The sequence below is a fragment of the Salvia hispanica genome, chromosome 1 (genome assembly GCF_029641045.1).
Source record: "Salvia hispanica isolate PSC_SH4W2 chromosome 1, Shi_PSC_v1, whole genome shotgun sequence".
Lineage (NCBI taxonomy): Eukaryota > Viridiplantae > Streptophyta > Magnoliopsida > Lamiales > Lamiaceae > Salvia > Salvia hispanica.
Genome location: NC_142692.1, coordinates 10,651,659 through 10,722,257, shown reverse-complemented (window position 1 = coordinate 10,722,257; position 70,599 = coordinate 10,651,659). Strand labels below are relative to the sequence as shown.

The following is a 70,599-nucleotide window of genomic DNA, read 5'->3' as shown; positions in this document are numbered from 1 at the left end:
AGTTGGATCCATAACCCACTAACTTTTTTAATTCACTTTCCATTACATTTCTTAAAACCCGTACCCAGTCAAACCGGGACGAATTTTCGTGGACGAAGGGAGTAGTATCCAAAGATCATTGGAAATCTAAAATCAATGGTATTCTTTATCGTACTAATACTCATCTAATCTGGTTTCCGAGGAGGCATTGCAAACTATCCATAACAACTTTCCAAGCAATACTTATAAATCGAATTAACACTCTTCAAAACTAATCCATAACAGTATAATTTCGTAGCTAGAATTGAATTAAACATTTATTTAAAGTAATATACTTAAATTTTTATTAATAAAAATTAATTAGGATATTATTTAAATTTTTTTATTTTCTAGTTTATTTTATTTAATCTGTTGATGAATTATAATACAGAAATACTAAGATTTTAAAAAAATGAATAATTAAGCTCTACAAATGACAGTGTATAAATATAGATTCAGTTGGCATCAAATTCCACGAAAACCATGTTGAAGCTCACCCCTCTCAAGCTGCAAAACCAGCTGCACAAATTTATACAGTCTAATCACATCCATGGCAACGCCCGTAGCAAACCCACAAAAAAACCACGCCCTCACAAGTTCACAAAAAATCAGCTCCGACCACCCATCCCGTTTCTCGACAATCTCAAACAATGCAAAAACCCCGACGAATTCCTCTCCATTTTCCACGATTTCAACGAAATGGGTTACAAACACGATTACCCTTCTTACGCTTCTCTCGTCTACAAGCTCGCTCGCGCCAGAAGATTCGACGATGTCGACGCCGTCCTCAATTTTATACGGACTCACGACATTAGATGCGGCGAGCCTATGTTTATCGGATTGATTAGGCATTACGGGAAGGTCGATTTGATCGACAAAGCAGTCGAGGTTTTCCGCGAGATGGGAAAGTCGTATAACTGCGCGCGCACGACGCAGTCGTTCAACACGATTTTGAATGTTTTGGTCAACGGCGGGCGGATTTCTGATGCGACCGAGTTGTTCGCGAAGGGGCCGAAGATGGGATTCAGGTTGAATTCGGTTTCTTATAATGTAATGATTAAAATGTGGTTGGGGAATGATGACTGGGAGAAGGCGATGAAGGTGTTCGATGAAATGCTTGAGAGAGAAGTGGAGCCTACAGTTGTGACTTACAATTCTCAAATTGGGTTCTTGTGCAAAAGGGGTGATGTGGATGAGGCGAAAACGTTGTATGAGGATATGAGGGCGAAGGGAAGGCGAGGAAATGCAGTTACATACGCTGTATTGATGGAAGGTTTGTGCTCTTTAGGTAGGTTCAACGACGCGAAGAAATTGATGTTCGATATGGAGTACCATGGATGCAAAGCCGAGCTTGTGAACTACGGCGTTTTGATGACTGATCTTTGCAAAAGAGGATTGATTGATGAAGCAAAAGGGTTGCTTCTTGAGATCAAGAAGAGGAGGATTAAGCCGGACGTGGTGATGTATAACATATTGATTGGTTGTTTGTGCAAAGAAGGTGAGGTCTCAGAGGGGTATAAGCTCTTGGTTGAGATGCAGGTGAAGGGATTGAAACCAAATGCTGCCACTTATAGAATGGTGGTTGATGGTTTCGTTAGAGTTGAGGATTTTGCAGGCGGTTTGAAGGTGTTGAATGCGATGCTTCATAGCGATCATTCTCCACGAGTTGAAACTTTTCGTTGTTTGTGTAGTGGCTTGTTGAGGTGTGGGAAAACGGATGAAGGCCGGTTTGTTTTGGAGGAGATGCAGAAGAGGAAGATGAACTTAGGGCATGATTTGTGGGAGGTTTTAGCTGCTGATTTATGCAAGGATGATAAATTTGCAGTTGAGTGTTTATCTCATGTTATTGCTTCACTTTGATTATTTATAAGTGGTGTGTTAGTCTGATGAAGGAAGGTTGATTAATTCATCAAACAACACTATTTTCATTTGTTTAGGATTTACAATTAAAATCCAATTTCTCCCAAAGATCTTTTTTCTGCTTTTTGGTTCAAAATCGAAAATTCGAAGAAAGCAAATGGAAAACCACCAATTTTAAACTGAAATTAAAGCCACCAGATACTGATTCAAAACCTGAACCATCTACTTCTCTTGGAATCTTAATAATCGATTTTGGATCTTAAAATATTTTCCCTATTTAGTTTCCTTGAAAATTAAAGAATCCAGGCAACTAATTACTTCTTTAACAAAGAGAAAATGATCACAAATTTTTGCTCTCTTTTGTACTATAAAAAAAAAAAGAAATCTTTTTTCATTTTTAATATGAAAAATTAAAAATCTTAGTTGTACATTATACCCGCACCACCATAGCCATCGCCAGTACCCAACCACCTTAAATGAAGAGATACACACACCTAATCCATCTCCATCAACTCCATAATCGCACACTTTAGGACTATCATTGCTACTTAATCCCCAATATTAACCTCTATATATTCCCAACCTAAATTCTTTTCCTACAACTCATCACAACAACACAAAAAACATCAACAAAGTTTCTTCATGGCATTTCAACTCATAACCACCATCTCCATTCTCATTCTCGCCCTCGCAATATCCTCCGCCACCTCCGCCCGTATCCTCGACGAGGAGGCTGCAGCAGCCGGCGCCGGCATAGGGCCAGACGAGCACCCCCTGACCTTCTTCATGCATGACATACTCGGCGGCAGCCGACCCTCGGCCATCGCGGTGACCGGCATCGTAGCGAACCCGGCCGTGGGCGGGCAGGTCCCCTTCGCGAAGCCTAACGGCGCCGTCCTCCCCGTGAACAACGGCGTCCCCACCAACAACGCCAACGGCGGCGTCGTCAACAACAACAACGTCCCTTTCCTCACCGGCCTCAGCGGCTTCACCTCCAACGTCGGCAACAACAACAACGGCATCATCGGGGGAATACCCGGGTTCCCCGTGCTGAACAGCGCGCAGTTCCCGTCGGGCAGCACGCTGCAGAAGCTGATGTTCGGCACGATGACCGTGTTCGACGACGAGGTGACGGAGGGCCACGAGCTCGGGTCGGGGCTGGTCGGGAAGGCGCAGGGATTCTACATCTACAGCTCCGTCGACGGCAACAGCCAGACCATGGCCTTCACGGTGATGTTCGCCGCTGGAGGATACGCTGACAGCATCACCTTCTTCGGGGTCCACCGGACAGCTGTGGCGGAGTCGCATCTTGCAATCATGGGCGGCACTGGGAAGCATGTCAACGCAAAGGGTTTCGCTACCGTCAAGACCTTTCCCGGCGGCCAGCACGAGACCGATGGGATGGAGACGCTGCTGCAGATCACTGTTTATCTTGCTTATTGATTACTTTCTGGATTTTTCTTTCTTTGATTGTTGTGAGTTGTTGGATCTTCTTATTCGTCTACAAAATTCAAACTCCCAAAACACCACTTACTTTATTTTATTTATCGGAGTCTCACGGTGTACATTAGCCTTATTTTCTCGTGATCAATGTCTTTTGGTAATAATATTAAAAATAATAATATTTCAATAGATAAGAAGATAAATAAGAAAATAAAAAAATATTTATTTTATAAAACTTGTCATGTTGAATATTGTTAAAAGACGATATTTGCGCATGAATGAAACAATTAAGAGAAATTGAAACGTCATGAATTAATATTCCAATTTTAAAATTTATAGGATAAATTATAATTTGATTAAACTTCATAATTTAAATGACTATTAGCTCTATATCTATATTCTACGTCGGGTGAGTTATAACGTGTATTAATTTCTTGTCATCAATTGTATGGATGTGCATGTAACTATTAACAGTTGCCCATAAAATTTTACTACTCCATTTGAATGTCTTTGAACGTCCCATTTATTACCAGTTTGAGTTTTAAAAAATTATTTGATTTTATTAAAAAATTATTTGATTTTACCACTCAAATCACTATTAATTAATTAATCATTAAGATTTAACTAATTACTACTATATCATTTAACTAATTAATGTCAATACTCACCATTATTCATATTGTCCGCTATATTATTTTCTTCCAGAATCAATTACATATTGTCCGCTATATTATTCATATTTGTGCACGCCCTCAATATGGTTTTATTGATCCCAAAGAATAATCTAAAAAAAAGGGTAATTATTTCCAATTTATAGAAATCGGAGATTCTAGTCTAATCATATAATCTGAAAGTAATAATATTTTTAGTGTGAAAATCAGATGATTTGAGATTCATAGCGAAAATACATTATTATTGAGTCACAGATGCAGTTGATATGGGCCCACCACTCAAATATTATTTGGGCTTTTCTCAATTTAAGGGCACAATTTGTTATATATTCAAAGCCTCATTTCAAAAGAAACGAAGCCCAAGCCCATCACAGATAAATACATTAGGGTTTTTTGAGGAGCGCCATTTCACTCTGCTCATCTCCCACAGGCCACAACCCTCCGTTCCATCACAAAGAAAGGGATGGGTAAGAACAATAATTCCATCTAATTTCAAAAATGATGAATGTTTGTCGTATTTAATTTTTCATCCATTGATAGTTTTCTGTTTCAATTTGTAATGTCTAGCGAGGATTAAGGTTCACGAGCTGAGGCTAAAGAACAAGGTAGAGCTGCTGGCGCAGCTCAAGGATCTGAAGGCGGAACTTGCGCTGCTGCGCGTAGCGAAGGTGACCGGAGGCGCTCCGAACAAGCTGTCGAAGATCAAGGTGGTTAGGCTGTCGATTGCGCAGGTGCTGACCGTGATTTCTCAGAAGCAGAAGTCCGCGCTGCGAGAAGCCTACAAGAACAAGAAATACTTGCCGCTTGATCTCCGCCCTAAGAAGACTCGCGCTATCCGCCGCCGCCTCACCAAGCACCAGGTATCATTCATTTCAATCGTACTTTATTGAGAATGTTTTTCTTCTTTATTTGAATATTTGTTATAATATATGTTCAAATCGGATGCTATAATGCAATTTCTTAAGACTACTTTTGTGTAATGCAATTAGAATCATCACTGTTCATTTTTTGTTAATGCTTTCAGACTGATATTTTCCATTTGAGTTGCACTCCTTTTTTATTTTCAGCTATTGATTCTCCTTAGCTCATAATTATTTCACTTGACTTTGTTTTGGCGCATTTCAATAGTGACTAAACTATTACTCCATAAACGATAGACTTGTAAATTGTGTTAATCATGATTTATATCTTCAACTGTTTTTGTCAATATTATCTATACTTGTCTCAGTAGAGACTGTAAATTAAGAGTATGGCAATTCTTGATACCATACTCAGTCTGAACCCTTCCATTGTTTGCATGTTTAACGAATAAGTAACTGTTTTTTAAACATATTTGTGGCTGTTGTGATGACGAAGCACGACTTAGTTGTTAACCAGCCAATAACTCATGGGTGTGTCAGTTGTTTCGGGGGTTCTAGTTTCTTTGTACCTGGTCGAATTATCTACTCGATTTTCAATATTTCTGACTTGATTTTGGTCCTTGTTTCAGGCATATTTGAAGACAGAAAAGCAGAAGAAGAAAGAGATGTATTTCCCTCTAAGAAAGTATGCTATCAAAGTTTAAGTTAGTATTTTAATTCAACTCATTTTGTTTCTGTTTCCCAATCTTAAGGAATGACAATATTTTGTTACAATGAAGTTTGCTGCTATTTGCATTTTGTTCAATGGTGTTGTTGAGACATGTAATCCCAATTTTTGCATTTGCATTATCATCTTTCATACAAGAAAGGTCATGATAGTCTGATACCTAATTAACTCTGATTGATTATGTTAACTTGCTTCGTTTATCTGTTTCATTGTTGTGGAAAATGCCTTGTCCATTCTTTTTTACAAATTGGTCGTCACACTTGGTTGTCATAATCGTTTTTTTCCCCTTTTGTTATTGGATTGGGGACCTGGTTGTAATTGTATCAGCTATTCAATTGTTTTCTTTTGGTGGGTTCTAATGGCATCGAAGAATCATTTGGTTAGCTTGGATTTAACTTCAACTATAAAATTACATTAATTCTCTGATGGTTTTAAATTAAGTAGAAAACAATTATTATAATTATGTATTACTTGTAGTAATCATTAAAAGGTAGTAATATGCTACTAAATATTAATTTTGTAGTAGCAAAGATAGTGATGAAGTTGGGATTTTTTTACCATAGTTCCCAATATACTCTTAACTGATAGTAGTATGTTTGGTGGCAATGTTGTTGAAAGTAACTGAGGTAGGAGTGTATGGTTTCTAAAAGAGGGATTAATTGTACTTTTATACTTCTTTCACAAAAAAAAATTCCAATTATGAGTCATGGACTCACGAGTTTTAATAAGAAAATTGATAACAAAAATGGATAAGAGCATTCACTATGGGAGCCCTTCAGACCACCTTCCTACAGCCTTCCGCGAAGACGGTTGGGAAGACTCCCATCAGTCGAGCCCTCCCGAGGAGAGACAAAATGCTGATAGCACGGCAGTGGCCGAGCCGGGATGGTAGTGGGACGGCGGCTATGCGTGCGTACCGCCGAGCCCTCCTAATTTATAATTTTTAAATTTATTTTATTTATACTATATATATATACAATTCATTGCAGTTCATTTCATTTAATATTTGATAAACAACAACAATTAAAATAAATTAAATTGGAGGGCTATTGGGAAGGCTGTGGGAGGGCTCACACCACTGTGAATGCTCTAAAGTATGAAAGATAAGTTTTCCATTTTTAGAAGTAAGACTTTTTTTGTTAACATTCTAAAATGGCAAAACTAGTCTATTTGTGGGGGAAGGATGGAGTAATAAACAGGGAATGCTATTGTGCAAGAAACGTACAACTCAATGAATGAAATGCTCATACTCTTTTCATTTCTAGTGTGAACTGTTTTCCTATTTAAGCAATAAAGTATTAATAAAATCTTTTACATTCATAAATTAACATATTCGTATATTCGAATTATCATAATTAAAAATGTAAATAAATTTTAAAATATGTCATATTTATTAATGTAAATAACTTTTATAATATTGTTTTATTATTTGTAAATAAATTTTATTATTTGTGCGTTTCTTGCGCAACTGCATTTGCTATGTATTATTGCACAGTAGGGGATCTCATCCCAAAAATACTAGTACTCCGTTATAACTAAAATATTAAAATATTATTTTAGATTGAAACCAGTAGCCTAGACGTTAACCAGTCTATACCAACATAGATGGAGTACATTCATCTAGAATCTTTGCCCCTAGACATTGTCACTCCATAATAGACGTGGCCACGGTTCGTAAAACCGGCGGTTCCGGTTTAGGGTTCATGACATGCTTGAACCGTAACCGGCCCGGCTATGACGGTTCCGGTTCCGGTTTAACCGGCGGTTCCGGTTCCGGTTAATAACCGCCGGTTTTTCGCCGGTTCCGGTTCATCCGGGCCAGTTCCGGTTTGTTTTTTTTTTGTTTTTTTTTTTTTAAATCTTATAGTTATTACTTCTAAATTCTATAGTACAATCCAAAGAGAAATTGATAACGATAAAGAATTGAAATTTTATTGATTTGAAACTTTGAATGTAAATTTCTACAATACAATTACAAGTTACAACTTACAAGTTACAAAATACAACAATACAAGTATACAACTATACACTTGAATTTAAAATATAGATACAAAATTACAATTTTAAAAAAAAATATTAAAAGTAAAGTTGAAACAATTAGAAAAAAAAAGAAAAAAAAGGAAAAGGACTTGAGCTCAACTTAAATTTAAATTTTGAAATTCAAATTTTGAAAACGGTCGGAACCGCCGGTTTTTGGTCAGAAACCGGCGGTTTTCCGACCCCTTTTCAGGCCTACGCTGCAACCCTACCCCCCAACCGGCGGTTTTGTGTCAGAAACCGCCGGTTTTCCGACACGAACCACCGGTTTCTGACCAAAAATTGGCGGTTTACCGTCCTTTTCCGACCCTACCCCTGCAACCCTACGAACCTACCGGCGATGACCATTTATTTCCGGCGAACCGGCGGTTAACCGCCGGTTACGATTTCGAATTTTGTTGAACCGTAACTGACCGTATGTCGAACCGTAACTGGATTTCGAACCGAAACCGTCGTCCGGTTCCGGTTCCGAACCGCCGGTTCAAAACCGGCGGTTAACCGGTAGGCCGGTTTGGTTTGGCCATGTCTACTCCATAATCTATATCAACACACACTAAACTAGGTTTATTACATTTTCATATAGACAAATGAATGGAAATTGTAAGGCCGCGTGCGTCACAATGGATTTGAACTCGAGACCTTATCCTCGAATATTAACTACTTTATCACTAGACCAACACACAAACTACTACAAAAATCTCGCCATTTAGTGACGAATTATTCCATCACTGATCAATGAATTTCCGTCACTACACAGAGTTGATGACAGATTAGTGTTGGATAGAACAGTAATGAAAAAGCATGTCACTAAAAATTTAATGACAAATTAGTCCTTCGCCAAATTAACTGACGGAAAACATAGGATAGCTGCTATTGTAAGTTTGTATTAGTGACGGACTAATCTCTCACTAATTAGTGTCTTATGTTTTTTCGTCACTTTTCCGTTATTAGTTACTGAGGGATTGACCGCCGTCACTAATTCCCATTAATTAGCATGTTTTTCTTTTTCTTTTTCTTTTTTTCAGTGCAAACTTTGTAAGTACTTGATTTATTCTTAAGTGCTCCATTTATTAATTATAATACTGCTGCAATTAATTAAATTCACACTCCCAATGCAAATATGCCGATTGCTAGGAACCTAGAATTGTATGGATCCAATAACGAAATTTGATTTTGGTGTCATGTATGATAGCTCATGGGAAAAATACACAATGAAACCGAGTTAGAAAAGTGAACTCGTAAAAGTATAGATGGGTTTTAATCTATTTAAAAAAGTTGTTATTTTCTAACTACAAATATAATACTCCCTCCGTATCTTAAAATAGTAACTTTGAAAACGACATAAATTTTAATACAAAATTGGTAAAATAAAAAAAAGAAGAGAAAAAATGGATAAAAAAAGAAAGATAAAAAGAATAAAACAGTCAAATTAGTGTTAAATTAGTGTTAGTTGATTGAAGTTTCTATTTATAGGTAACACCAAAAAGAAAAAAAGGTTCTATTTTTAGAAAATAGAGGGAGTATTTTTTAAGGAATTTTATTTTATATTACAGTAAATAAGAAACCATTTTGAACTATATAAGCAAACAAATTTTATGCAAGCTGGATACTTTATTGCACCTTTAAACACCCAATCTGATCATGAAAATTCACATATTTATGATTTATTTTATGCATCCATAGAAAAGATTTTCAAATTAATTTTCATAAACAAATTTCATTATAGTTAAAAAAGAAGTCAATACCTACTCGATATCGTATGAATTTGACGGCCCACTATAGTACTATACTACAATGTATAGTGTGACATAAAAATTGTAACGAATAATATTTGGAAATATCCCAATAAATACTGCCTCAAGTTGTAATCGCAGAAGTAGTTAACAAACTCCTCAAATAATTTATCTGAAACCAAAGTCTGATGAATTTAATGAATTCTCCGCTTCTATCTCTCTTTTCTCAGTTCAACTTGCTTAATTTATTAAGTATTATTCTCTCGTTTTCTCCAAAGTCAAAAAATGTCACATGCTAGAAGACTTGATATCACTCTACTTCTATTTTCCAAATCTTTCTGCCCCAAATCGCACGTGTTAGACTTGTGATGGCTCAATATCAGTACATTCAAAGAGAGGAATCAGCCTTGAGCTAATCTCAAGCTCAAGTGTTTCAGCAACCGTTGGATTGCGTTAGTTAGTGAGCTTGTATCTGAGCCGTCAGATTAGATAGCCGTTAGAGAGTTGTTATTTTGTTTTGTTTCCTTTACTCTTTCGGTTTTCATATTAAAAAACAGAGTTGTACAGTTTCTCTCTCAGATTTTGATCAATAAGATTTCGCTCCATTCTCTCGATCAATCCTTCCTCTCGCAGCTCTTAGATAGATCTCTGAAAGCTCGATTAGGCTTCGAATCATTTCAATTGGCGCCGTCTGTGGGAATTCGATTGAATCTTGGTTAGGGATCTGAATTTTGATTTTTCGCGAAGAATCAAAAATGGCTTCTAGATTTGAAGCTGAAAAATTTACAGGGAAGAACGACTTCGGTTTATGGCGCGTGAAGATGAAGGCGTTGTTAATTCAGCAGGGGCTTTCATCGGCTCTGGAAATTGAGAGCGAGGATACACCGAAGGTCGTTCTTGATGAGAAAGCGACTGCGAAGAAGGCGGAAATTGAGGCGAAGGCGCATAGCGCTGTTGTGCTGAGTCTGGGAGATAAGGTGCTCCGGGAAGTGTCGAAGGAGACCACCGCGGCTGGTATTCTTAAGAAATTGGAAGATCTCTATATGACAAAGTCGCTCGCCAATAGGCTCTATATGAAACAGCGGCTCTACTCCTATCGCTTCTTGGAGGAGAGGAGTGTTCTTGAGCAATTGGAAGACTTCAACAAAGCAGTGGATGATCTAGAAAATATTGATGTCTCAATTGGTGATGAAGACAAAGCAATCTTGCTTCTCAATGCGCTACCAAAGGCCTATGATCAGCTTCGCGACGCAATCATGTATGGACGTGAAAAGACAATCACACTTCTTGAGGTGCAGTCTGCCTTGAGAGCTAAAGATTTGCACAAGTCAAATGAGAAAGTGCAGGATCCTACTTCAGAGAGTCTCAATGTCAAGAAGTTCAAAGGGAAGAAGTTTGCCAAAAAGAATCAAGAAAGCTCAAAATCTTCATCAAATGATCAAAAGGAAACCAGATCATGTCATTGGTGTAAAAAACCAGGGCACCTAAAGAAAGATTGCTATGCATGGAAGAAAAGGCAAGCAAATGGTGGTGGAAACACTGCCAACTCCACTGATTGTGTTGAGGAGAATGATTCTCCAGATGCTCTCAACATAATGGAGGTCAAGGATGGAAGCTCATGGATTATGGATTCTGGCTGCAGCTTCCATATGTGTCCTCATTTGGATTGGTTTGAGGAAATTCAAGAGGGAACAGGCACTGTGATTCTGGGAAATAATGTGGTGTGTCATGTTAAAGGGATTGGATCCGTGAGGCTGAAGATGCAGGATGGGTCAATCAAGAAACTACGTGATGTAAGATATATCCCAGAGGTGAAAAGAAATTTAGTGTCCCTTGGATCTCTTGAAAGAAAGGGCTGCACATTCTCCTCTGCAAATGGAAGCATGACTGTCATGAAGGATAAGAAGGTGGTCTTGACTGGTGAAAGAAGAGGAACTTTATACTACCTAAATGCTACTGTGATGAAGACATCTATGGATGAAGTTCACATTGTGAAGTCAGAGTCTGTGAGCTTGTGGCATAGGAGGCTTGGGCATCCAGCAGAAGGGAGTGTAAAGCAACTGATAAAGAAAGGGATAATTCATGGAGTTGATGATTCACACAGCACTCCATGTGATGAATGTATCCTTGGGAAATCTAAGAAGCTGCCTTATCCAGCAGGTAAGCATACATCCACCTCACCTTTAGATTATGCTCATAGTGATCTTTGGGGGCCATCCTCTGTAAATTCTGTAGGGGGAGGTTGATATTACATGAGTATAATAGATGATTTCTTTAGAAAGTGTTGGATTTACATATTAAAGGAGAAATCAGAGGCTTTTAAGTGCTTTGATCACTGGTGTGTTGAGGTGGAAAGGGAGAAAGGTGTTAAGCTTAAATGCCTTAGAACAGACAATGGGCTGGAATTTTTGTCTAAAGAATTTGAAAACTATTGTAAAGATAGAGGAATCAAGAGACATAGGACTGTACCCCTCAACCCACAACAAAATGGAGTGGCAGAGAGGTACAATAGAACAATTCTTGAGAGGGTTCGATGCATGTTGTTGGCCTCTGGATTGGAAAAAAGGTTCTGGGCTGAGGCAGCCTCCACTGCAGTAAAACTATTAAATATGTGTCCTTCATCTAGCATCAATGGAGACACCCCTGATATGAGATGGTATGGGAGAAATCCTGAGTATAGTCATTTGAGAATTTTTGGCTGCAAGGCTTTTGCCCACCTGAAGCAAGGGAAGCTTGATGCTAGAGCATTAAGATGTGTAATGCTGGGCTATCAATCAGGAGTTAAAGGGTACAGGCTGTGGTGTGTGGAGCCTGGAAACCACAAGATTATAGTTAGTAGAGATGTAGTTTTCACAGAGACTGAGATGACATTCTTTAAAGGGCAACAAGTGGCAGTGGAAAGTGAAGCTGTTAATATGGATAATAATAAGCCTGAGGTGGAGTCAGGGGAGTCAGATGATGATACTGAACCAATACAATATGAAGCACCATCTCAAGGTAGCCCAGTTGATCTGAGAAACTATATGCTCACCAGAGACAGAGCCAGGAGAGTCCCAAAGCAAGCTGCTAAGTATTCTGATTCTGAAATGCTCTTTTATGCGCTTTGTATAGCTGAGGAGGTGGAGTATTCTGAACCAGCTACTTACAAAGATGCTATGCACATCAAGGAATGGGAAAGCTGGATGAAGGCCATGATAGATGAGATTGAGTCTTTATTGAAAAATGGGACTTGGGTACTTGTTGAGAAACCTGATGGTAGAAAGGTAGTGAGCTGCAAGTGGATCTTCAAAAAGAAGATTGAGTCTTCACCTAATGAGGCTGATCATATAAGGTTCAAGGCCAGATTAGTGGCAAGAGGATTTACACAAGAAGAGGGCATTGACTTTACTGAGGTTTTTTCACCTGTTGTGAAGCATGCTTCAATTCGAATGCTGCTGGCTCTTGTAGCTAAGAAAGATTGGGAATTAGAGCAGCTTGATGTTAAGACTGCATTCCTTCATGGAAATCTGGAGGAAACAATCTACATGTCACAACCAGAGGGCTTTATAAGGCCAGGGGATGAGAGCAAGGTCTGCCTGCTTAAAAAGAGTATCTATGGTTTGAAGCAGGCTAGTAGGCAATGGCATAAGACTTTTGATGCCTATGTGTTAAAGAATGGCTTTGTCAGATCTAAATATGATGGTTGTGTGTACATCAGAAAAAGAAAAGGTGTTCCCATTGCCTACCTATTATTGTATGTTGATGATATGTTAGTGGCTGGGGAAAGGATGTGTGATGTGCAGGATGTGAAGGATAATCTAAGATCAGCCTTTGAGATGAAAGATTTGGGGCCAGCAAGAAAAATTCTGGGTATGAATATTTTGAGGGAAAGACAGAAGAGAAAACTGTGGCTAACTCAAAGTGATTACATATCCAGGATGTTGAAAAGATTTAAGGTGGAGAACATGAGAGAAGTGTCAACCCCCATGGCCATTCATTTTAAACTCTCTGTTACTCAAAGGCCACAAACTGAAGCTGAAGTTAGAGAAATGCAGAAGATACCTTATGCTAATGTTGTTGGTAGCATAATGTATGCCATGATAAGTACTAGGCCAGACATATCACAAGCCATTAGTGTGACATCTAGGTTTATGTCAGATCATGGGAAGGAGCATTGGGCAGCTTTGAAATGGCTGCTGAGATATCTTAAGGGAGCATCAGATTATGGTATTCTATTCAAAGCAGATGGCTACAAGGGAGATATTTTGATGGGGTTCTGTGACTCAGATTTTGCTGGCAGCATAGACACCAGAAAGTCTCAGTCAGGCTATATCTTCACTATGTTTGGATCTGCTGTGAGTTGGAAGTCCAACCTTCAGAGCGTGGTGGCTTTATCTACAACGGAGGCTGAGTATATCTCACTCACCTCTGCTGTAAAGGCGAGCTTTTGGCTGAAAGGGATGTTGGCAGATCTTGGTCTGGTGCAAGAGGCAGTTAGTATTGGGTGTGATAACCAGAGTGCTTTAAGTTTGGCTAAGCATCAGGTATATCATGAGAAGAGTAAACATATAGATGTTCGTTTGCACTTCATCAGAGAAGAAATAGGGAAAGGGAAGGTCAAGGTGTTTAAAGTGCATACTTCAGAGAACCCTGCGGATATGCTTACAAAGCCTTTATCAAAAGAAAAGTTCCAGTTGTGCATGAGAATGATGAATTTGTGCAAGCTGGAGAAGGTTAATGATTGAGCAATCAATGTGGAGTTTGTTAGACTTGTGATGGCTCAATATCAGCACATTCAAAGAGAGGAATCAGCCTTGAGCTAATCTCAAGCTCAAGTGTTTCAGCAACCGTTGGATTGCGTTAGTTAGTGAGCTTGTATCTGAGCCGTCAGATTAGATAGCCGTTAGAGAGTTGTTATTTTGTTTTGTTTCCTTTACTCTTTCGGTTTTCATATTAAAAAACAGAGTTGTACAGTTTCTCTCTCAGATTTTAATCAATAAGATTTCGCTCCATTCTCTCGATCAATCCTTCCTCTCGCAGCTCTTAGATAGATCTCTGAAAGCTCGATTAGGCTTCGAATCATTTCAGCACGTATAATTAATTTTGATGCTGTGGATTGGTAAAGGATGATCCTTTTGGATAAGACAAGTATGGCCAACTGATTCAATTTAGATCATAACTCCCGCCGCCAGCCAATAAGAAGCCGCTCCACCAATAAAAAGCAACTTCACTCTTGTTTTAAGAAAATATAATAGTATAAAATGAATGATATTCTTATTTTTATGTACTCCTTTCGTCTGCAAAAAATATATATATAATCTCGATTGTTCATTTTCGTCCGTCCACCAATATTAGTCTTGTAATAAAAATGAAAAGTTACTTCTAATATACATTTATTTTTATACTCTCTCCATCTCAAGATAAGCGAGTCATATTTTTTTTTGGATATATCAGTCCAATTATAAGTGAGCTATTTACCTTTTTAGCAAAAAATCATCTCTCTTAGCGCATCTCCAAGGGGAGAGGTAAATGAGAGTGTAAAGTATGATAACTACCAAATTTACCTATTTTGCATGAAAAATCATTCTCCAAGAGGAGAGGTAAATGAGAAGGTATTATACTTTTTTCCATTTTGAGGAGGTATCTTTATCTCTCCATCAATAGAGAGGTAAAATCTTATAACTACCATATTTGCCTTCTTTTCATGAAAAATATTTTTCAAGAGAGAAGATATTACACTTTATATTTTTTAATGCATTTTATAGTATTATTTTATTTTTAAAAAATCATTTACCTTTCTATATACCTTTTTCCTTTGGAATGTGTTACATTTCAAATGAGTATATTTCACTTTTGGAGAAGGATGTAACATCCCGATTTTTCGAACCCTAATTTTTGTGACGTGGAAATTTTTGCATTAAATGCTTTTAATGCTATGATTATGTGGAATTAAATGATGAGTGATTATTGCAATATTCTTTGTGACTTAATTGCGATATTGAGTTGAGTTTGAGTTGAATAGTCAAACTTGTTCAATATGTGACGTGGCTATTGAATAGTCAATATTGTGGAAAATATGACGTGGCCGTGGAATGGTCAAAGTCGTTGGAAAATGTAAAGTGGAGGTGAAATTCGAATATGTGGATATTTTAATGCGGGGAGAAATAATAATTGTGGTGAATGATAGGATTTAGGTTCCCTATCGAGAGGTTTGTAGAGCACGCGAAGATTGAACGGAACAAAAGAGGATAAACCTAGTTGAAGTGCTAGGGTTTCGGAACCAAGAATGAGAATAGAAGTTAATTCATATTTCTCAATGAATGAAAATGCTATAGAATTCTATTATTTATAGAATTCTAAACCTAAAAAGTATCTTGCTAATCAAGCAAGATAATTAAATAAAAAGATTACAATAATTAAGGATAACCAACTAAAATAAAAGATACTATAAATCAAATCAAATAAAAGATACTGGAGATGATCTTTGACGAGATTCACTAAATCGGGGTCCCTATCAACTCTCCCACCGTTGAAAACCACCTTGCCCTCAAGGTGGAACATCCAAATTGCAATATTGTGTGCATAGAAATTACTAAGCTGCTGCCTAAGTCTCGATAGACTCCAATCAGCATCTCTACTAAGAGCTTCAATATCATTCAACTCGAAAATTCCTGGATCAAATATGCAAACCCCAGAGAAGAATCTATATTTGCTTAGCTCAAGGATATTGCAGAAATCCTCAGCGGCTGCTTGCATGTGGAGAAATATTGATAACTTGGTCTCGTTCCCTAGCCATCCATTGGTATCAAAATTCTCATTTTGTATTGAGTAATCATCATTGGGAATAAGTTCCATCGAGATTCCCCATTTGTTGGTCCAAAGACCAAGTGAAATTTCATTTATCTCATCAAATATCACAAGTGTAGACAATTGCAATTGTCTATTACTTATGTCGAAATCGGCATGCCACCCTTTGGGCTCGTTGGATGAGTGACTTCTGATCAATCCAGTGAGTGGTGGTCCAGTCCCTGAATTTTCCACTCCATCCAAATATTTCTGATTTCCTTGTCCAGCTGATGCATTGAATTGCTGAGATGTCACACAACCTTCTTTGATTGCCTCTGCCAAAGCTGGTATGAAGTCTGAAGTCCACAATCCAACAACACCAAATTTTGCACGAAGGGATAGATCCTCTAAACTAGGAACCTTGACTTCCCCAAAATAGGCTACCTTGTCCTCCTCAGCAACATCTAAGCCCAAACTCTCGAGCTTTAGTTGCTCGATATTTGGAATCACATGGTGGGCAGCCATGGCATTAGGAACACCGTCGCACAATGAATTTACCCTCAATTGCTTTACATCCGCCACTAGTGAAGCCTCCTCCGTCAATTCCGGAGCCAAATGAGGATCGACAGCCACCAAAAAATCCGAGCTTCGGATTGCGTTAGCGTCGTCCATCGTCTCATCCAAGTTCCCGAGTGGGCAGACATCGCAAGGGAGCTCATCCCGCACCGAAAATGTGCAAGTATCATTACCAATAACTACAACATCTTCCCTACCAGGAGCAACTAGTTTCCCTTCAATGTCTACTTCCTCACTTACTTTTGGTTGTTGGTTCAAGGCAATAGAGAGATCAGCACCATCAATGACATCTAAAGAGGTTTTTCGCAGGGTTGCTAGTCGCCCTTCATATGGATCGGGGTGAAATCGCTCCTTGACTGCCAATAGAAAATCATCCCAACTTTTTCCGGTATTATTAACCGTCCAGTATGCCATCCATTTTGACGCCGGGTGATCGAACAAGTACTTTGTGAGATAAAGGCGATCATCGAGCGGAGTGTAGTGGTGGTTATAGTACCTTTGGATCTTACCGATCCAATCCAGGGCATGCTCTCCGTCAAAACGTGGTGGTTCGAGGCGTGGCATGGAATAAGACTTGAAACCCATCGGTTCCTGCGTGACCGACGGAGGGGGAGACCAACGCTGCGGAGGTGAACGCTCGTCAAGGCTTTCCGGAGCCTCCTCGGTATGCTGTCCGAACTTGGCTAGAAATTCACCGTGAGCAGCCACTAGACGGCGTAAGTCCATGAGAATCTCGAGAGCGTGTTGTTGTGATTCCATAGTTCGGCGAGAATATGAGAGTGAATTTGTGATGTGTAGAAAAATGGAAGACTATAGAGAAAGTTTTTTGATAGATTTTTGGGATAGATTGCGGCGTGAGTTTGAGGATTTTGAAAGACCAATTTCGATGGAGGAAGAGTAATCAATGAAGGCACCAATTGATAGGATTTAGGTTCCCTATCGAGAGGTTTGTAGAGCACGCGAAGATTGAACGGAAAAAAAGAGGATAAACCTAGTTGAAGTGCTAGGGTTTCGGAACCAAGAATGAGAATAGAAGTTAATTCATATTTCTCAATGAATGAAAATGCTATAGAATTCTATTATTTATAGAATTCTAAACCTAAAAAGTATCTTGCTAATCAAGCAAGATAATTAAATAAAAAGATTACAATAATTAAGGATAACCAACTAAAATAAAAGATACTATAAATCAAATCAAATAAAAGATACTGGAGATGATCTTTGACGAGATTCACTAAATCGGGGTCGCTATCAGTGAATTATCTTCCTAAGAGCAGAGTGAGAATTTAATAGGAGCATTATTTAATTATGTGGAATTTTCGACCCCTCCTATTTATTGGAAAGAAATCCTATTTTTTCTGGATTTAATTATTGCTTGGGATTATTATCCAAAGTCCGATTATTCCTTATTTATTCCATGAAGAATTCGAAACCCCTATTATTTCTTGGAGATTTTCGAAAATCTCTTATTATGGGAGAATGGATTATTTTTATTATATTATTTGATCTCTTATTTACTCTCTTCCATAAATAAATTCAAATATCCTAGCATATCTTGCCAAATCTAAGGAGATCTTACCATATCCTAATTTAAATAGGATTTTAATTAAATCCCTTTTGAAGAAGCTAAACTACACGCCACTTTTATATTTAATTGAGGAGAATATTTATTATTTTCTTGCTCTGTGATATTTTATTCTACTCCGTAAAATATTCAAATTTAATCATAGGCTAATTAAATAGCCTAGAAATTCGAAATCCCCTATTTTCTCAACCAAATTAATGCCACTTCTCTTCCATATCTCTTCCAAATCTTTAATTTATTTAATTAAAGATATTATATCTTGCACTCTATAAATAAGAGAGAAGACATAAACCCTAGATCACAAATCACGCCTCCCCCACTCCCAAATTTTCGATCCCACTCTCCCCACTCTCTCTCAAGTTTTTCTTCTACTTTCTCCATTAATTCTTCATCTTTTGGAGAAGGATTGAAGCTGCAATTCGAGAATTTGTTGAAGAATCAAGATCCTACTTGTTTCCTACCGATTGTTCTATTGAAAAGGTATTTTTATTTTGATCTTCTCTTCTTCTACCGATCAATCGGTGTTCTTGAGTCCACACGCATTTAGATCGAGTGAAGGGAGAAATTAATCGGTGATTTTGGAATGCATGTGTATGTGTGTGTGACCGTGTGTGTGTGTGTGCACGCCTCGGTAGGCGTGTACGTGTTGTGTGTGTGTGTGCGTGTGTTGTGTGTGGGAAACACTCATGCGTGGCACGTTTTGATTATAAATCTAGAGTTGTTGTGTGAATAAAAACGATATGATAATCATACTTTGATTTTGAATGGGAATATTGAAAATAATCGATAGGAAAGGGAAACGTGAGAACATGCATGATTTTGATCCATGATTGAGACTTATTTGAAATACATGAACTAAAGGTGATAGCTCGCATTCTCGGTGTGATAACAAGAAGAAGTACGCATTTGAAATCGAAGGAAATCGAGGTGGGCTTTATTCTTAAACTCTCTCTAATGTTGCAAATTTATGAAAGTGGAGCAATAAGGGTGGATTAAACTGTTATGCCATGCCTATGATTATTTTGGATATTGTGTGTGTCTGATGCCTAGTTTGCGAGTGCGCTCCATTAGGCTATAGGGCTATATAAACGAATTCGGGTCTGAGTAGGGCCGCAAACCCTATCAGGCTAGTGTACACGGGAGATCGGGAGTCGTCCTTGCTAGTCGGCCGGTCTCGTGGGCGAAAGTGTGGCCACACTTCGTCGCACCATATGAAATGTTGATTGATGAGAAAATGGGAGGTATTATTTGACTGGCCAGTCCATGAAATATTTTGTGATACTCGATGCTATCTTTTCAATTAAATGCTAAACCTCGAGTTCACTATGGTAAGGGTGGCATAACTATAAAATGTTTTGGCATGAGTCCACTGAGTATGCTTAAAATACTCAGCCCTGCATGTGTTTTCCCTATGTGCAGGTTGAGCAGCGATGGGCGGTCGGTGGTGTTGAGACAGTGAATCGAATAAAATGGATGTTTGGAACTTTGAGTGTAGTCGTGTCTTCATACATGGCTTCGCTTTCTCTTGGATTGCTTCCGCTGAATATTTTGAAACTTATTATCTTTGGTTGGTTTGAACTTATTTCTTTGATTTGGAATATTGGGAAATATTGCGTTTTGTTGGAGCTACAATAAACCTTTGATTTTTGAGCTTAGCCTATGTTAGCTATTAAATCTTGTTTTCGTATTTAAAGTCGTTGACTTATTGCCTTGATCTTCATTAAACACTTGGTCAAATCTCTTTAAAGGAAACCCTAGTCCACATTCTTGTCGCCTTAAGTTCGCCTAGTTAATAGTCGCCGTATTTATTATACCCTAGAAATGCCGGGCTGTTACAGTAAATAGATGATATACCTCTTTCATTTACCTTTCCTAGTTGGAGATGCTCTTACCTACTTTGTTATCTCTTTACTTTTTTACTTCTCTACTTTTCTCTCCCTCATAGTTTATACTCTCTCAACTTTAACTCATTAAATATCAATTTCTTAAATCTCATTTCTAAAAAAATGCTTCACTTATCTTGGACGGAGGGATATTATTTACTCTCCAACTTAATCCACATTTTCTCTTTCTATTTTCTACTTACTCACTTTATCTTTCCTCTTTCATACGATACAAATTTTATAGTATTAAAACTTATTTCATCTATCAATGAGACTAATTAGTGGACAGATGAAGTTTTAATTTTATAGTAATAATAAAATATGAATTAAATAAAATTAAAGGAATATGAAATCTATTACCAAAATTAGTAAAATACAAATGCGATAATTATTGAATTATTAATGGCGGATGAAGGGATCGAGTACAACTTTTCATACGTAAAGAAATATCTAAAATTAAGGACTCTTGTATACATGGAGACATAATCATAAAATACACAAGATTTAGCACACAAGGGACATCGTAGCTATCTAGCTAGGCAATATTCAGTCTCTTCGTATATTAAAAACGAGATCTGAGTACATGAGAGTTGGTTTTTATGTCAACATCCATGGACAGTTTACTGTATGATTATGTTTTTATATCTATAATTTTTATTGTCACTGTAAAATCATGAATAATCTGTTTTTATATCTATAATTTTTGTTGACACTGTAAAATCATGAATAATCGATGATTCGCATAACATACACGATCATCTGTTATGTACGTGGTGTAAACTTAGCGTTCCTTACATTGCATGTCAACTAATCTGACCTCTTAATTAAATGTTGAGAAGGATCATTATACTATTTAATTTTTATTCATAAGAAAATCTAATATTTAATATGATTTTCAATCATTTGTAAGAATAGTAACTATAAGAAATAGTTTAGAAAATTTCTATTTTTAAAGGTACGATCCAAAATGAAAAATAATTGCTATTTTTAAGGGATCGAGGTTGTATCAAATTAAAGTAAGGAATCCAACGAGATTTCACTTGCATATGTTCGGACGATGATCAGAGAATGAAATTTTATGATTTTTATTTCAATGTTTGTATATATGTTGATAAAACAGTTTTATATCAACAAATGCAACAAAAGTTTTCAATACATTACATGTATAATATCAATAAAACTGTGTTGTTATTTTCGTATACTATGTTGGAATACTTATGTTATTGTATTGATATTTTTAATACACTATGTTCATTTAAGAAAAATCACCAAAATTACACATTATAACAGATTGACTATCTTACTCTTTTGTTGATATTTTGTGTACTACTATTTATTGAAATCGGTGATATTTAATTTCATCCACTTATTTTAACAACTAATGATGTAAAAATCGATCTTAATTATGTATTGATATACTATATGCATTTTAATGTGACCTGTTCATATGAATTTTATATTTTGATATGATAGGACTATGGAAAAATTTTATAGCTATGCTTGACGTTATCAAGTGCCTAAGAAGTAGGCTAGAACTTAGTTATAAGAGGACAACCGCAATATCACTTTCCTGAGTGATGGAACCAACGAAAAATATATATATATATATATATATATATATATATATATATATATATATGCTAAACTTGGTGTATCCTTACAATGGTGAGATCATACCTAAGATCTAATAAAACTATGCAGTCTTGTATACCATGCCAAAGTGGCGACGCGACACAAATACGACGACGTTTATGACACATTAAGACCACGTGTATAATGGCAATGTTTTTCGAAAATGATCATGTGACATGGCGAGGAGACTTTGAAGATGCGGCCATCAAACATAGTTATTAATTTCGACGACAAGATGAATCTCAATTTGGAATCCACGGTTTCATAGAACGATGTTACCATGTTCATGCTCGCAAAAAATGTGCGAGAGAGTGCGACCTTCGTAGCTAGAATGACCGATTTTTAAATCAACAGTACTTACTTGGATCCTAAGTTCTTTTCGGGACGTTTTGAATACCCGTGAGCCCTTGTCTATTTAAACGCCTTGGTTGATTCACAATTTGCAAGTGATGTCCATTATTTCTTTTCCTATAACGAGTCATGACTCACTTGGCTTGAAAATTTGGTGTTTGCCCTTGTAACTTTGGACATCTTGATTGAGTAGTCTTCTTTAATTCGTCATTCATAAGGACGATATTTGATTTTATGAGCCTCCGTCATTGAACTTCATTTCCTAAAGTTGTTTGCAATTATGACCTTTAGTATGATCACATCTCCAGACTTGTTTTATTCAAATGATGGAATATTCTTCTTGGAATTTTGTTCACCTCTTCATTTCATCAGTTCGTTCTTGCAGAAGTGAAATTCTTTGTAGCTCAGTGATTTTCTTTCGGCAACACCAAGTTGAGGCTATGATGTTCTCTTCTTCGTTAACAGGTTTGATCGTGTTAATTTTCTGAAAGTTCCAATCACTTTGAGTTGCCCTCAACAAACCCGTGAATCCATTGATGTGATTTCATTTTTCAATAACATGATGTCGTTGAACCATTGTTAGTGCTACTTCATGACATTTGTCTATGTTTCTAAATTCTGCCGCGACTGATTGTTTAGGCTTTGACATGTTTGAACGATATCATTCATTGCTGTCCGGAATTTTTGCAAATTTTGATCGGGCAGTCTGCTATGGAATTTGAGATTTATTGCAGTTTCATCCTGTTTCCATGACCTACCTCATGTTCTTTCGAACTCTCGTCAGAAGTAAATTCTCAAGCTCTATGTGTTTTACTTGATCCCTCTAAAACCATTTAAATTCTCGGAATGGACGAGTTAAGTTCAATGGAACTTAGTCCTTGCTTTGTTTCAAACCAATTGTCAATGATGAGATTTGAAAGTGTCGAGCTAGAAATATTATTCTTGTTTCCTTGATTAAGTTTGGAGCCTTCCGATGAAAGACATTTTGTGGTGCTTTCTTGAGTTGAAATCAGTTTCTATCCAAGTAAGATTGTTTGATCAATTTTTGAATTATTGATACTAGACTCAAGGAAATGTTAGAGTTGTGCTTTCGGATACACACAAGGAATAATTTCCTATGGCCAATCACGTGCGGAAATTTTTACACCAACTAAAAGCGTCGACATAACCAATAAACGAGACGTTAGATATTCTGCAACAATGAACTACCTGTCACAAGCTGCTAGAAGATCGAACTTAAACAATAATCTCTTGAGAAAGGAAATATGTGTGCGAATAGCTGATGATCAAGGCATGACTATTAATGTGATAATTGGTTATCGATAAGATGATGGTGTCTTCTCCAGTGGGTGGGACAGTAGAAATCTCTCGAACGTGCTCAAATGTAGAAATTGTACTAGGAGAACTTAAGTTAGTCGCTCACGACCTGCAAATTATGGCGATGAGAGATACCGACGTAATCCTAGGAATGGACTGGTAGACCTCGAATTTCGCAACAATTCGTTGTAAAGAGAGGCAAATATCCCTACAAGTTCCGGGAAGGGAACCCATCGTGTATTATGATATCTCGATGAACCGGCGAACCGCGATGATGAGAAAGGGGCGACCTGCCTATCTCGTCTATCTTCACGGCAATGAGAGTGATGAAAGAAAAGTGGAAGACGTCGCTGTTGTGCGGGAATTTCCAGACGTTTTTCCCGAAGTTTTACCTGGACCGCCGCCGGATCGACAATTGGAGTTCACCACCGATCTCGAAGTGGAAGACGTCGCTGTTGTGCGGGAATTTCCAGACGTTTTTCCCGAAGTGTTACCTGCACCGCTGCCGGGAGCTGCACCCGTATCCAAAGCACCATATCGATTGGCGCCTAAGGAGTTGGAGGAACTCAAGATACAACTCCAGGAGCTCATGGACCTAGGATTTGTTAGGCCTAGTGTCTCGCCGTGGGGCGCACCAGTACTTTTCGTGAAGAAGAAGGATGGGTCGATGAGAATGTGCATCGACTATAGAGAATTGAACAAATTGACCCTTAAGAACAAGTATCCACTGCCGAGGATCGATGACCTGTTCGATCAACTTCGAGGAACCGGAGTGTTTTCAAAGATGGACTTGAGGTCCGGATATCATCAACTAAGAGTTCGAAGGGAGGACATACCGAAGACTGCATTTCGCACAAGATATGGACACTACGAGTTTGTTGTGATGCCGTTCGGCCTAACGAATGCCCCAGCAGTATTCATGGATTTGAGGAATCGAATATTCCACCCGTACTTGGATAAATTCATCCTAGTATTTATCGATGACGTTTTAGTCTACTCGAGGAACGAGAAGGAGCACAAGGAGCATCTGCGAATCGCTTTGGAGACATTGAGCACCGAGAAGCTATACGCCAAATTCAGCAAGTGTGAATTTTGGCTGAAAGAAGTAAACTTTCTTGGACACATTGTATCGGCGGAAGGAATCAGAGTAGACCCCGCCAAAGTTGAGGCAGTACAACAATGGAAGTCACCATCAACCCCAAACGAGATTCGGAGTTTCCTAGGCTTGGCAGGATACTACCGAAGGTTTATAGAATGGTTCTCCAAAATAGTGAGACCAATGACGCAACAACTTAAGAAGGGAGTCAAGGTGAATTGGACCCCAGAGTGTGAAGCAAGCTTTCAACTCTTGAAGGAGAAGTTGACAACCGTGCCAGTGTTAGTTGTGCCAGAGTCTGGAGTGAACTACATAGTCTACACCGATGCTTCAAAGGTTGGACTAGGATGCGTGTTGATGCAAAACAACAAGGTGATCGCCTACGCGTCACGACAGTTGAGAACACACGAGTTGAAATACCCAACACACGATTTCGAGTTAGCAGTAGTGGTACACGCCCTAAAGATTTGGAGGCATCATCTCTACGGAGTTCGATGCGAAATCTTTACGGACCACAAGAGCTTGAAATATTTATTCGAGCAGAAGGACTTGAACATGAGACAACGAAGATGGCTCGAACTAGTGAAGGACTACGATTGTGGTATCAATTACCACCCCGGCAAAGCAAATGTGGTGGCAGATGCTTTGAGCCGAAAGGACCATTCGCAACTAGCTTTCCTGACGGAAGAGGAAAGTTTGATACGAGAGTTTAGTAAATTGCGATTGGAAGTAATAAGGGCACCTGAAACGGTGGAAGGAAGAATCGCCACCTTAGTGGTGGAACCTGATTTGAAAACGAGAATCGTTGCAGCGCAACGAATGGATGCGAAACTCGAAGAGATTCGAGTGGAAGTGAGAACGGGTAAATTGGGAAATTTTAGTGAGGAATCCGATAATGCTCTCATCTTTGAAGGAAGACTATGCGTGCCCGACAACGAGGAACTCAAGAACGAGATCATGAGCGAAGCTCATGAGACTCCATACACTGCTCACCCTGGAAGCACGAAAATGTACCAAGACTTGAAGAAGTCATTTTGGTGGAATGGCATGAAGAAGGATATCGCGACATTTGTGGAGCGTTGCTTAGCCTGCCAACAGGTGAAGGCTTTACATCAACGACCGTATGGAAAATTACAACCGTTGGAAATACCATAGTGGAAGTGGGAGCACATCACCATGGATTTCGTGACGGCCTTGCCAAAAACCCTGAAAGGAAACACCGTCATTTGGGTGATTGTAGACCGACTCACCAAATATGCGCATTTCATACCGATTCATATAACTCATGGATCGGACAGACTAGCTCGTATCTACATAAGAGAAATCGTGCGATTGCATGGAGTCCCAGTGACGATTACTTCTGATCGTGACCCGAAGTTCACATTAAAATTTTGGATTTGTCTACAGCGCGAGCTTGGAACACGATTAAACTTTAGCACGGCGTTTCACCCGCAGTCCGATGGGCAATCCGAGAGGACGATACAAACTCTCGAGGATATGCTAAGAGCCGTAGTGCTCGACCGAGGCGGAAGTTGGGAGACCGCCCTACCGTTGATTGAATTCGCTTACAACAACAGTTTCCAAGCAACGATTAACATGGCGCCGTATGAAGCATTATACGGAAGAAAGTGTAGATCACCACTCTACTGGGATGAAGTTGGCGAACGAAGGGTACTCGGACCCGACGCAGTCGAGGAGATGATTGAAATTGTTCGACAAATCCGTGTGAGAATGAAGGAAGCTCAAGACAGGCAAAAGTCTTACGTTGACGTCCGACGGACCGACTTACAATTTCAAGTCGGTGATAAAGTGTTTCTCAAGGTATCCCCGTCGAAAGGGATAACGCGTTTTGGTGTCAAAGGAAAGTTGAAACCGCATTTTATAGGAGTAGGCCCGTAGCCTATCGATTAGCGCTACCGCCAAACCTTGGGAACGTACACAACGTCTTCCATGTGTCACTGTTGCGGAAGTACGTGTTCGACCCGAAACACGTGATTCACTACGAAGAAGTTGCTTTGAATCCGGATTTTACTTACGAGGAGCGACCTCAGATGATTTTGGACCGTAAAGTTCAAATCTTGAGGAACAAATCTATAGCTAGCGTGAAAGTACTTTGGAGAAACCACGAATACGAGGAAGCCACGTGGGAGCTCGAGGATAAGATGATGGAACTGTACCCGGAACTCTTTCCATGAAGTACCAAATTTCGGGACGAAATATTTTTAAGAGTGGTAGGATGTAACATCCTGATTTTTCGAACCCTAATTTTTGTGACGTGGAAATTTTTGCATTAAATGCTTTTAATGCTATGATTATGTGAAATTAAATGATGAGTGATTATTGCAATATTCTTTGTGAGAATTATCTTCCTAAGGGATGAGTGAGAATTTAATAGGAGCATTATTTAATTATGTGGAATTTTCGACCCCTCCTATTTATTGGAAAGAAATCCTATATTTTCTGGATTTAATTATTGCTTGGGATTATTATCCAAAGTCCGATTATTCCTTATTTATTCCATTAAGAATTCGAAACCCCTATTATTTCTTGGAGATTTTCGAAAATCTCTTATTATGGGAGAAGGGATTATTTGTATTATATTATTTGATCCCTTGTTTACTCTCTTCCATAAATAAATTCAAATATCCTAGCATATCTTGCCAAATCTAAGGAGATCTTATCATATCCTAATTTAAATAGGATTTTAATTAAATCCCTTTTGAAGAAGCTAAACTACACGCCACTTTTATATTTAATTGGGGAGAATATTTATTATTTTCTTGCTCCGTGATATTTTATTCTACTCCGTAAAATATTCAAATTTAATCATAGGCTAATTAAATAGCCTAGAAATTCGAAATCCCCTATTTTCTCAACCAAATTAACGCCACTTCTCTTCCATATCTCTTCCAAATCTTTAATTTATTTAATTAAAGATATTATATCTTGCACTCTATAAATAAGAGAGAAGACATAAACCCTAGATCACAAATCACGCCCCCCCCCCCCCCACTCCCAAATTTTCGATCCCACTCTCCCCACTCTCTCTCAAGTTTTTCTTCTACTTTCTCCATTAATTCTTCATCTTTTGGAGAAGGATTGAAGCTGCAATTCGAGAATTTGTTGAAGAATCAAGATCCTACTTGTTTCCTACCGATTGTTCTATTGAAAAGGTATTTTTATTTTGATCTTCTCTTCTTCTACCGATCAATCGGTGTTCTTGAGTCCACACGCATTTAGATCGAGTGAAGGGGGAAATTAATCGGTGATTTTGGAATGCATGTGTATGTGTGTGTGACCGTGTGTGTGTGTGTGCATGCCTCGGTAGGCGTGTACGTGTGTAGTGTGTGTGTGTGCGTGTGTTGTGTGTGGGAAACACTCATGCGTGGCACGTTTTGATTATAAATCTAGAGTTGTTGTGTGAATAAAAACGATATGATAATCGTACTTTGATTTTGAATGGGAATATTGAAAATAATCGATGGAAAAGGGAAACGTGAGAACATGCATGATTTTGATCCATGATTGAGACTTATTTGAAATACATGAACTAAAGGTGATAGTTCGCATTCTCGGTGTGATAACAAGAAGAAGTACGCATTTGAAATCGAAGGAAATCGAGGTGGGCTTTATTCTTAAACTCTCTCTAATGTTGCAAATTTATGAAAGTGGAGCAATAAGGGTGGATTAAACTGTTATGCCATGCCTATGATTATTTTGGATATTGTGTGTGTCTGATGCCTAGTTTGCGAGTGCGCTCCATTAGGCTATAGGGCTATATAAACGAATTCGGGTCTGAGTAGGGCCGCAAACCCTATCAGGCTAGTGTACACGGGAGATCGGGAGTCGTCCTTGCTAGTCGGCCGGTCTCGTGGGCGAAAGTGTGGCCACACTTCGTCGCACCATATGAAATGTTGATTGATGAGAAAATGGGAGGTATTATTTGACTGGCCAGTCCATGAAATATTTTGTGATACTCGATGCTATCTTTTCAATTAAATGCTAAACCTCGAGTTCACTATGGTAAGGGTGGCATAACTATAAAATGTTTTGGCATGAGTCCACTGAGTATGCTTAAAATACTTAGCCCTGCATGTGTTTTCCCTATGTGCAGGTTGAGCAGCGATGGGCGGTCGGTGGTGTTGAGACAGTGAATCGAATAAAATGGATGTTTGGAACTTTGAGTGTAGTCGTGTCTTCATACATGGCTTCGCTTTCTCTTGGATTGCTTCCGCTGAATATTTTGAAACTTATTATCTTTGGTTGGTTTGAACTTATTTCTTTGATTTGGAATATTGTGAAATATTGCGTTTTGTTGGAGCTACAATAAACCTTTGATTTTTGAGCTTAGCCTATGTTAGCTATTAAATCTTGTTTTCGTATTTAAAGTCGTTGACTTATTGCCTTGATCTTCATTAAACACTTGGTCAAATCTCTTTAAAGGAAACCCTAGTCCACATTCTTGTCGCCTTAAGTTCGCCTAGTTAACAGTTGCCGTATTTATTATACCCTAGAAATGCCGGGTTGTTACAGTAAATAGATGATATACCTCTTTCATTTACCTTTCCTAGTTGGAGATGCTCTTACCTACTTTATTATCTCTTTACTTTTTTACTTCTCTACTTTTCTCTCCCTCATAGTTTATACTCTCTCAACTTTAACTCATTAAATATCAATTTCTTAAATCTCATTTCTAAAAAAATGCTTCACTTATCTTGGACGGAGGGATATTATTTACTCTCCAACTTAATCCACATTTTCTCTTTCTATTTTCTACTTACTCACTTTATCTTTCCTCTTTCATACGATACAAATTTTATAGTATTAAAACTTATTTCATCTATCAATGAGACTAATTAGTGAACAGATGAAGTTTTAATTTTATAGTAATAATAAAATATGAATTAAATAAAATTAATGGAATATGAAATCTATTACCAAAATTAGTAAAATACAAATGCGATAATTATTGAATTATTAATGGCGGATGAAGGGATCGAGTACAACTTTTCATACGTAAAGAAATATCTAAAATTAAGGACTCTTGTATACATGGAGACATAATCATAAAATACACAAGATTTAGCACACAAGGGACATCGTAGCTATCTAGCTAGGCAATATTCAGTCTCTTCGTATATTAAAAACGAGATCTGAGTACATGAGAGTTGGTTTTTATGTCAACATCCATGGACAGTTTACTGTATGATTATGTTTTTATATCTATAATTTTTATTGTCACTGTAAAATCATGAATAATCTGTTTTTATATCTATAATTTTTGTTGACACTGTAAAATCATGAATAATCGATGATTCGCATAACATACACGATCATATGTTATGTACGTGGTGTAAACTTAGCGTTCCTTACATTGCATGTCAACTAATCTGACCTCTTAATTAAATGTTGAGAAGGATCATTATACTATTTAATTTTTATTCATAAGAAAATCTAATATTTAATATGATTTTCAATCATTTGTAAGAATAGTAACTATAAGAAATAGTTTAGAAAATTTCTATTTTTAAAGATACGATCCAAAATGAAAAATAATTGCTATTTTTAAGGGATCGAGGTTGTATCAAATTAAAGTAAGGAATCCAACGAGATTTCACTTGCATATGTTCGGACGATGATCAGAGAATGAAATTTTATGATTTTTATTTCAATGTTTGTATATATGTTGATAAAACAGTTTTATATCAACAAATGCAACAAAAGTTTTCAATACATTATATGTATAATATCAATAAAACTGTGTTGTTATTTTCGTATACTATGTTGGAATACTTATGTTATTGTATTGATATTTTTAATACACTATGTTCATTTAAGAAAAATCACCAAAATTACACATTATAACAGATTGACTATCTTACTCTTTTGTTGATATTTTGTGTACTACTATTTATTGAAATCGGTGAGATTTAATTTCATCCACTTATTTTAACAACTAATGATGTAAAAATCGATCTTAATTATGTATTGATATACTATATGCATTTTAATGTGACCTGTTCATATGAATTTTATATTTTGATATGATAGGACTATGGAAAAATTACAATTCCCTCCGTTTCATACTAGTGAAGATAAAATTAAGAAAAATTGTGTTAAGTGGATGGGCTAAAGGAAGAATAAAGTAGGAAATGAAAAATATAGAGAGATAAAGAGAAGATAAAGTAAGAGATAGAAAAATAAGTAAGAATAAATGTATTTACTTGTACTAAATAGGGAAATGACTCCACTAATATAGAATGTACCGAAATAACAAAATGACTGCACTAGTATGAAACGGAGGGAGTACTTTTTTTTATCCTAAAAATTAAGTACTCCTATGGAAACATCGCATTTATAAATCACTGTATTAACGCTGACAGTAACCAATGTTTCGGAAAAAAATTCCTGTCATAAGGTTAACGTTTAAATCTTGATACTACACTCGTCCACGGTCCAACAAACGAGATTTGACCATAGTAGACAATAACAATCGAAGGGCTAAAAATAGTTCTACGTTCTTACGATAAAAATAATTATTTTTAAACTTCTTTCATATTTATTTACATTAGAAGAAAAAAGGACAAGTAGTTTCAACATTAATTAAGTTAGGCAAGATATAGGTATATATCTACTGTACTCTTTACATACAAATTTCTAATGGCCTTTATAATTTGCAAAATATACTAGTACTAGTACTAGTAGTACTCTGTATATATCTAATAAAAGCAGTTATTTTCCTTTACATGTTTATGTGGATGGCGCTTGTTGATTTGAATGATGATATTTTAGAAAAGTTGATATATATACGTTTATGATGATATTTTAGAAAAGTTGATATATAGATGGCCACTATTATATTTAACGTGATGATATTTTATAAAAATTGATATATAGATGGCCACAATTATATTCCTCTAGACGATGTCGGAAGACCAAAATCCATTGTAAAACATGGCGTAACTATGATTTTGATTTATCAGCCCGTTTCGCAAACATCGTTAATTCAAATTTCAAGTCACGTGACATCGTCAACATTTTCAGTGTCATATGCTGAGACCTGAAACTGCATCATATATTTGGGAGATGTATGATTTTTCAATTTGGGAAATTAATGATCTAGGGACAAGCAGAAATACAATAATTAAGAAACATAAATGTTGGTACACAAATTGTAGTGGTACTTCCTTAAGAAAAGGCTTATTATCTTTCAGTTTCACATATTTTGTTGATAGTCATATTTTACTTTGGGATAGTATGAATGTATGTAGATAGATCACTGTTGTGGCGGCCTATGATTCATTGTATTAAACTTACTACATTACTACTCACCAATATCAGTAGGTGGAAGTTGTGCAATGTTAAAGTCTCTATATACATAATGTTTCACATGCCCAACTTGTTCCCAAATGCAATAAAAGTTTGAAGTAATGTTTGTCATCAACCATTAATATAAGTCTCCACCCTATCTCCCTCCATTTTCAACTCAGAAAACATGGATGTTAAAGACTTGTTTTCCTCTCTCCTCTTCCTCCTCCCACTCTCCTACTTCCTGTGGACCGCCTACGACCGCCGCCGCTGCCGCAGCTGCTACATCCTCGACTACGAGTGCTACAAGCCCGGCGACGAGAGGAAGCTCAGCACCAAATTCTCCGGCGAGGTCATCCAACGCAACAAACAACTTGGCGTCTACGAGTACAAATTCCTCCTCAAGACCATCGTCAGCTCCGGCATCGGCGAGGAGACCTACGCCCCGCAGATGGTCTTCGACGGCCGCGAGGCCTCCGCCACGCTGGACGACGGCCTCCTCGAGATGGACGAGTTCTTCCTCGACAGCATCGCCGCCCTGCTCAAGCGCACCGCCATCACCGCCTCCGACATCGACCTCCTCGTTGTCAACATCTCCATGCTCTCCACTGCCCCGTCCCTCTCAGCGCGCATCATCAACCTCTACAAGATGAGGGACGACGTCAAGGTCTACAACCTCACCGGAATGGGCTGCAGCGCCAGCGTCGTCGCCATCAACGTCGTCGAGAACGTCTTCAAAACTCGGAAGAACTCAGTAGCCATGGTGGTCACATCCGAATCCCTTAGCCCCAACTGGTAACAAAAATACACAGGGACGGACTTTTATATAATGGTTTCAGTTCTCTTTTTACACTGATGTGAGATATTGTTATAACAGGTACATGGGCAAAGACCGGTCAAAGATGCTCGCAAACTGCCTATTCCGGACGGGCGGCTGCGCTCTCATCCTAACGAACAAGCCATCGTTAAAGGAAAAGGCCATGTTCAAGCTAAAAACCCTCGTCCGGACCCACCACGGAGCCAGCGACGAGGCGTACGGGTGCTGCGAGCAGAAGGAGGACGACCTCGGGTTCGTGGGCGTCCACCTCGGGAAGAATCTCCCTAAGGCGGCCACGCGGGCGTTCATCGACAATTTGAAAGAGATAGCGCCGAAGATCCTCCCCATACGGGAGCTGATCCGGTTCCTGACGGCGAAGAATCTCCGGAAGGTGCGGCGGAGATGGAACAAGGCGGCGGCGGGGAAGGTGGCGACGATCAACTTCAAGAGCGGGGTGGATCACTTCTGCCTGCACACGGGTGGGAAGGCGGTGATCGATGCGATAGGGCAGAACTTGGGGCTGAGTGAGTATGACGTGGAGCCGGCGAGGATGACGCTGCACCGGTTCGGGAACACGTCGGCGAGTAGCCTATGGTACGTGCTGGCGTACATGGAGGCGAAGAAGAGGCTGAAGAAGGGAGACAAGGTGTTTATGATAAGTTTTGGGGCAGGGTTCAAGTGCAACAGCTGTGTTTGGGAGGTTGTCAGGGATTTGAATGGTGATAATGTGTGGAAGAGTTTCATTGATTGCTACCCAAAGAAGAATTTGACCAATCCCTTCTTTGATAAATTTGGATGGGTTCAGGATGCGGATGATAACTTCAGCATTCCAGATGATTATCAGATTCCGGAGTAATATGACTACTTTTTGTTTTTTTGTATTATTGGTCTCTAGTATACGTGTGTTTTGTTTTTATTTTATTTTTCTGATCCCTTCCGCTGGAATTGTTTTTGGAGGGGTGGTTTGATGGATGAAGTGGAGGATACTAACCACTTTTGGAATTGGAATTTGTACCCTATAATATAACGCTTATTTAAAAATATTTATCTCTTTGTCTTCTTTGTCTGCGATTAAGTGTCTCATTTTTTTTTCCATCCATCATTTTACCTTTATTATTTAGTAAATGGATATTACATTCTACTAACTTATTTCACTCATATTTTATTATAAAATTAATATATATCCACTAACTTTTTATATCCACTTTATTTTATAAAGTCTTATAATTCTTAAAACTTGTACTGGTCAAATAATTTAATTATGCATAGAGAGAGTAACTGTTATAGCTATATGATTTGTTTATATTTATTTTTATCTTAGCGTGCCTACGGGGCATATATGTTTATTGGAAAAGTTGATCGAAAGGGATATCTTTAGAGTGTCCACAGTAGTGGCCCTCTTGGGCATACCCAAGCCATCATTTCTTGGGCATGCCCAACACTTGGCCCTGTCCATAAAAACTTAGTCACCACAATGGTGGCCTTCTAGGCCACTAATTAAAATTATTTTCATAACATTTTTTGTTATATTTTAATTTTAGCTAGAATAAAAATTATTGGAGTACAATAAATAATAATAGCCTAAATTAATTTTAAACGATTTGACAATTACAAGTGATATATTTATTGAAAATTCGAATTTTAATTATTTCCATAATTAGTGTGTGAATTGAAATCACAATCTTTAATTTAAAAGTTGACCAATTTAATAGGGATTTAGATTTAAAAGATGATTTGTTTCCTACATTAAGGCTAGATTAATGCTAAATTAGTTTTTTTGAAAACTGCATCTCCGTCGCACACTCTCTCTTTTTCTCCACTTCATCTTTTTCACTTCATCTTCTCCAAAATGCTAAAATTAACACAAAAACTGAAGAAAAAAAAATTGAAATCATGGCCCAGGCCGCGGCTCTCGGCCCGTGCAGTGGTGAGCAGCGCCTCGCGCCCAAGGGCCTCGGCCTGGCTGAGAGCTCGGCTCTCTCTCGTCCACCCCCCTGGGCCAACTCCATCTCTCGCCTCGGTAGTGGGGGGCCGCGCCTGGGCTGACTCCGGGCCAAGGGCCGCTGCCCTCCCATCGTGGACACTCTTACCCAAAACTTAATTTTGGGGCCCCTATGTCTCTATTTGAGTGTTTTTAGTAGCTGATCATGAATTCATGATATGAATATCTCATTTTGTGTGATAGATGCTTTAGTCAAATTGATGGATTTATTAAAGGGAAAGTTATAGTCTCCCTTTAAATATGCACTTAGATTTATGACCCTTCGACTTTCTGATTTAGGCAATCAATAGGTTGTGTACATTTGCAAAAGCTGCACGTAATATTCAGCCAATATCTATTTACATCTGTCCAAAAAAACACTTGCATTTTCATTTGGTCAACTTTCCAAAATTAGTACTACTAGTATTTATTTATGATAATTTATTTTATGATATAAATTTTATTTTTAACTAATAATATTTCAATCACTTTTCTTTGTCTCTTTTATACTTTAGCACTTTGGAATAAGCAAGCATAGGCCGTGATGAAACTATTTTTTTGAAACGAAAGTAGTATGTAGTACTCCATGGCAACTCTAGGGCATGGAATGAAGTACTATATCTTTGAGTTAAAAGATATCCAGGTCTTTAATCAAAGTTTATAAGGTGCACGTGCTGTAAACACACACACACATATGACAATAAATTGACACCACAAATGCGAACAAGTTGTAGGTACACTTTGTGATGAAGTTATTTTGTATCCTTCCAAAATTAAATGCCCAAACTTAATTCATCATTCAAACCAACCGTTTCAACCAACAACGGTATACCGCTGTAGATCAAAGTATCAAACCAACTGGATACTCCTGACTCATCAGCCGCACGTACTCTCTCCCGTCTCCCCCATATATAGTCCGTTATCTATTTACTATTTATGGTAAAATGAGAATACATGTTTGTTCCATTGCATTACCAAATCATCAAAAGAGAGTAATTATTTGACAGGCTGTTAAATAAATTTGAGAGATTTCCCGCGCGAACGGTGAGTTCTGTTTTTACTTTGACTATAAACACTAGATTTTGTCTTTCTTAATTTTACTTTTAGTATCAAAACAACTTTCAAATTCCATTGTTGGGATTATCTCTGTGCATGGATTGTTCAAATTGCATACATTTTCTTGAAATCAACATCAGAATCAGAGAGCGCGGAAATCGACCAGGATCTGGAGCCTCGAGAGCTCTTCCTTCTCAAACTCTTCTTGTTCTTGGCCTCAATCCGATGCACAACCACCCAATAACTCATGGTGCCTAACGTCGTCGCCAGTATTGTGGTTCCGATGACCGCCACCCCAATCGCCAGCCACCGCTCCTTCCTCCCCACCACTATAAACGCCAGCGCCATATACGCGACCGAGATGAGCACGCACGCCAGCCACATGAGCTTGTTGATGATCGCCATCATCTGCTTCTTCGCCTTGCACTCGATCACCACCACCGACGTCTGCACCACCACCACCGCCAGCGATATGAAGAGCGCGAACGAGTCGAACAGGAAGAAGATGAGGAACGGCAGCTGCGGCGCCACGTTTGCCTCGCCCAGAGACACCCCCGGGGCCAGCTCCCGCGGGTCGTCCGCGTACTGCCCCGGGACAGTGAAGATGGCCGCGAACGCCACCGTGGCAATGAGCACCGCCACCACCGTGGTCGAGTTGATGGCGTTGTTCAGCCCTTCCGCGTGCATCTTGTCCAGCCGCTTCGCGATCCCCTGCACTCGCCTCCTCGTCTGCCGCGTGTGCTCCAGCTGGTCGTGGACCTCGTGCTTGATGTCGCTCACCGTCTGCTTCAGCTCGCGCGCCCGCGTTGCTGGCTCGGGCTTGATTTTCTTCACGCTCACCACGCCGTACTCCTGCAGGATGCCCGCTGCCTCTCCCTGCCCGAGCTTCTCTGCAGTGTCCATGGCTGTTTCGTTCGACTTGTTCACTAGCTTCGTGTCGGTTTCTTTCCGGTCGAGCAGCATCTTCACAATCTGCATACAGTTTCTTAGAATTCACACATAAAGAGATAACTGAAACGACTGTATAAGTCTAATGGGCCTCTCCTTCTATCAGATGCCTTACCTGAGCTCTGCCTTTGCGAGTGGCGATGTGCAATGCAGTGTTTCCTTTAGTGTCGAGCATATTGATGGTGGAGGGATCGGCCGTGATAAGCTTTTCAACCACATGAGTATTGTGGCCTTTAACGGCCATGTGGAGTGCGGTCTGGCCCTTGTTATCGGTTCGTGTAGTGATCCGGGGCTCCTTCTCCAGAAGGACGTCGACAACGCCTAAATGCCCGTTCCTGGCTGCAGAGTGGAGTGCTGTTTTGCCATTGCTTTTGGCTATAGTAGCCAGATTTCTCTCCCAACCCAACAAGTACTCCACTATTTCCATGTGCCCTTGCGTCGCAGCTGTATGCAGAGCTGTCGTGTTCGATGAATCAACCGTCATAGATAGCTCCGGATGCGACTCCATCAACACCTTCACCACTCCTGCAACACACAAAACTCTTAGTACCACTACTTAATTACCCCAAAAAGGGGTCAAAACAAAATAAATGTATTACCCAAATCGCCTTGCTTGGCAGCAATGTGGAGGGCATCAAATCCATTCTTGGCTTTGATTCCTGCATCGGCTAAAGAGTAGTGGCTGATCATCTCCCGCACCACCTCAAAGTAGCCATACTCTGCAGCCACAAACAACGGCGTCTCACCAGCTGAGTTCTGCTTCGACAGCAGATCACCGAGCTCCTCCTCTCCCTCAGCACCATTGATGATGCTCCTAATAGCCACAATCTGCCCTGCTCTAGCCGCAGAATGCAGCGCTGTGTCTTCCCGTTTCCCGGTCAGTTGCTTCACCATCTTCTTCCGGGGGTTGGCAGGAGCCTCCATGTTTACTCTTAAACAATCTTCAACCCCCTTCCCTTATCTATTGTCAAAATATCCTTTTCTTCCTCCCCTCAAACACCCAAATCAGAAATAACATCTTTCACCTACATTCAATCAACAACTCTCATTTCAACAACAATATGGAAAGCTGTCTGTTTTTACCAAAATACACCAATTCTTGGACCTGTCCAACATAAATCAAATTAGCTTTTTTCAAACTTGTTCACTTTCCTTTTTTAATTCAATCAACAACATCACATTTCTTTTTTTCCTTGTAGGATCAGATATATACTATATTCATGTAACGAAAAAGAAAGCTTAAAAGCATTTTACCTTGGTTGTGAAGAAAGAGCCACCTTTTCTGCCCTGCCTTCTTTCAACACCGCAAAAGGGATACTAGAGATATGTTTTTGATTAAAAAAACAAAAACAAACCCTAGTTTTGTTGGGGAAAGATCAAGATTTGGGTGCAATTTTTCTTGTTTTTTCTTCTTCTAATGTTTAAGAAAGAAAAACACAGAAATCTTTGAGGGAAAGGAAACAATTTGCTAGAAGTTAAGGGAATGGGGCCACAAAAGGCACATGTATGCAACAAAAACTTTATATAACATATAAATTATATATATATATATATATATATATATATATATATATATATATGTTTGTGTGTGATGCTCTGAATCAGATTCAGAGCTCTTAATGAAGAAGGGTGAATTCTAAAAAGGATGGCCATTGTAATGGTGATAATGAGGAGGTGAATGTCTTAGATTAATATTGTTATTATTACAGTTATTTTATTTCTATATCATTTCAATAATGTTTGTTGTCGTGAGAAATATGATATAGTTCTAAGTAATATTCTAATTAATGAATGATCAGAATAAAAGAATAGTTAATATTCATTCCTTCTCTAATGGAGTGATAAGGAAACCGATAAACGGTAATAACAGAACGCACGTGCTGGATGTTTTACCAATCACTGCATTTGGGTGTATTTTGTTTTGGGAAATGTAATGTAATTATAGTATAGAGTTTGGTGTAGTACTTATGTTTTTACAACATATACCTATGTAAAATCCCAAATTCGATATTGCAGCATAAAACGGAAATTTCATGTCCACTTCTGCACACTTTCAATTGGTTACCACTCACAAAATATTGACTTGTCTACCCTCCAAAAAGGGGGAATTTTTTTACTACTACAAATATAAACAACATCTAAGGCAATCATTAAAATAAATGCTTGGTGCCAATATTGTAGTACGACAATGAGAAAACTGAAAAATGGCAGCAAAATTAAAGTGCAACAAGACCGACACCGCTAATTGCATCACGATCATTAATTACCATCGTAGTGAACATACAATAAAAAATCCAAATCTTGAACATTTTGTTAATCCAAAATGTTTGTAAGTTGGTATTTATTTTATTTTATTTTATAAGTTGGCATTTATTTTATTTTATTTTATAAGTTGGCATTTATTTGTCATCGAAGCATGTGCATCGACAATTTAATTTATTTTTACTACTCCAATAGTTAAGACGAATTTTTCATTTTGAAACCAGCCGAACTTTTATTATATTTTGATGATAAGTTAAGCAATTTAGCAAATCTAGAGATTCTTTGATTCTTAAATCTAGCAAAACCAAACAACGTTATATTATCAGTTATAAAGCAAAGCAGGCATGTGCGTCCCATTCCCAAATTAAAATATTACAGATTAACAAATCATTAGCGGTTCTATTTTAGAGGGCACTTCTCTTGACATCAAATTATTGTAGCATCGATCAATGCCATATTAACGTTGATTGACTCTTTTAATTAGTTATTAAAAAGTATATATTGATTCCAATTTGATCTCTGATTAGGAGGCAACTGGTTCTGTCTTATCCGTTAATCATGCGAATGCGATCGATGAGTCACCAGAATAATTAAATGTTACTACTAAATTGTGATGAATTAATTTAACGTAACGCACGCAGTAAGTATGTTTCTTGGTGATGAAGGATGCTCGTAATTGAAGTGGTAAATTGGGATTTCGGAAAATCTTGGTTTGAGGATATCCAAATTTAGCCCATTATGTATCTCATATCTGCAACCAGTGGAGCCACCTTGGGGTATGGAGCATGGGAGCCATGAGCCCACAACCATTTTGAAAACATGTAAAAGTATTTTAATATTTATTATAATTAGAATATACACCATTTATGTAAATATATTGTTTGTTGGGTTGGATGTCTTCCGTTTGGGCCTGGCACGAGCTTGCTGGGCTGTGGATAGAGAGTGAGATGGGCTCACTAGCCGAGTTATGGCTGCTACTGGAGGAGGCCAAGCCCATAATCAAAATTTGAGAGGCGGGGCTGAGGGTGGTTATCCGGTAACAAAACTTGATAACAATGAGGATGGTGGCGGTTATGCAGAAGTGAGAGAGAGTCAAGAGGTGAGAGAGTGGAGTGAGGGAGAAAATAGAGGGAAAGAAAAGTGTGGTGGGCAACAATCGATCAATTGATACTCCCTCCGTCCCAGATAATTCAACCCATTATTTCATTTTGGACCGTCCCAAATAATTTGTCTCATATCACTTTTATCATTTTTGGTAATGGATCTCATATTCTTACTCCTACTCATATTTTATTATAAAACTAATGCTTTAAAAGTAGGACTTACGTCCCACCAACTTTTTCAACTAACTTCCTATTAGATTTTTTAAAACTCGTGCTGGGTCAAAGTGTCCCAAATTATTTGGGACGGAGGGAGTAAGACGCATACATGACATGAGTCATCTTTGATAATTGGGATACCATTATTATCTTTAATAAAAGAAAATTTAAAAAGATGTTCATAGGATGAAGTGCTGTCTTTATTTTTTTTTAATTGGTAAGCTAAGTTTTTATGTCTGCTAGGAATCAATGTTAAATAATTCATCCGTCCACTAGTAAGTGTCTCACTTATTTTTTTATTATTTTTACAATGGATATTAACATTAGCCTAATTTTATTTCACTTACATTTTGACATAAAACTTATATATAAAAAAAGTATGATCCACATTAACATTTTCCAATCACTTTCTACTATATTCTTAAAACTCTCGTGTCCGGTAAAAATTGGCCCTGAATTGGTTGACGGAGAGAGTATATGCACACGTACCATCAACTCGACTAATATTGTGATCTATCAGTCTTAATTTGTTGTGATTTAGTTTGTCTTTTTCCTGACGCAGTACCTAATTTAAGCCTTTGGTCAACAGTATTTATTTGAAATATATTATGAACAGAAAGTCTATGCCAACGTGCAAATGTGATTGTCGACATAATATAGACGTGATAGGAGCGTACCATTTAATTTGGATGTCTAATCATGGACTTAATTAATGGTGGTTATGAATATGTCTAAGCATTTAGCCCCACTTTGAAATTGGATAATTTATCCGATTAACATAATGAAATCTCGATCATCCATGCTAATTAATACTCCATGTCTTGACTTTCAATGTACGTAAAAAAAAAATCATATCATAAAAAAAAAAGATTATACAAATCAGGCCACACAATCAAAATATTTTAAAGTGGTAAAAATAAATGTACTGAATTACAGACAATTAAGCAGTATGTCTTATTTGAATCAGCTCAAGACAAACATGCTTTACCACATTCATCCAAAACAAAACAAAGTACTGTACTTAATTATATAACAGAAATAAAATTAATGTTCTCTTTTTGTACTAACTCAAGTGCAATACGATGATGGATGAAACTATGGTGGTGAACACCATTTCCAGAATATTCTTCCTCGTCGTGAAGGCAGAGTTTGGCTTTGGACTTGCCACCGAAGTTTTGCACGATGAATTTGATGTACACAGCTGTGGATTTCCGCTCACCCTGTGCATTTTATTAGCACCACAACATTAAGTTGGTGATAGAGAAAAATAAGAGCTTGTGTCTTCATATTTCTAATTTTCTTTTAAGTTAAATAACTAAAATCGCGTTTTTTGTTAACTTGTTATTCAAAACTGTTGTTTTTATTTACTACAAACAAATTAAAACCTAGAGCATTATGAAAATCCATTTATAAGGGAAAAAAAGTTAAAGTGGACTGAGAATATACATGACTAGTTAGTGAGCTTACCGTAAAATTAGGTCCTTTTTATTTGATAATGAGGTTGGAATGGTACCATTGAAACGGTTATTTTCGAGATTCCTGCAAGAAAACACATAAAACAAAAATAAGGTAAAAATCTGCCCTTTTAATTTGTAAACGACGATAATTTGTTCCATTATTTTGTGTTGCAACTCACAATATTTGGAGATTCGGCAACCGCCCAAGAAATTCAGGAATTTCCCCACTCAAGCTGTTATTTGAAAGATTTCTGCAAATCAAACAATATTAGGAATGAGTCGAAAGCGATTTTTTTATAAAAAAAATATAGAAAAATGGAAGCAATAAAAAGGTTGTCTGACATTGTATGAAGAGAAGTCATGGAACTAAAATCCGGTAGCGGCCCCGAAAGTCCATAGCCACTTAGAAGCCTGCCAAAGAAATCGCATATTTATAGTACTCCATTCATTATCAACTCCTGTAAATTACTTACAGTGTTGTGACTCTATCACCGTCGCATTTGACCCAATCCCAGTTATAAAGTTTAGGAAGACATGGATCGCCGCTCCAGTTTTTCAACAAACGGAACGCTTCTTGCAGCGAAGCTAACCCTTGAACTGAATTACAAGGAGAAACAAATATTACTATTTCTAAGTATAAAAGAAGAAAGTGAATTCATGAAGGCAGATTAATTCAGACCATCTTGGGTCCGAGTGCCGTTGTCGAGCGGGAAATCCCCGAGGATAAAGACTTCCATTGCATTGACGAGGGGCGGGAGCGTAGAGTTTTCGGTGGGGACAAGAGTAATGGTGTTGTTTGCCGAAAGTGTCATGTTGCTGGTATACTTCTGCGTGCAGTTCTCATAAGGCGGGGAAAAGGGATCGGTTAAGGGCACGTTGTCCTTGTAGAATGAGAACATTCGAGTTTCGTTGGGTCCGAGGCGAGCAACCTCCGAGAAGTACCAGTTTATGTAGACGGAAGAATTAAACTTGGTAGATAATGCGAGGTTAAATTGTATGGTTGAATTGCGGGTGGGTGCAGTAACCGCACTCCGCAGCACTGCAGGCGGGGGGTTATCGGTCGTTAGCCCGCTTTCTAGATTGGCGTTGCCCGAAACTCGGATACTTCCGTTCATAGGCAACCCATCAACTGGCCATTGTCTGTCATACGGATCTGCTGGAAACCTGCACTGTTACAAATGAGTCACTCATCTACTCATTTATAAAAAAATCAGAATAAACAATATTACCTTATGGTTTCATTAGTACCAAAAGCAATCCTTCTCCTTGTGAACAAGGGGTAAATGTCCTTGTAAGCACCCAGACCTTGATACATGTCGGAGTCGAGACTCCTGACTTCGAGAGCAGATATGTAGGGAAACTGGTCTGCTGCGTACTGGGAAACGCAGACGCTGATGGACTCCTTGGTCGTCGTGTAGATCACCTCGTAACGGGATGGCGTGGGCACGCTGTTATTCACGTAAGCCCAGTAGTAGCTGTCGAACGTCAGATCAAAGGCCGGAGGGGAGTTTTTGCCGTCATAGTTCCCGTAGAGGAACGAGGCGCGTAGGAGGATGCGCCCCTGCTTGACGTTGTTGATGGTGTAGCAGTGCTTGCTCTGGTTCCTGAACACTCTCATCGTGTCCATCACTCGGTTGTAGGAATTCGAAGGCTGCACAGAACGGGATTCGCCTGTGTTTATGTAATCATCGTCCCCCGTCCACACAATCCCGTTCTCGTCTTTGTATGTCGCAGATGACCCGCAGTCGATGCTGATGAAAACTGCATGATTAAAAAAATGAGTTATAGAGTAAAACACATCTTGGTATGATGGAACGAAATGATTCAATTCTACTCGTGTGCTTGGTACGATGAACTAAAGGAGTGAATGAAATAAAAATGAAAAGAAATTACCATTTGCTGCTAAAGATAGGCTGCATAGAGCTAAGAGCACACAGGTGATCAAGGGCAGATTAGCCATGCTTGGATTGCACTTATCTTCACAGTTTTGAGGGGAACTTATAATAGAAAGCTGAAATTATTTCTGTATTATAATCGAAAGGGACAACTGTCTCAAAAATCAACTAGCCTATAATCTATAATTGTCCAAGTTTTTTGTTCAATAAATAACGCACAATTTGTACATTAGTCAATGTTAATTTTTTGCATGAAGTCAATTGCAAGTGGTGATATTAAGTTTTTCAAAGTCAACATAGAACATGTCCAGTTTTTCACACGTTTGAGAAGTGCATCCCCTCCTCCTGGCTCAAAGTGTAATTCTCTCAAAATCAACGTTGAAGGGTTCGTTTCTATTAGTCATATTATAAGACAAATATGGCAGCATCCAATACAAAGGTACTATGTAATCATGGATGTGATGGCATGATAATGCACTACAACGCAAATAAAATACTAATACTACTATGATTCAAATAATTTTAATGGTCACAATTATGTATATATGGAGTTAAAACCAAGCGTTGACCCAAAGAATGATACTCCGATCGAATTTGGTTTAATTCTTTAATTCGACCATGGTTGATTCCTTTCCTCATGGGTTTGAGTTGGAGATGATATCCAAAGAATCAGTTTTTCTCATCTTTCAATCTTCAAACCCCTAATATTGCATAATTAAGCCCATATATCTGAAGAAGCAATTTCGTCGTAATTAGAAAAAAAACTCTCAAATTATCGCACTTTATTAACTCTATAGTCAATAGATTATTTGATGTGGCTGTACAGAACCTAACTTTATATTTAATTATTATTTATTGTCAATATTATTATTATTGTTGTTGATTTTGTTACTTCCTTCGTCCATGATTAAATGTCTCACATATCTAACCAGCACGAGTTTTTAAAAATTGTTTGATCTTATAAAGTAAAATGTGTAGAAAAAGTTAGTGGAACGTATGGTCTAGTTACTAATATATTAAAAATGAAATTAAATCATTGTTGGCAGACAGAGGGAAGTATTATTTATTGGGTAGTGATGTTCCAATGTATGACCACTTCAACAATTATCTCATGCAAAAAAGAAGTTTTAGATTTGCCAGTGATTTAAAAGAAACAAGAAAATTTTAAATAACAGCAAAGTACTAAAGTCAATGTATTTTGTGACGCCTCATATTTTTGCTTAAATAAATATACATTAGAATAAAGCTATGGATAGAATGTTTCTACAACTACCTGTTATACAATAAAGTAGTATATATTGTATCACGTCTCGCATTTACTGGGTAATACAATATAGTTTGTGTTTAGATAGTGATGCCACCGATTCTGAATTAGCGACCGTGACCGGAGAGGTTAATTGGTGTATGTATTGTATTCTCCATATCAAAGTAATTTCCTTGCACTTAACTTGGTATATATTTTCTGCGTCCACGATTTTAAAGATTCATCGTAATTTGCTATTTTGGGACATCGGCAACTATTAACTTTTCAAACCTTTTTTACGTGAATTCTACATTTCGCTAACTATTTTACTCATAATTCATTATAAAACTAATGAAGTAGTAAAAATGAGATTCATATTCCACTAAATTTACAAAGTTATAAACACTTTCTTAAAAACTCTGTCAAGTTAAAGTAGTTTTATTTTCTATTTTGGTTCCTACTCCAAAAATTAGTCTACTTCACTAACGAGGTGTATCTTTACTAAAATTACTTTAACCATTTTTTTCTCTTTATCTCTCTATTTTTACTTAAAAATTCTTGTCGTCCACTATTAAGATTATCTGTAGTAGACATGGGAGTATAACTTATGAAGTTATACTAATATCTTAAACTTTTATAATGTCTCATGGCGAATTATTAACAATTGTGGTAAATTAGTAAAAAAATTTGAAAACTCATTCCAAAATTGCTATCAGTATATACAGTATGTTCTATATCTGCAAACAATTAAGAATAAAAATATATGAAATTTTTACTGAATTTGCATTGCAAGTGTAATAAAGAAAAGAAGAATAGAGAAATTAGATATTATACGTGAGTTTGAGAATAGTGGCATGAGATGGTCTTCATAAAATGAGTGGTGAGAATAGTGGGATTTGATGATCTTCCTTCTGTATGTAGTATAGTATACTTACTTTTTTTCGTTCTTACAAGTAAAAATTAAGCTGGGTCCAAATGAGGGAAGTATTTGGTAGGTTAGGTAGCTAGTCTGGGCTTTGGGTTTAAATAATTAAAGACATGGGCCATTTGTATCCGATAATTATTAGTACTCCTATTGAATAAAGATGATGAGCAGCTGTCAATAGCTAGTATGTTGAAGGGATTAGGGAAATTACTCCACGCAAACCAAATTTTGTCAAAATAAATCTGCATGATTAGAATATGATTATTTTAAAAACGGCAACTCTGATTGAATGAAAGAAAAATTATATTTTAGTACTCCCTATTTATTGGAAAATATATGCTTGTAAATTGTGAAAAACAATACTAATGATGTTCTACCTCTTGAGTCTTGGTGTCTATACATTTAAAAATTTTAATGTCTAACATTCGGCCGGGTGGGTGTTCCCACCTCCATCCACAATAATGCCATGATTTATCATTTCTCAATAGTGTTTTTCCATTTCAATCTACACTATCACGAACTAAGCCAAACACAAGTTCTCGAAATTGGTAATCCTACTAATTTCAAGAAAATAGTCAACTAATACATGTGGTGTTGAATTATTATATTGGGCGTGGTTTCCATTTTAGTTTTAGCGATGCCAATTAAATGGAAACTTTATCCAAAAAATCCTCATGCTATTTTTAATTTGGAAATTGTGAAAAGGACTAATAACTCATCTCCACTAATCCCACTTTATCAATTACACATTTGAAATTTTGAATTGGACATTTCACAGATAAAATTTTCAATCATGTTAATTAGTTGGAGTTGAAGAATATACCGTTATTAGAATTTGTAGCAGAATATCTTTATAAGGGAAAAATCATAAAATATTACTGTATAAACTATAAACAACCCTAATAAATTGGTTGTATAAATATAACGCAACTACGAGGACTATGAACTTATTAGATAAAATCGAATGGCATGAGACTCGTCCAACCTTAACAAAATGATCAAGAGATCAATTCAACTTTAAATCCTTGAGTCAATTGTTCCATCCGTTGAAGTGTCTATAAATCAGTGCGAGAATGGTCACGTAAGAGAACATGAGGGGTAGAAAAGTAAATGGAAAAAGAGTAGGATTTAATTCTCTTAAATATTAGAGTATATTTTAAAGGATCAGAAATTAAACACTCTAATTTCCAAATAACATCTCGCTGGTTGAAACTATCCAGGACACAATTTCTTATGTTAATCAAATAAGTTGATCAAATTTCATATGGATAAAGTAATGATTGGGTAATTGTGCGATTTCATTTGTTTTACTAAAACTGATTATGCGCCGTTGACATTGTTTAATACTCCAATACCGGCATGTAATTCCAATTCCGCTATTATCTCTTCTCTTTTTTCTGATTTGCATACACACCTAGATAAGTCAAACACTTACTATATTTAATGGAAAAACTTATCAATAACTAAGTTGTATTCATCATTTTTTTCTCTTTAATTCATTGCTATTATAAGTTACTGAAACGAATAGCTCGTGGAGTATGATTTTCGGACAGCAAAAGCTAATTGTTATTCTTCTAAAGTATACTAGTACTTTTTTAAAGAAAATGAACTAGAACTAGAATTAGAATTAGAATTAGATTAAGATAGATTAAACAATTATAATTGGATAATAATTATATTAATTTTATGAGCCCAACAATCTTAGAGTTCAAGTGGCTTTTCAATTGCTTGGCTATTCAACTACCAACTCTTTATTTATGTTCTTAATCGTGGAGACTGAGAACCTAAATAACATATAAAAGAAAACTTAAAAGGATAATATATAAAATCTCTGCAAGCAGATTTCCTAGTTTTCTGCTGCAGAGCAATTGTACCGGGAATAGTTCCTGCAATGGATTGGAATACGCGTTGTATTCAACTTGTATGATTCAACCAATTGAGCAAATCAACAACACAAGTAAGATTTGATTTTGTTGTGTTTTACATGCCAAATCAATTTACTCCATTCGTCCGCGATTTAAAGAATCCTTTTGTCATTTAGGTTTGTCTACGATTTATGAAACCATTTACTTTATTCCATTTTTAGTATGTGGATGCTACATCCCACTAACTTTTTACACTCACAATTTAATATAAAACTAATATTTTAAATGGGTTTCACACTCCATTCACTTTCTCTGCTTACTTTTTTTCACAAAATCAAATAATTTCTTAAAATTCGTGCCGAGTCAAAATGACTCTTTAAATTATGGACCGAATGAGTAGTTATGAATCTAGGCCTTAAATTCATATATGTTTTTCCGCTGCTATCATTAGATGATTATATGAATTCCTAACACTTTGTACCATTCTAAATCAAGTTCTTCTTGTTTGATTATTAAATTTCAAGAAATTATATTTTGTAAGTAAATTTATAAAAATAAGTAAACAGATTATAAAGTTAAAAAAAGTGATATTTTTATTTTTAATAATATATCTTCCGTACATACCAAAAAGACAAATGCATGTATTTATCTTAATGAGAGATGTAGTGTACATTGTCTTTGCATTGGACTTAACATGAATAAAATCTCTAAAGAAGAACAATGAAGTTTTATTTGGAGTACATTCACTGAAAACATAGACATATTAGTATAAAGGCTCTATTTTCATAATAATTATATTTTTTTAAACCATTTTAAAAAATAAGTATATATTATAGTACTACTAGTATAAAACATAATGGCATAACACATGAAGTTGAGAAAAAACGTGAAAATGATTGAAAAAAACAAAAGAAGGATTGCGTAGTTAGAACGTAAACATTTTCAAACTTAAATTTTTTTTAGAAAAATTGAATTGTACTTCACACTTTTATTCTACATAAATTTTAAGAAATACTATTAATAAAAATGGATATAATTAGTCGTACTTTTATATATTTAATTTTATAACAAAATATGAATAAAATTAAGTTAGTAAAATACGATATACTTATTACTTAAAAATAGTACTCCTTCTATTCCACAGTAATGGAAACGTTTCTTTTCGGTACGGAGATTAAGAAAAATTTTATTAGGTGAAAGGAGAATAAAGTGGAAAATGAAAAAGGTAGAGAGATGAAGAAAAAGTAAAGTAGATGTGGAAAAATGTGTTGACAATGAAAAAAAAAATGATTCTATAATTATGCAACGTACCAAAATGATAAAATAACTCTATTCCTATAGAAGGAGGGAGGAGAAATTAATGACAAACAAATAAAACAAATTAGTGACAATTAATAGTGAAGGGTATCACAGTCAAATACTTAATCATCCACTGTTGCCGATCAAATGCTTAACAGTCAAATCAATCCAAGTCTTGAAACTGCCATTCCCCATTGAAATACAAAAAATAACTCTTTAAACTGCCACCGCCATTCGTATCAACCCCATTTTAATCAACCCTATTTCCACTACTCTCTCTCTCTCTCTCTCTCACACATATACAGTTGTTTACCCTTTTTTCTCCTCCAGAGGTATACTTCCGATTATATACTTTTTATCTTCGCCTTGTCTCCTTTCGATTTTCCCATAAATCTAAGTAGGAGTATTAAATAAAACAGATTATACTATGTAGTGCGATCGTTTTAGGAATACAACTATACCTTACAAATTTCTGTCAATATCCAGTTGGCCATTCAGTTCAACTTGAGGCCAGGTTTGTTTGCGTTGTTATTGTTCCGTTCATTTTTGGTCAGCCTCATATTTCATTTTTTTGGTTTCTTCCCCCTTTTCTCTCTCCCCCTATTCAATGAATTCAACACAAATCTGGTTTTCCTACTGCCTCTCGGACCTTGTATGATCTCAAAGTTGCAATCTTTCCTTTCTGTTCTAGAATTCCTTTGATGCGCTGTTATTTGACCTCAATTGCGTGCTGTTTTGAGTTGGGAGGTGTTATCTTAGCTCAATTTCTGATGATGGGATTTGGGTTTTCAATCTGGGTTTTGTTGCTATTGAATCTTGCTTGCTGTTCGAGGGGATTTACACCTGTTGATCAATACTATGTCAACTGTGGATCGTCGAGTGATGTCGTTGTCGGTAATATTACTTTTGTTGCTGATAAATCTGCTGCGAAATATCTGTCAACTCCTCAGGAAATATTGGCTGATAGCAATCTCAATTCGATTACTAGAGCTGAAGATTCCCCTTTGTTTAGAACTGCTAGAATCTTTAATGGGCCGTCTAGGTATACGTTTCCGATTGGGCAGGGCGGTAGGCATTGGATCCGCCTGAATTTCTTCCCTTTTGACTATCCCAATTATGATATGAAATCTGCTAGTTTCTCTGTTTTCTCCCAGAAGACTACACTGCTTAGTGATTTCACCCCTAAGGCTGCTATTGTTAGGGAATACTCTGTTAATGTGGAGAAGGGAGACCTTGTCATCACCTTTTCTCCTTCTAGCAATTCAATTGCTTTTGTTAATGCAATTGAGGTTGTTTCCGTGCCCAATGACCTCATAGCTGATTCTGCACAGCTATACAGTTCTTCAGGTCAGTTTACTGGGCTGACGGCTCAGTCTCTGCAGACTGTTGCCCGGTTGAATATGGGTGGCCCGTTCGTGTCATTGGTGAATGATACGTTGGGGCGTAACTGGGAATCAGATAGTTCATATTTGAAAGATCCGAATCTTGCTACTACTAAATCCAATATCCCAGCCGTCCAGTACGCTGCTGGTGGTGCAACGTCAGACGCTGCACCACAAACTGTCTACGGGACTTGCACCAAGATGGACTCTGGTAGTGATCCTAGGAGCAATTTTAATGTCACCTGGGACATCCCGGTGGATCCTGGTTTTCAGTACTTGGTTCGGTTGCACTTCTGTGACATTGTGAGTACATCATCTATAGATCTCGTCTTTAATGTTTACATTGACACATATGTCGTTTATCGGGATCTGGAACTAGCTTCAAAACTTAATGGGAAGTTGGCCACTGCTTTCTTTGGGGATTTTGTTACCCCGGTGCTCACTAAACCTAACGTTAGTGTAAGCATTGGCCCATCTGCTGCAAGTTCTTACCCTGACGCCTTTCTTAACGGGTTGGAGGTTATGAAAATAAGAAATGCCAAGGACAGTCTTGCGGGGGCATCTGTTTTGCCATCATTTCCTAAATCAAAGAAGAAATGGGGAATTATTGTGGGTGTGAGTGTTGGGGTACCGGTGGCATTGATTTTGGTCGGGATTCTGTTTTTCATGCACAGGAGAAGGAAACAAGAACGTCTCAAATTCTCAAAAACATGGGTTCCTATATCGGTTAATGGTGGAGCTTCCCATACCATGGGAAGCAAATATTCAACTGGCACAACAGTTAGTGTTGGTTCTAACATGAGCTACCGCATCCCCTTTGTAGCAGTTCAAGATGCAACAAACAACTTTGATGAGAGCTGGGTGATTGGAGTCGGTGGATTTGGCAAGGTTTACAAGGGAGAACTACATGATGGTACAAAGGTAGCTGTTAAGAGAGGCAATCCCAGGTCCCAACAAGGCTTAGCAGAATTCAGAACTGAAATTGAGATGCTTTCCCAATTCCGCCATCGCCATTTGGTTTCCTTGATTGGTTACTGTGATGAAAAAAATGAGATGATTCTGGTGTACGAGTACATGGAGAATGGAACCGTCAAAAGCCATCTGTACGGTTCTGATAATCCAAGTTTAGGCTGGAAAGAGAGACTTGAGATATGCATTGGAGCTGCAAGAGGGTTGCACTATCTCCACACCGGGTATGCCAAAGCAGTTATTCATCGTGATGTGAAGTCAGCAAACATATTGCTGGATGAGAACTTAATGGCTAAGGTTGCTGACTTTGGACTTTCTAAGACGGGGCCAGAGCTTGATCAAACTCATGTCAGCACAGCTGTCAAAGGAAGCTTCGGATACCTCGATCCAGAGTATTTCAGAAGGCAGCAGCTGACAGAAAAATCAGATGTTTACTCATTTGGTGTGGTCTTGTTTGAAGTTCTATGCGCCAGGCCTGTGATAGATCCAACTCTTTCTCGAGAAATGGTTAACTTAGCTGAATGGGCAATGAACTGGCAGCAGAAGGGTCAGCTGGATCACATCATCGATAAGCATCTTGTGGGGAAGATAAGACCCGATTCCCTCAGAAAGTTTGGAGAAACAGCAGAGAAATGCTTGGCCGATTATGGGGTGGACAGACCCTCGATGGGTGACGTTCTTTGGAATCTTGAATACGCTCTTCAGCTTCAAGAGGCAGTCATCCAGAATGATCCCGATGAGAACAGCACAAATGCTATTGGCCACCTGTCTCCACAAGTTGGCGAGTTCAACCATGGCGACACTACCACTTCCGTTGCCCAATTTGAGACCTCAGTTGTTGATGATCTTTCCGGTGTTTCAATGAGTAGAGTTTTCTCACAGCTGGTCAAGTCTGAGGGGAGGTAATTTAAATGCTTATGGATGATCTCTATGTTTGAGATTTCCATTTATCTATGTTCATGTATCATTTTCGAGTAATCTTTACTTGTGTTTTATCATGTACGTTTCCTGCTTTCATATAATTTGAAAATTGAAACCTGAGATTTTTGGAGGGCCTCTGCCCTATGTAATCATATTTACTAAGATCTCGTCGAGACATATATACGTATCCTTGGTTTTCTTGCAATTGTAATCTGTTTCAGCACAAACTAGCAGAATTGATGCATACACTGGTAACGTGTAGTAGTCTTTTGTTATTCATTGGAATTTGCATTTGTCATTTTGGTATATTAGATAGCTGGTATCCCCTTTTATTTATGCTATGTTTTTATAGATTTATTTACCTATAAAAAAAATAGTGATTTATCCTATAAATTTCCTCATTTTGGGTCGGACAAGAAGACCCATAATTTAGACTCCAGGCACACATCTAAGGGATCAAGATAATTTTTCTAATTTTTCCTATATCTAGGCTATCAAATTAGTACATTGCATATAGCTTTTTTTTTTTTAGCTTCAGATTATGTTTCTGCATTCATATACTTTACCGTTATAAGTAGTGATATAACTTTGTTAAAATCAAACTCCACAATTATGGTGTGTATGATTGTTGTGATCAAACGAATCATATAGGTGGAAAGTGGATATTACAAGAAAAATATGGATGTTTCTAAACCACATTAAGTGAAAATATTTGTAATTTATTCATCGAACATTGGAAAGTGGATTTTACAAGAGAAATATGCATGTTTCTTAATCACAATAATTGAAAATATTTGTAATTTATTCATCGAATATCTGTTGTCATGAATAAATCTTGCCTTAAGATTTGAAGTTTGAACACTCGGTTGTTTATGTTTTAAATTAATGTACATACGAGGAATACTTTAGTAGGGGCGCACTATGGTCCATAAGGCAAATTCTGTCAAAAATCAAAGCAAATCTCAGCCCTTGGATCCTGAGATTGGATGGTTGTGATCATGTTACTCGAACTACATTGTTACAGTAAAAGCGTTACATTATTAACTAGGCTACATTATTAGACTGCATAATCTACATTATTAGACTAAAGCACGTTACATTATTAGCCGAGCTACATTATTAGACTACGCAATCTACATTATTAGATGACACGTGGCATTAATCTAACGGTTACATCACAGGATCCAATGGCTGAGATTTGCTTTGATTTTTGACAGAATTTCACTTATGGACCTGATCACATCCCTACTTTAGTATCTTTAAACATATATCTTGATTGTTTTTTTGAGGTAATAACAAACTTGGTGTTTTTAGAACCAGATTGAAATCAAGGTAATTTTGACCGGTCCAATTCAAACATTCAGTAATTAAACGTTCGTATTTTCTATTGGGTAAATTTATTTCCATATCACATCAGACAACGCAAGATATATATCATCAATAAAAAATACTTTAAGAGCTGTCCGTAGCCACTATCTTGGTGCAACAGTAGATCGTATCAAAACAAGATCAAATTGGAAAATTGTATGAAAAATAATTAATCAAAGATAGACACACTAAAAAGAATTAGTTAGCAACATCAACGTCGGTGGTGCAAGACAAGAGGCGCCTGAAAATATAGGCCAAGGCGGAGCAGGTCGTAGACTTGGCCTTCTTCACATTCTTCTTTCTGGCTTTGTTACCTCTACCGAGACAATTAAACGACGCCGTGTCATGATTGTCTTCCTCTCGGGAAAGAGGGTAGCTTCTCAAATAGAGTTGTCTGCATGAAATACTGTCCAGCGCTCTACGGTGTCCGCTGCGAGATTTGGATTTGAAGGACCTAACGAAGTCCAAGTCGGATTCCGGCCATTTGTAGAGGTTCACGTAGCTGGCTCTCACCGGGACGCGGTCCTCGGCCATCATTGCTTTGGCTTAGGAGATTTTGATCGTTTATCTCATTTCAATTTTTGATTCTATGTGTATCCGTTAGCAAACAAACTAATCAATATACAGACCGATATTAGTACTTAATAGCACATGCGCGCACATTTATATAAGTTTATGGATTTGATTACGATAGTAAAGAAGAGGACTCCTGATTCTATTACGAAATATTTTATATTCTTGCGCGATTACGTACTTATTTTTTTTAATTTTAATTGCTTAAGGATGGTTGGAGTAGAATTTGTCACCTGTGTCGGGCTGACTCAACACAGACTAGCCCATGTCCGACTCACAATAAGTCTAATCTTATACGGAGGATAATTATATTTCTACTAATCTTAATATAATTTTAATTATGTTTATCCTAAAAAATTTATATTATTTTAAAATTTCTCCTTATAGAATTTTCTCAACATTAATTGCAATAAAATAAATGGATTGTGTCCGAACCTATATATAAAAGGAATTCTAGTCCAACCCAATTACTTCAGTGGTGGGCTTTAATTGGGCCGGGGCCCAAATTGTCACTGATAGGCCTAGACCGGGTAGGACAACTCCAAGATGAAGATGAAATTGAGAATTTGAATATTTGTGAGATATCAGTAGGCATTTATTTTGACATTTATGCTAATATTCATTGATAAATACACTTTGGATCTTTTATTTCTTTTTTCCTTTTTTTTTTTTATCGTAATTCGTAAGTATGTAGAGAGTGAGAATTACTCTCCATGTTTCGCCTACACGCGACTATTAAATTCGTTACATTTTGAATTTAAAGGGCTTGCTCGTGATAAATTAAAATCTCCTGTTTCTAAGTTTCTAACATATTAGTAAATAAAAAGACGAAATGTGTGCTAAAAATGACAAATGACTCGAATAAAAAAAAGCAAGTAACAACAAGCATAATGATTCATAATGAACTTTCAAAATTGCATATTCGCGGCCACAAAGAAAAAAAATACAATAAAAAAGTCCCTTGACTTTTACTTTGCACGTTTGAGATGCTTATGCACAATTCTTAGTATTATATTCCCCCTCCGTCTTTCATTATTTGTCATTAGTTTTTTTTTTCCGGTCCGTCCTTCAATACTTGTCACATTTACTTTTTACTACTTTTAGTAATGTGTCACACACTTCACTAACTCATTCTCTTCACATTTTATTACTCCCTCCGTCCCGAATTAGAGTCACATTTTTTCCATTTCGGTCCGTCCCTAATTAAGAGTCACACTTCATTTTTACCATAAATAGTAAGTAGGTCCACATTTCACTAACTCAATTCACTCACATTTTATTATAAAACCAATATAAAAAAATGGGTCTCACATTCCACTAACTTTTTTCAACAACTTTTTTTTTACATTTCTTAAAACTTGTGTCCGGTCAAAGGTCACTTAATCGGGGACGGAGGGTATATAAAATTAATATATAAAAGTCATTCTACAAATTTTTTCAATCAACTTTCTATTACATTTTTCAAAACTCGTGTCTAGTAAAAATGTGACATTTAACGACGGATGGAGGGAGTATAGTATAACAGTTTCGGTACGATATAGATATAGTGTACACATGTTTCAATCTAGTAGTCATGGTATTCAACACACAATAGAACAAAACATTTCTTTATATTTACACTAGAGTATTACATATATACTTTGATTCACACACATGATATTACTAATGTGAAATGGCAAGAAGCGCCTGGGACTGTTTCTCATACTTGAATCCCAACCCCTTAGAATCATCAGCGCACCAAACAAAGATCCCATACAGCCTTCCCTCACTCTTGAGCTTGCTACACGCCGTGAAGAACCCCCCATCCGGCGCCAGCCCGCCGCTCCCATCGCTTATGAAGCTCGGCAGCACCTTCCCTCCCCCGTAGTTGCCGCTCTGCTCGTCGAAGTACCGCAAAAACTGCGCCACCGTCGTCCCCTCATCGTACGCGTAGAACTGAAAGTTCACGTAGTCAATCAGATCCCCATACCCCTTCCACAGCGCCATGTAGTGCCTCTGCACCTCCTCGTCGTCAAACGGCGCGATCGACGCGAACGAAACGACGCCATTCTTCTTCAGAGCCGTGATCAGCTGCCCCACGCAGCGCGCGAACGTGTCGGGCTCCGTTTTGAAGTGCTCGTAGTCGACGTCGATGCCGTCCAGATTGTACTCTTGTATGATCTGCGTCAGCGACGAGACGGCGTTCGATATCCATGTCTCCGGCGAGGAGGGGTCGAAGAAGGCGCTCTCGCCGTCGCCCACGCTGTCGCCGCCCAAGCTGAGGGCGACTTTGACGTTCGGGTGCTTGGCCTTGATGCCGGCCACCGCGCCCGGGCTCAGATTGTCGGTGTCCCAGAACACGTTGAACTTGCCGTTGGTCGGGGATGGCGAGGACGAGGCTGTTGTGTAGTCGATGGCGAACGAGAGGATGTAGTGGAACTCTACGCCCGAGTTTATAGGGACGTCGGAAAATGTCACTTGCTTGAATTCTGCTCCCAGATATTCTCGGAACAGATTTGAATTTTTGGGCCCTGATTTCGCGCATGACGCGATAATCAAGGCTTGGAAGACCAAGAGAGCGAGTGTTTGAAGTAAAGATGGCCCCATTTAATTTGATTAAGGTCGTAGAGACTAGATAGAGGAGTCTATTAATAACTTTGAAATGACTCGAGTTATGGTAATTTAGGACTTGAATGACTCTCTTATATAGTGATCAATCCTTGTGATTAGATGCGTGCCGTTTAGGTAGAATAGCTATGATATATTTGGATTTTAATAGGTAGAATATAAGCTAACTTTGAAGTCTACTGAGAAATCGTAAGTCAAATATATAAAAGGTTTCAATGAAATCGGATAAGACTTGACTACTTTGTTGTTTCAGCTCCCCTATACTCCGTATCGTTGCAACTGTCCACGCTTAAAACATTGCAAGAGTTGGAGATTGTTTCCATAAATTTGGAGTTATTTAATTTTAGTCGATTTTGCAATCACACAAGACTATTTTAAGCGAATGAAGTTAATCGTATCCAACTCATTTTAATCAGCTAGATTCAATTGACTTAAAATTTAATCGCTTTTAAGAAGTAACTGGATTTATAGCACAGTTTGCTGCAACTGATGCAAACCTTTAGCCTAAAAAATATGACCACAATATTGTTCCATGAATATAAGTCCAACATGTTGTAGCAAGTAATTAATCAGCAAGAGTTTAAGGTTTCGTTACTTGTCCGTGATCTCAAAATTGCCTCCACGTGATAAATTTGTGGAGTCCTCATAATTAGGCAAAGTTTCATTCTTATTACAAGATACATGTATTTAATTAAATATTGTAGTCACTACAGAAAATTTATTTTCTAGGGACACAAAAATTGAGACGCAATTACTAGCATTTGAAAAATATTTAAAATAATCATAATTTAAGACACAAAAGAAAGTGGTCTTAAGTTGAGGGAAATTGATGCTTTTATTTGTGTCCCTAATTTAGTTGAGACAATAACAATAAAGACATTTTATAAAACGTTAGTGGTTTTTCTTAGAAGATTAAAAACACAAATTAAACAGCGTTAAAAGTGTCCATATCCATTTTTTTTAATTTTTTTTTAGTGAGTATATGATATTTTATTTTATTGATACACATTTTTTTTTCTTCTAAAATTACCAGTTTGTAATTATGATACTTATTTTATCCTTAAGATTTGTGACTTTAATATACTTTGTCTGTTGTACTTTCTCTCTCCCTTCGTTTTTGTTGACTTCAAACTTAATTTTCATTTAGTTTCAATATATTTTATTTGATAGTCCTAATTATGAAATTTATTAAGTAGTATTAACTATTGAAAATTATTTTAACAAGCCTTTGTTTCGATCCTCGATTTTGTAATTTTGTTAGGTTGGACTTAGAGACTTTCTAAAGATTTACTGTATGATTCATCAATTTGATTTAGTGATTGTATCACTCCCTTATTCAAAATCAAACTCACTTTATTTGGGTGAAATCATGAAATTGAATTTTAGGAGTATCTATAGATAGTGAAAACCAGTGAATAACTAATTTAACTAACTTTCTATTTCCTCAAATATCGATTCTTCCCCTTTCTTCTCCCTTTCTCTCAAAATTCAACAACTTTTTTATACTTGTCATACTCACATTGCATCCTAGAATTACTGGATCTCACTTAATAATAGCATGGCAGAAGGGCAGGAAGTTGATTCTCAAAATTGGGTTCTTGAGAAAATACACATTGATAGCATGGCTGAAGTGAAAATGGAAGAAGATAGCAAAAAACAGTTTTCTTCGTCTCTCTCTTTCAATGAGAGATCCACCAGTTTGAGGCATAGGAAGCCGATCCCCGGCTCCGGCCCTGTGATTGAAAGGATGGAATCCGGTGCCAAGAAGGGCCTAATGAGCCTCCGGTTTCTTGACAGGGCCAAGACGGGGAAGGAAGAGGATGCCTGGAAGGACATTGAGAAGCGTTTCCACAACAATTCTGTCGATGGCATGCTGTTTAAAGAAAAGTTTGGGGCCTGCATTGGTATATTTTCCTTCAATTCTTCAAGATATAACTTTTTTTATGCAGCTTTGGATGTGACTATGTTTCTTGTGGAAGGGATGGGAGACAGCAAGGAATTCGCGGGGGAGCTGTACGAGGCATTGGCAAGGCGTAGAAACATTGACACTGAGAATGGGATAGACTTGCTACAACTGAGGAAATTTTGGGAAGACATGACAAATCAAGACTTGGATGCAAGGCTTCACATATTCTTTGACATGTAAACATAATTCTGTAGTTTGAGAATAGCTTGCCTATGTTTTTCGGGTTGTGATACCAGGACTTTATTTTTTACCTTTGCAGGTGTGACAAGAATGGTGATGGGAAGCTATCAGAGGATGAGGTTAAAGAGGTGAGTATCAAGTTTATTACAACAAATTTTTTGTTTTCATATATCGTCAACTCAATATGTATGTTCTGTCAAGTTAAGGTTCTAGTGATGAGTGCATCGGCAAACAAACTATCAAAGTTCAAGCAACAAGCCTCGACATATGCTGCGTTGATTATGGAAGAGCTAGATCCCGATAATAAAGGATATATTGAGGTACCACCACTTTGATCCCATGATCCTTTGATTTTATTGAAAATTGAACTCTCTTTGTATTGATTCATACAGATGTGGCAACTGGAAGCACTACTAAGAGGGATGGTTGGATCAGAAGAAACCCCGAGATCTGACAAGAAAGCAAACACACTGGCAAAAACCATGATCCCCAAAGAATACCGGACTCCAATCAGCCGATTCATGTCCAGGACTAAGGAGAAACTCTTCGAAAACTGGAAAAAGATATTGGTGATCATGCTATGGCAGGGCATAAATGTGTCCCTCTTCACTTCGAAGTTGAATCATTATCAGCGCGTACCTGCTTTCCAAGTGCTCGGTTTCTGCCTCTGCTTCGCCAAGGCTGCAGCTGAGACAGTCAAGTACAACATGGCCGTCATCCTCGTGCCCGTCTGCAGGAGAACTCTGACAAGACTACGAGAGACATTCCTGGGAAAATTCATCCCTTTTGATGAAAACATCAACTTCCACAAGATGGTTTCGGGGGAAGTTATGCTGGGATCCGTAGTTCATATAATAATGCACGTGAGCTGCAATTTTGTCAAGATATCAAGATGCCCTAAAGATCAGTTTGATACTATTTTTGGACCACTCTTCAATTACAAGCAGCCAACTTATATGGAATTGTTGTTGAGCATCGAGGGGATTACTGGAATTATAATGATAGTTTTGATGCTTTATGCATTCATATTGGCAGCTCACTCATTTAGAAGGAACATAGTTAAGCTGCCTGGGCCTTTTCATGCTTTGTCAGGGTTCAATGCCTTCTGGTATGCTCATCATCTTTTGGCTGTGGTTTACTTCCTCTTACTCATCCATGGCTGGTTCCTTTTTCTCACCCCGGAATGGTATAATAAGACGGTATGCCATGTTCGAATACACATTTCTTTTTCTTGTTTTTATAAATTCTCCATTGAAAATGTGGACTTATTTTACAGACATGGATGTATGTGTCAGTGCCAATGCTGATCTACACCACTGAGAGAATTCTCACACTGCATGACAGAAACTTCAAAGTTGACATCAATAAGGTAAGGTAACATAGCACCATATATCACTTGACACCAATAAAGTTGACATTATTTTGTCTTGTTTTGGAAGCTTAGGCTGTCATATATACTGGGAATGTATTAGCCCTTTACATGAGCAAGCCTCCGGGATTCAGATACAAGAGTGGGATGTACCTATTTGTCAAGTGTCCTGACATATCTAACTTTGAATGGTAATCTTACAATAACATTCTTGTTAACACTTGTGTCATGAGATTTTACACTCTATAGACTTTGCTTTACAGGCATCCATTCTCTATCACTTCTGCACCAGATGACGAGTATCTGAGTGTCCATGTACGCACATTGGGAGACTGGACAACGGAGCTCAAGAATCGCTTTGAAAAGGTTAATTTACATTTTCTTTATTGGACATACAACTAAAAGGCCTCTCTTGACTACAATCATTCATTCTACACAGGCTTGTGAACCTCAAGCCGAAAGACAAAGCAGGGGAGATCTAGTGAGAATGGAAACTAAAGCATACAGAGAAACTCCACAACCGTGAGAAATTCTTATCATATTTCAAACTACAACAAACCACAATTCTAATTCATCTCTTTCCACAGATTCCCAAAAATTGTCATTAAAGGGCCGTATGGCGCCCCAGCACAGGATTACAAGAAATACGACATCCTTCTGCTTGTTGGTTTAGGCATTGGGGCTACTCCATTTATCAGCATTATCAAGGACATAGTGAACAATGAATCACGCTCGGTAAAAACTACAATAAATTCAACCAATTTGTACACAAAATGGGATGAGGCTACACTAAACAGATTACATAACTTTATGAATCAGGTACCAGATGATGTGCCTGCGGATAATCATCATGGTCCAGAGAGAGCATATTTCTATTGGGTTACTAGGGAACAAGGGTCATTCGATTGGTTCAAAGGTGTTATGGATGACATTGCGGAATACGACCATCATGTGAGCTCAATGCATCAAACTCATCATGTTATAAAACAATTTTTTTTTCCTAAACAAGTTTGTTGTTTCTTCCAGCATATCGTAGAAATGCACAACTACCTAACCAGTATGTATGAGGAAGGAGACGCTCGATCAGCACTAATAGCAATGGTGCAGTCGCTGCAACATGCTAAGAATGGATTGGACGTCGTCTCAGATAGCAGGGTAAGCACATTCGCAACTATAACAACTCAAAACAAAAAGAAATGCATGTTATCTTGAATTTTGAGGTTGTTGTTGGAACAGATACGAACCCATTTTGCGCGGCCAAACTGGAGAAAAGTCTTCACTCATTTAGCAAGTGCACATCATTCTAGTAGGATAGGTAAATCCATGAATTCTTGACAATACTAGAAAACTCATTACAAAACACAAGCAACTCCAAAGCTGAAATTTTAAAAATTGCACATGTTGCAGGAGTGTTCTACTGTGGAAGTCCAATGCTAACGAAGACACTCAAGAGCCTCTGCCATGAATTTAGCTTAAATTCATCTACTCGATTCCATTTCCACAAGGAGAACTTTTAGAACTTTAAGCGATAGGTTGTAAAGATTTGGATAGCAGTTTTTACATGTTTATTACCATCCTCATCATTCAGTCTGTATAAAGCTCTTCATTTATACATCGTTGAATTTCATGATTTTCATTATGAAAAGTAGCCTGATCGATTAATGCATCTCATGTCCATCCCTCACTAAGGATGCATTCTCATTTCAAATCTTGAACATGCTCCAAACTTATATATTTTCATTATGCTGCTATTGATGGAGTGTCACTTGTTACCAAATCTATTTTTGCCCTGATCAAATATGATCTTGAAGCACTGCAATGAGAAACCTTGCATGATGGATGATAAAAGCATGGTGCAGTGAACTATTTCGCTAATGCTTGTAATGTTTATATCTTAACACCCGATAATCTTCTATTTTCTTTGCTTTTTGTGTGATTGAGATGAATTCTCGCATACTGAATCTTGCTATTTCCATCCACTCCCCCTAAGTGGAATTGTGGCAAGAGCAGGATGGGAGTATATGACTGGAGATTTGAGTGTGTGCACGATAGGGAAGATCACACCTTCAACATAAAAAGAACAATGAAATTGTAATGCCCCACTTTTTCAAACCCTAATTTTCGGGTTATAAAATTTTTGCATTAAATGCCTTAAATGCTATGATATGTGAATTATTTGATGAGTAATTAATTGCATAGTGTCTTTGTGACCTAATTGCGTATGAGAATTGAGATTGAGTTGAATAGTCAACTTGTTGAAATGTTGACGTGGCTATTGAATAGTCAAAGATGGGAAAATATGACGTGGCCGTTGAAAGGTCAATGCGTTGAGAAAAAGAAGAGAAAGTGAAGAAATGATTGACTTTGTGTGAATATTTGATGCGGAGAAATATAATTGTGGGTGAATTATTTTCCTAAGGGATGAGTGAGAATTTAATAGGAGCATTATTTAATCATGTGGAGTTATTCGATCCCTCCTATTTTTATTTGGAGAAGAAATCCTATTTTTCTTGGATTTAATTTATTGCTTGGGATAATTATCCGAATTTAATCCAAAGTCCGATTATTCCTTATTTGTTGGTGGAATTTTCGAAACCCCTAATATTTCTAGGAGATTTTCGAGATCTCCTATTTTGTGGAGGAAGGGATTATTTTTATATTATTTTATTTGATCCCTTATTTATTCTATTCCATGAATAAATATAAATATGCTAGAATATCCTAGCATATCTTGCCAAATCTAAGAAGATCTTACCATATCCTAATTAAAATAGGATTTAAATCAAATCCCTTTTGAGAATGGAAAAGAAGTCACGCCACTTTTCCTATTGTTTGGGGAGATTTAATTTTATATTCTTGCTCCGTGATATATTATTCTACTCCGTGAAATATTTGAATTTAATTATAGGCTAATTAAATAGCCTATAAATTTCGAATTCCCCATTCTTCTCAACCAAATTAACGCCACTCCCCTATTATCTCTCCCAAATCTTTTTATTTATTTAATTATTGGAGTATATCTTAACCTCTATAAATAAGAGGAGAGAAAAATCAAAACCCTAGCTACAAAAATCGCCCCACTCTTGAAAACCGTTCCCCACTTCTCTCCCCACTCTCTCCAAGTTTTCTTCAAGTTTTCTTCAAGATTTCTTATCAATTGAGAAGAATTCAAGTTGGAGTTCAAGATTTTATTGAAGAATCAAGGCTATAACTTGTTTCTACCGATTGTTCTTTTGGAAAAGGTACTTTAATCTTTGATCTCCTCTTCTTCTACCGATTAATCGGTGTTCTTGAGTCCACATGCATTTAGATTGAGGGAAGGGGAATTAAATTGATGAATTTTGGGATATATGTGTGCAAGTGTGTGTGTGCGAGACCGTGTGTGTGTGTGCACGCCTCGGTCGGCGTGCACATGTGTGGTGATCGTATACGTGTGTTGTGTGTGTGGAACACTCATGCGTGACACGATTTAATGGTGAATTTGGAGTTGTTCATTGAATAAAAATGATATGCCAAACATACTTTGATTTTGATTGATGATTTTGAAAGTAATCGATGGGAAAAAGGGAAATATGGGAGACATGCATGATTTGAGATCAATGATTGAAACTGATTTGTGATACGCCTAATTTAAAGGTGATACTTCGCGCTCTCAGCGTGATAAACGAGGAGAAGAGAATACTATCAAGCTAAGCCGACGAGGTGGGCTTTCTTTTAAAATAAGGACATTGTCCTAAACTGATATTGATGAGAATGAGATATGTGTTATCATGCCTTGATTTGTTTTGTCGTGCCTATCCCTCGTGGCTATGCCACTATTGATTTAATCGAATTCGGATCCTTGTAGAGCCGCAAACTCTACTTGGGTTAGTGTACACCAATGTTAGACCGAGTGTTGGCGTACGGGTCGGCCGGTCTAGTGACCTGGATTGCGGCCGCATTCCTTGTCATGTAGAATGAGGATATGGTAAACGTCTATGAGAAAAATGGTTGCGCGACCGTGATATTTGATAAAGAAAACATTTTGGTGCCTCGAGTCTTTCTAAAGTTAAAACCCCGATGGACACTTGAGAATGGCATGATAACTATAATTGTGATAAAACTGTTTTCGGCAATGAGTCCACTGAGTATGATTATAAGTACTCAGCCCTGCATGTGTTTTCCCTATGTGCAGGTTGAGCGGTGGCGAGCGGGCGGCGGTGTTGAGTAGGAAATAATAAGATGAGTTGTTGGTACTTAAAGTGTCGTTGTGTCTCCATACATAGCCTCACTTCTCTCTTGATCGCTTCCGCTATATTATGAAAACTTGTGATCTTTGGTTGGGTATAAACTCTTTTAGTACGTGGGAATATTTTTGAATATGAAACAGATGAGTCTATGTTGGAACCTTTGCTATTTTGGAGCATTTATTGTGATAGTCTTTTTGGATTTCAATGCTAAGGCATTATTTCTTCTTCTACTCAATTGTTCATTAAATGCTTTGGCTAAATCCCTTTTAAAATGGAACCCTAGCCCATGATCTTTGATGCATTTAAGTCCGCCTAGTTAACAATCGCCGCATTTATTATACCCTAGATGGGCGGGTCGTTACAGTTGATATCAGAGCCATCGTTCTTTCCGTTCTGGACCCAAGAGTCTTGTTGAATTAAAAATCTTAGATTTGTGTAAATTGATTAATGGATAATCGTCGAAGGCTCACCACCGCAACTCGTCTCCGCTCAACCACGATGAATGAGGTAACAAGTATCTCTTGAATATTGATTTGAATTATGAAATATTGGAAGTTGAAGCGAATGAGAGTTGTTGTGATATTTGGAAATTTGTGATGGAGTATAAAATGATGATTATGCATGCAATTGAAATTTGCGGATTATGATTATGCAAAATAAAAGATGAATGTTGTTATGCAAGTGATTTGCGACTAAGATCGCTACGAATCGAATAAATGAGATTCTATATGATTTGTGATTTTCGTGATGAACGATATCTATGAGTATTGATTTGAATTGTGAGATGTTGGAAATTGCGATGGGAATATTACTCTGGTGAAAATGAAAATATTTCAATGGTAATAGAAGTTAATATGACGTCTTTGAAAAAAAAATATTTCTTGGGAGTGTGAAATGATTTATATGCATGGATATGAAATTGCTAAGTGCGATTATGCCAAGAATGATGAATGATGTTGTGCAAGTGAACTTGTATTTTACTCGATAAAGAAAATCGGCGAATACGTGTTAGACTTCTTTGTGCTTGGATGAATGAAATCCTATATGACTGTGATTTCTTGATTGTATGTGAAACAACACCTATGAGAAATGTGAAGTAAATACTATGGCTTTTGGAAAATGTTGTGAAGATACGAATTGGGAGACATTATGAGAATATACAAATTGTTTTTAGCAATGAGGCATGAAGGCGTTGAATGTGATGGATATTGAAGTATGATTGTGAACTTGTATTGGTTGATGTTGAGATTTGTTATCACTTTTGCGAAACTGAAGAATTAACTTGAAGGAAATACACGTTGCTTCCATGAACGACAAAACTTTATGCCTATGTGATTGAAATTTCATGACTATGAAACTGTGAAAGGAAAAGCATGATACGCGTGTGGTTGTGAGCTGTGATTGTGATGTACATGCGCATGAACTACATGATTTATGAAATGCGATTCCATGAATGATTGATTGACTAAGTGTTGCTATTAACATATATCGATTTACGACGCTTGTTATGAAACACCACATGGGTTATATGACAAACATGTTTGATTGTGCAATATATGAATGAAGTTTCATGTGGTGATAACCTATGACCAATGAAGTACAAGGTATCGTATAGAATCACTACGAGAGTGAAATGTGAAATTTGTGAACTCTGTTGCGAACGTAGAAGCCATATGGAGCTTGAGTTAGGTAATGATCGAATATACGTTGAAGTGTGAGACTTCAAGCTATGCTTGAGATTATAGAGTGCCTAAGAAGTAGGCTAGACTGAACGTGCTAGAACTCAGTTGCAAGATGACAACTGCAATATCACTTTCCCGAGTGACAAAACCAACGAAAATATATATATGTTGAACTTGGTGTATCCTTACAAGGGTGAGATCATACCTAAGAGCTAATAAAACTATGCAGTCTCGCATACCCTGCCAAAGTGGCAATGCGACACAAATACGACGACGTTTATGACACATTAAGATCGCGTGTATAATGGCAATCAAAAATGACCATGTGGCATGGCAAGAAGAAGACTTTGAAGATGCGACCATCAAAAATAGTTATTAATTTCGATAATACGATGAATCTCAATTTGGAATCCATGGTTTCATAGAACGATGCTACCATGTTCATGCTCGCGAAAAATGTGCGAGAGAGTGCGACCTTCGTAGCTTGAATGGCCGATTTTTTAAATCAACAGTACTTACTTGGATCCTAAGTTCTTTTCGGGACGTTTTGAATGACCGTGAGCCATTGTCTATTTAAACGCCTTGGTTGATTCACAATTTGCAAGTGATATCCATTATTTCTTTTCCTATAACGAGTCATGACTCACCTGGCTTGAAAATTTGGTGTTTGCTCTTGTAACTTTGGACATCTGGATTGAGTGGTCTTCTTTAATTCGTCATTCACAAGGACGATATTTGAATTTACGAGCCTCCGTCATTGAACTTTGATCCTAAAGTTGTTTGCAGTTATGACCTTTAGTATGATCACATCTCCAGACCTGATTTATTCAAATGATGGAATATTCTACTTGAAATTTTGTTCACCTCTTCATTTCGCCAGTTCGCTCTTGCAGAAGTGAAATTCTTTGTAGCTCAATGATTTTTCTTTCGCCAACACCAAGTTGAGGCTACGATGTTCTCTTTTTCGTTAAACGGGTTTGATCGTGTTAATTTTCTGAAAAGTTCCAATCACTTTGGGTTGCCCTCAACAAACCCGTGAATCCATTGATGTGATTTCATTTTTCAATACCATGATGTCATTGAACCATTGATAGTGCTACTTCATGACATTTGTCTATGTTTCTAAATTCTGTCGCGACTGATTGTTTTAGGCTTTGACATGTTTGAACGATATCATTCATTGCTGTCCGGAATTTTTGCAAATTTTGATCGGGCAGTCTGCTATGGAATTTGAGATTTATGGTAGTTTCATCCTGTTTTCATGACCTACCTCATGTTCTTTCGAAATCTCGTCTGAAGTAAATTCTCAAGCTTTATGGGTTTTACTTGATCCCTCTAAACCCATTTAAATTCTCAGAATGGACGAGTTAAGTTCAATGGAACTTAGTCCTCGCTTTGTTTCAAACCAATTGTCAATGATGAGATTTGGAAGTGTCGAGCTAGAAATATTATCCTTGTTTCCTTGATTAAGTTTGGAGCCTTCCGATGAAAGACATTTTGATGGTGTTTTTTCGAGTTGAAATCAATTTCTATCCAAGTAAGACTGTTTGATCAATTTTCGAATTATTGTTAATAGACTCAAGGAAATGTTAGAATTGTGCTTTCGAATCACGCGCGGAAATTTTTACACCAACTAAAAGCGTCGACATAACCAATAAACGAGACGTTAGATCATTTGCAACAACGAACTGCCTGTCACAAGCTGCTAGAAGAACGAACTTAAACAATAATCTCTTGAGAAAGAAAATATGTGTACGAATGGTTGATGATCAAGGCATGACTACTAATGTGATAATTGGTTTTCGATAAGATGATGGTGTCTTCACCAGTGGGTGGGACGATATAAATCTCTCGAGCATGCTCAAACGTAGAAATTCTTTTACGAGATCTTAAATTAGTCGCTAACGACCTGCAAGTAATGGCGATGGGAGAGATTGATATAATCTTGGGAATGGACTGGCTGACAACGAACTTTGCGACGATTCGTGGTAAGGAGAGGCAGATATCTCTACAAGCTCCGGGAAGCGAACCCATCATATACCACGGAATCTCGATGAACCGGCGAATCGCCATCATATCCGCGCTTCAAGCGACCGCAATGATGAAAAAAGGGCGAACTGCCTATCTTGTCTACCTCCATGGAGAGGAGAAAAACGAGAAGAAGATGGAAGATGTTGCTGTCATGCAAGAATTTCCCGACGTTTTTCCAGAAGTGTTACCTGGACCACCGCCAGATCGACAATTGGAGTTCACGATTGACCTTGAACCGGGAGCCGCACCCGTATCAAAGGCACTATATCGAATGGCGCCAAAAGAGTTGGAGGAATTAAAGATACAACTCCAAGAACTCATGGACTTAGGTTTCATTAGACCTAGTGTCTCGCCGTGGGGCGCACCAGTACTCTTCGTGAAGAAGAAGGACGGATCAATGAGGATGTGCATCGATTATAGGGAGCTAAACAAGTTGACCCTAAAGAACAAGTATCCACTGCCAAGAATAGACGACTTGTTTGACCAACTGCGAGGAGCAGGAGTCTTTTCAAAGATGGACTTGAGGTCCGGATATCATCAGCTACGAGTTCGAAGGGAGGATATACCCCAAGATTGCGTTTCGCACAAGATATGGCCACTACGAGTTTGTGGTGATGCCGTTTGGATTGACGAATGCCCCAGCGGTATTCATGGATTTGATGAATCGAATATTCCATCCGTACTTGGATAAATTCGTTTTAGTCTTTATAGATGACGTGCTAGTCTACTCAAAGAACGAGAAGGAGCATGAGGAGCACCTACGAATCACGTTGGAGACGTTGAGGACTGAGAAGTTGTACGCCAAATTCAGCAAGTGTGAATTCTGGCTGAAGGAAGTGAATTTTCTAGGACACATTGTGTCGGCAGAAGGAATCCGAGTGGACCCCGCCAAGGTTGAGGCAGTACAACAATGGAAGTCGCCTTCAACACCAAACGAAATTCGGAGTTTCCTAGGATTGGCAGGATACTACCGAAGATTCATTGAAGGATTCTCCAAGATAGCGAGACCAATGACGCAACAACTTAAGAAGGGAGTCAAGGTGAATTGGACCTCAAAGTGTGAAGCAAGCTTTCAACTCTTGAAGGAAAAATTGACAACCGCGCCAGTGTTAGCTGTGCCCGAGTCTGGAGTGAACTACGTAGACTACACCGACGCTTCGAAGGTTGGATTAGGATGCGTATTGATGCAAAATAATAAAGTGATCACCTACGCGTCACGACAATTAAGACCACATGAGTTGAATTACCCAACGCACGATTTGGAGTTAGCAGCAGTGTTACATGCCCTAAAGATTTGGAGGCATCATCTCTACGGAGTTAGATGTGAAATCTTTACGGACCACAAGAGCTTAAAGTATTTCTTCGAGCAGAGAGACTTGAATATGCGACAACGAAGATGGCTCGAACTAGTGAAGGACTACGATTGTGACATCAACTACCACCCCGGCAAAGCAAATGTAGTGGCAGATGCTTTGAGCCGTAGAGATCATTCGCAAATAGCTACCTTTGCGACGGAAGAAGAAAGCTTGATACGAGAATTTAGCAAAATGCGATTAGAAGTGATAAGAGCACCTGAAACAGTGGAAGAGCGAATTGCCACTTTGGTGGTTAAACCAGATCTGAAAACGAGAATCGTTGCAGCGCAACGGGATGGATGCGGAACTAGAGGAAATCCGTATTGAAGTAAGAACCGGTGAATCCGGAAAATTTAGTGAGGAGTCCGACAACGCCCTCACCTTTGAAGGAAGGTTGTGCGTGCCAAACAACGAAGAACTTAAGAACGAGATCATGAGCGAAGCTCATAAAACTCCATACACTGCTCACCCTGGAAGCACGAAGATGTACCAAGACTTGAAAAAGTCCTTTTGGTGGAATGGCATGAAGAGAGATATCGCAGCATTTGTAGAACGTTGCTTAGCCTGCCAACAGGTGAAGGCATTACATCAACGACCACATGGAAAATTACAACCATTAGAGATACCCGAGTGGAAATGGGAGCAAATCGCCATGGATTTTGTGACGGCCTTGCCAAAGACCCTAAAAGTGATAGGTTGTAAAGATTTGGATAGCAGTTTTTACATGTTTATTACCATCCTCATCATTCAGTCTGTATAAAGCTCTTCATTTGTACATCGTTGAATTTCATGATTTTCATTATGAAAAGTAGCCTGATCGATTAATGCATCTCATGTCCATACCTCACTAAGGATGCATTCTCATTTCAAATCTTGAACATGCTCCAAACTTATATATTTTCATTATGCTGCTATTGATGGAGTGTCACTTGTTACCAAATCTATTTTTGCCCTGATCAAATATGATCTTGAAGCACTGCAATGAGAAACCTTGCATGATGGATGATAAAAGCATGGTGCAGTGAACTATTTCGCTAA

General features: G+C 37.8%; 9 protein-coding genes and 1 pseudogene across 10 annotated transcripts; 6 read left to right on the top strand and 4 right to left on the bottom strand.

Annotated features, from left to right (window-relative positions):
* The first annotated feature begins 582 nt into the window (after positions 1-582).
* On the top strand, positions 583-1,948 carry LOC125221284 (Tetratricopeptide repeat (TPR)-like superfamily protein). The gene has a single exon (XM_048123407.2). It carries the CDS (start codon positions 718-720, stop codon positions 1,876-1,878), a length of 1,161 nt encoding a protein of 386 aa, XP_047979364.2. The 5' UTR covers positions 583-717; the 3' UTR covers positions 1,879-1,948.
* A 545-nt stretch (positions 1,949-2,493) lies between these two features.
* LOC125224106 (dirigent protein 10-like) lies at positions 2,494-3,443 on the top strand. The gene has a single exon (XM_048127451.2). The coding sequence runs from the start codon at positions 2,521-2,523 to the stop codon at positions 3,319-3,321; it is 801 nt and encodes a 266-aa protein (XP_047983408.1). The 5' UTR covers positions 2,494-2,520; the 3' UTR covers positions 3,322-3,443.
* Positions 3,444-4,351: 908 nt separating this feature from the next.
* On the top strand, positions 4,352-5,657 carry LOC125218477 (large ribosomal subunit protein uL29-like). Its single transcript, XM_048120152.2, has 3 exons — positions 4,352-4,459; positions 4,560-4,852; positions 5,482-5,657. The coding sequence occupies exons 1-3, from the start codon at positions 4,456-4,458 to the stop codon at positions 5,554-5,556; spliced, it is 372 nt and encodes a 123-aa protein (XP_047976109.1). The 5' UTR covers positions 4,352-4,455; the 3' UTR covers positions 5,557-5,657.
* A 26,308-nt stretch (positions 5,658-31,965) lies between these two features.
* On the top strand, positions 31,966-33,741 carry LOC125219877 (3-ketoacyl-CoA synthase 12-like). Its single transcript, XM_048121963.2, has 2 exons — positions 31,966-32,657; positions 32,740-33,741. The coding sequence occupies exons 1-2, from the start codon at positions 32,050-32,052 to the stop codon at positions 33,533-33,535; spliced, it is 1,404 nt and encodes a 467-aa protein (XP_047977920.1). The 5' UTR covers positions 31,966-32,049; the 3' UTR covers positions 33,536-33,741.
* A 2,005-nt stretch (positions 33,742-35,746) lies between these two features.
* LOC125220079 (Ankyrin repeat family protein) lies at positions 35,747-38,137 on the bottom strand. 2 transcript variants are annotated; one of them, XM_048122209.2, is made up of 4 exons: positions 37,919-38,137; positions 37,264-37,769; positions 36,780-37,189; positions 35,747-36,688 (listed from the first exon to the last, which is right to left on the bottom strand). In XM_048122209.2, the coding sequence occupies exons 2-4, from the start codon at positions 37,586-37,588 to the stop codon at positions 35,822-35,824; spliced, it is 1,602 nt and encodes a 533-aa protein (XP_047978166.1). In that variant the 5' UTR covers positions 37,589-37,769; positions 37,919-38,137; the 3' UTR covers positions 35,747-35,821. The 2 variants fall into 2 exon arrangements, with proteins under 2 accessions (XP_047978166.1, XP_047978167.1); XM_048122210.2 differs by having other exon boundaries at positions 37,264-37,689.
* A 2,987-nt stretch (positions 38,138-41,124) lies between these two features.
* On the bottom strand, positions 41,125-43,700 carry LOC125219942 (putative leucine-rich repeat receptor-like protein kinase At2g19210). Its single transcript, XM_048122037.1, has 8 exons — positions 43,596-43,700; positions 42,932-43,463; positions 42,382-42,866; positions 42,176-42,299; positions 42,045-42,113; positions 41,882-41,953; positions 41,713-41,784; positions 41,125-41,465 (listed from the first exon to the last, which is right to left on the bottom strand). The coding sequence occupies exons 1-8, from the start codon at positions 43,660-43,662 to the stop codon at positions 41,309-41,311; spliced, it is 1,578 nt and encodes a 525-aa protein (XP_047977994.1). The 5' UTR covers positions 43,663-43,700; the 3' UTR covers positions 41,125-41,308.
* A 5,455-nt stretch (positions 43,701-49,155) lies between these two features.
* On the top strand, positions 49,156-52,406 carry LOC125221729 (putative receptor-like protein kinase At5g59700). Its single transcript, XM_048123945.2, has one exon. It carries the CDS (start codon positions 49,631-49,633, stop codon positions 52,184-52,186), a length of 2,556 nt encoding a protein of 851 aa, XP_047979902.1. The 5' UTR covers positions 49,156-49,630; the 3' UTR covers positions 52,187-52,406.
* Positions 52,407-53,755: 1,349 nt separating this feature from the next.
* LOC125221286 (uncharacterized) lies at positions 53,756-54,103 on the bottom strand. The gene has a single exon (XM_048123408.2). The coding sequence runs from the start codon at positions 54,101-54,103 to the stop codon at positions 53,768-53,770; it is 336 nt and encodes a 111-aa protein (XP_047979365.2). The 3' UTR covers positions 53,756-53,767.
* A 1,701-nt stretch (positions 54,104-55,804) lies between these two features.
* On the bottom strand, positions 55,805-56,728 carry LOC125221282 (chitinase 2 pseudogene; annotated as a pseudogene).
* A 1,579-nt stretch (positions 56,729-58,307) lies between these two features.
* On the top strand, positions 58,308-61,870 carry LOC125221283 (putative respiratory burst oxidase homolog protein H). The gene is made up of 14 exons (XM_048123405.2): positions 58,308-58,653; positions 58,729-58,891; positions 58,975-59,023; positions 59,102-59,215; positions 59,288-60,094; positions 60,172-60,264; positions 60,340-60,455; positions 60,528-60,630; positions 60,704-60,786; positions 60,852-60,999; positions 61,084-61,215; positions 61,291-61,419; positions 61,501-61,579; positions 61,672-61,870. Exons 1-14 carry the CDS (start codon positions 58,308-58,310, stop codon positions 61,779-61,781), a joined length of 2,472 nt encoding a protein of 823 aa, XP_047979362.1. The 3' UTR covers positions 61,782-61,870.
* Positions 61,871-70,599: the final 8,729 nt, after the last annotated feature.

Bases quoted from the DNA above. Each gene is read 5' to 3' on its own strand.
- LOC125219942 (XM_048122037.1), bottom strand. From the start codon at position 43,662: ATGGCTAATCTGCCCTTGATCACCTGTGTGCTCTTAGCTCTATGCAGC. The intron at 42,114-42,175 runs GTAAGTAATTTA...TTTCTTTGGCAG, and splicing joins GGTGATAGAGTCACAACACT to GCTTCTAAGTGGCTATGGAC. The intron at 41,954-42,044 runs GTCAGACAACCT...TTTGATTTGCAG, and splicing joins ATGACTTCTCTTCATACAAT to AAATCTTTCAAATAACAGCT.
- LOC125221729 (XM_048123945.2), top strand. From the start codon at position 49,631: ATGCGCTGTTATTTGACCTCAATTGCGTGCTGTTTTGAGTTGGGAGGT.
- LOC125220079 (XM_048122209.2), bottom strand. From the start codon at position 37,588: ATGGAGGCTCCTGCCAACCCCCGGAAGAAGATGGTGAAGCAACTGACC. The intron at 37,190-37,263 runs GTAATACATTTA...TGTGTGTTGCAG, and splicing joins TGCCAAGCAAGGCGATTTGG to GAGTGGTGAAGGTGTTGATG. The intron at 36,689-36,779 runs GTAAGGCATCTG...AACTGTATGCAG, and splicing joins CTCGCAAAGGCAGAGCTCAG to ATTGTGAAGATGCTGCTCGA.
- LOC125221284 (XM_048123407.2), top strand. From the start codon at position 718: ATGGGTTACAAACACGATTACCCTTCTTACGCTTCTCTCGTCTACAAG.
- LOC125221283 (XM_048123405.2), top strand. From the start codon at position 58,308: ATGGCAGAAGGGCAGGAAGTTGATTCTCAAAATTGGGTTCTTGAGAAA. The intron at 60,265-60,339 runs GTAAGGTAACAT...TTGGAAGCTTAG, and splicing joins TCAAAGTTGACATCAATAAG to GCTGTCATATATACTGGGAA. The intron at 60,631-60,703 runs GTTAATTTACAT...CATTCTACACAG, and splicing joins TCAAGAATCGCTTTGAAAAG to GCTTGTGAACCTCAAGCCGA.
- LOC125218477 (XM_048120152.2), top strand. The intron at 4,853-5,481 runs GTATCATTCATT...TCCTTGTTTCAG, and splicing joins GCCGCCTCACCAAGCACCAG to GCATATTTGAAGACAGAAAA.
- LOC125219877 (XM_048121963.2), top strand. From the start codon at position 32,050: ATGGATGTTAAAGACTTGTTTTCCTCTCTCCTCTTCCTCCTCCCACTC. The intron at 32,658-32,739 runs GTAACAAAAATA...TTGTTATAACAG, and splicing joins GAATCCCTTAGCCCCAACTG to GTACATGGGCAAAGACCGGT.
- LOC125221286 (XM_048123408.2), bottom strand. From the start codon at position 54,103: ATGGCCGAGGACCGCGTCCCGGTGAGAGCCAGCTACGTGAACCTCTAC.
- LOC125224106 (XM_048127451.2), top strand. From the start codon at position 2,521: ATGGCATTTCAACTCATAACCACCATCTCCATTCTCATTCTCGCCCTC.